Source organism: Macaca thibetana, chromosome 18 (assembly GCF_024542745.1).
Source record: "Macaca thibetana thibetana isolate TM-01 chromosome 18, ASM2454274v1, whole genome shotgun sequence".
Classification (NCBI taxonomy): Eukaryota; Metazoa; Chordata; class Mammalia; order Primates; family Cercopithecidae; genus Macaca; species Macaca thibetana.
Genome location: NC_065595.1, coordinates 17,713,323 through 17,784,882, shown reverse-complemented (window position 1 = coordinate 17,784,882; position 71,560 = coordinate 17,713,323). Strand labels below are relative to the sequence as shown.

The 71,560-nt window shown below is 44.6% G+C and overlaps 1 protein-coding gene and 1 long non-coding RNA gene across 3 annotated transcripts; one reads left to right on the top strand and one right to left on the bottom strand.

The window, feature by feature from the left end:
• The first annotated feature begins 15,294 nt into the window (after positions 1 to 15,294).
• On the top strand, positions 15,295 to 61,115 carry TNFRSF11A (TNF receptor superfamily member 11a). Its single transcript, XM_050767178.1, has 9 exons — positions 15,295 to 20,970; positions 22,532 to 22,657; positions 27,280 to 27,423; positions 31,572 to 31,665; positions 33,314 to 33,408; positions 35,345 to 35,458; positions 40,305 to 40,357; positions 42,605 to 43,388; positions 58,265 to 61,115. The coding sequence occupies exons 2-9, from the start codon at positions 22,540 to 22,542 to the stop codon at positions 58,546 to 58,548; spliced, it is 1,686 nt and encodes a 561-aa protein (XP_050623135.1). The 5' UTR covers positions 15,295 to 20,970; positions 22,532 to 22,539; the 3' UTR covers positions 58,549 to 61,115.
• LOC126941006 (uncharacterized) lies at positions 45,417 to 55,610 on the bottom strand. 2 transcript variants are annotated; one of them, XR_007721044.1, is made up of 4 exons: positions 54,797 to 55,610; positions 51,671 to 51,756; positions 47,839 to 47,977; positions 45,417 to 46,840 (listed from the first exon to the last, which is right to left on the bottom strand). It is a non-coding gene; the product is annotated as an uncharacterized LOC126941006 (long non-coding RNA). The 2 variants fall into 2 exon arrangements; XR_007721045.1 differs by lacking the exon at positions 45,417 to 46,840 and having other exon boundaries at positions 47,664 to 47,977.
• Positions 61,116 to 71,560: the final 10,445 nt, after the last annotated feature.

Below are 71,560 nucleotides of genomic sequence, written 5' to 3'. Positions count from 1 at the left end.
TAGGAAAAAGCACTCTCTGTATTCAATGACTGCTTCGTTGACCAGCCTATTCTATTAGCTCAAAATTTAAGAATGACATTGACAGTTCATTGAGGATGTTAATGATCAAACACCAGGCAAAGCTGCAGGAACTGCTTAGTGGGGAAATTGGTTTTGCAAAATAGTTGGCAGAAATGGCTTCCAGAAAATGCCTTATCTGTAGGGATTGTATTTAGTTTCATTTATATTATATTAAATAGGTTCAGACTTACCTGAAAGGCTACAAGTTTTGCTCTTTAAAACATTTATATGATTATATCTCTGCTTGCTTGTATTTGTGAGGGAATTCGTTTTCAGATAGAATAAAACTATTTGCCTACAGATAAAAACATTTTGAATTTTTGTGTAGCTACTCCTGCTGTTTATTCCAAGCAACAAAATATAGATGTACATTGTTTTCATTAAGGTAATGGATTGTACACGGTCATGTTTATCTGGGGTTATAAGATGCAAGAGCAGGTGTGTGCATATGCAGGGCAACAGACATTGGTGGTGTCAAACACTGTGCTAATGAGGAACAAGGGGAAGGCGCATGGGTCACAGTCTAGTGGAAAGCGCCAGATGGGAAAAGCTGTGATGATAAGAGGGCAGCATATAAGAAAAGTACAGAGGGTGGCAGAGGGAAGGAGAGAGGGAAGGAGGGAGGAAGGACCGCTGGAGGAATCCCTAAGGACTTCGGGATGAAGAGGTTTCCCAAGTGGTCTTGGAAAGATGTGTGGGAAACCAGAGGTCAGTGAAGAAATGATTCTAGGAGGTGGGAAGAAAGCTCCCTATGTTGGGAGGATGGTGTGAGTGGTTTAGACCTAAAAGAATCTTTACAGGAGGGAAAAAAAAAAAAACCATATATTTTTACGACCTTACAGATAGCACAAATCACCTACTTCAGGAAACCCCCACCAAACAAATTGGGCATTGAACTTTTATAGTTTTGAGATAACTCTTGGATGGCCCTTACTGAGGTGGTAAAGTCGACTAATCAGATACAGGCCACAGGGCCCTAGAGCACCCATGGGGAGACCCCTCCGAAGAAATCCCCCAGGGTGCGGCTCTGGGTCGTAGGGTGGGTGGGTGCTCTCTGTCACCATTCCTCCTGCCCCCCATCCCATCTGAGAGGGGAGACATGGATATGAGCAGTAATGCCTTGTTTGGAGAGCACAGACACAGATCTGTGGGCTTGCAGTTCATTTTGCTGATAAATATTTCAAATGCCTCCCCTGTTATTTCCTTTCTACCACTTCCCCCTAAAATGGCAAACCTGTAATAAGAACATACTCTGTGTGTTGATAAGGAAATAGCTTGCTTTTTCAGTTATCTACCAGAACTTCTTACACCAGGAAAACTGAAACAATAAAAATGTGCCTTTGGAAGTCAATAAATCAGTGTTTTATGAGGACATGAAAAGGGGAGTTCCAAACCAGGGCCTCCTCTGCAAAGAGTGTTGTTTTAAGAAGGGGTAGTATGGACTCCATCTGCCATGTCAGTATTAAAATTTCCCCCATTGTATTTTCCTATTTTTGAAGTTCATGGAAAAAAAAAAAGTGTTTTTCCCACATGCTGCATCCAGTGGTCTCTAGGAATGTTGTCTAGGCCATTTTTTGGTTTGTTTTTTGGTTTTTTGGCTGATGTGAGTCTGCAGCCCATCCTGATGGTGCGCAGCTGTCCGGGTGTTCACTCCCCGGGGCATCTGCTCCCTGGCCAGGTGGCCCGTGGCCTGTCTGCTGTCTCCTCACAGCGTCCTGGCCTTAGTCCGCAGGGAAGCACACCTGCCTCTGAGCACACGGGCTGCTGACTCCAGCTAAGTGCACCCCAGGACTGGCGTGGGTAGGAGTCTGCCCAGCAGGTGATTTTTCCTCTGAGCACCCTTTCATTCTCTACCCAGATTGTGGGAAGGCCTTTCTGTGTATTTCCCTCTTGTTGCAGCGTGTGGGCTTCCTATGGTGTCCACTGCTGGAAACACAGTTTAAGTTCAGCTCACCCTTTCTGCCCCAAAACACGTAGCATGAAAGAACCAAGAAGGAGCCGTGGGTTTCGGCAAAATGGCCTTGATCCCTCTGAAGTTCTTAGTGAACTTTTGAGGTTTAAAACTGAGTGGGCGTGGAGCAAGATTACGCACAGCCCCATATCTCTGTCCTGATTCTGAGAGACGCTCTATTTCCTGCCAGTGAGACTGACCTGGCAGCGCTCCCCGGGCAGGCTGCCTGTCTGCCTCGGTCACCAGAAGCTCCTTGTCAGAGGGCTGACTGGTGCTGCTGTTCTCACTGCGTCGCGTTCCAGTCACGGTGCGCTCTCACACCAAGAAGCCCAGAGCAGCCCCAGGCAGCAGTGGGAAGTACATTCTTTAGGGCCGTGTGATGATAACTTTATATGTGTATTCGTTTTGTGAGCCACCCTCGGCTTTCAGCCTTTGAGTGCTTTGGGTCACCGCATGCAGGCCACAGCATTCAATAATGAGAAAATAAACCTGAATTTGTGTTCAACGCATTCAGTGACTGCAACAAATGGAGTGCCCACAACCGTAGCACACTCTGCAATGGGCTAAGCAAACAAGAGACCAAGGGCCGCGGCCCCTGTCTTCAGGAGATTTGCAGTCCAGGCGTGTGCGGACCACTAACAGACAGCAGGATCCGGTGTTCTGGGGAGGGTTTTCAACTTGTGGGCACACAGGACAGAGGGCCTTCACCTGCAAGCATCAGAGGACTTCCCATCCTTCCTGCGTGGTCACATGCGTCTAAAGCACTGCAGACGGCATGAGAGAGCGGCACTTAGGCTGGGGGTTCCAGAATGACAGTGCTTTGTCTGGCCGGGGGAACGGCAGGGATTCGTATCAGAGTGGAGTGTTTGCAGGGAACTGAAGGAAGGACAGGACCTCTGGACTCAGGGGTGTGAGGAGAGAGGAAGGCAAAAGCCAGCACTCAAAGCCTTGAGGTACAAGTAAATAGTTCAGATTTAATCTTGAGCTGTGAACGGGAGAGGACCATGACCAGTTTTGTGTGTTAGGGGAAGAGTGTCTGGGTGGGCCCCGGGGCCAGTAAGGAGCTCACTGCCTTGGTTTGGGAAAGGGCCTGAATCAGGTCAGGGCAGTGGTGAGAGAAGAAGCAGCTGATCCAGGGGCGATTTCAGAGCCAGTGGGGCTGTGCAGGGGCCGAAGGCGCAGGGGCAAAGGACAGATGTGGCTGGTTATTAGAAAAAAAAGACATGACAGGCTGGTCTGAGTGCAGCAGTGTTTACAACTAATTGATCACAACCAGTTAACAGATTTCTTTGCTCCTCCTCCACTCCCACTGCTTCACTTAACTAGTAAAAAAATAAAATAAGGCCAGGTGTGGTGGCTCACGCCTGTAATCCCAGCACTTTGGGAGGCCAAGGTGGCGGATCATGAGGTCAGGAGTTTGAGACCAGCCCGACCAACATGGTGAAACCCTGTCTCTACTAAAAATAAAAATATTAGCCCGGCGCGCCTGTAATCCCAGCTGCTCAGGAGGCTGAGGCAGGAGAATCACTTGTACCCAGGAGGCGGAGGTTACAGTGAGCCGAGATGGCGCCACTGCAAGCCAGCCTGGGTGACAGAGCGAGACTCCATCTCAAAATAAATAAATAAACAATAAAAAAGACATGGCAGATGTCAGGACAAAATAGCTGGCTGTTTGGATTATATTTTTCACTTTGTTAAGGAAATTACTGTCTTAGTCCAAATCAAAATGTTGTTCTGGTTCAAGTGAAGAAGTGGTGGTGTTTTTCCCAAACCAAAAAGAAGGATTATGTTTAGGCTCTTGAATCCCACCTTTTTTGGGTTCTCTTATTGGGAGGCAGAGACAAAGTTCCTTAGACCCTGTAGAGGCAAACATGCTAAAAGCCCCATGGCATTGTGCGCTCCAGGAAACTTGCAGGCTCTGGAATCTAGAGAGCCATTTCCAGACCTAGAGATGTCTTAGAATGAGAAGTTCAGCGTAGAGACAGAGCTCTTAACACACACTGAAGAGAGATAAACAGCCAGTGATCCCCAGAGAGTCACATCAGAGCAAAGGCAGGTGCGACCTGACCTGTGGTCTTCCCACACTGGCCTCAAATATGTCACCTAACCCCAAAAGAATCAGTGTTTATGTTGGACCCATAGCTGTGCAAAAACTGCTTGCATGATACACATTTTCCTGGCACACTGCCGCTGCCTAAGATGAGTGTTTCCCTTCCTCTGTGTCCAGTGCCTCTTAGACTTCCCCACACCCCAAAAAAAATCCTAACCCAGCAGGTGACACAGAGGCCCCGTCTGGCACCAGCAGAGGGACAGAGCTGCCAGATTTCCAAGTGTCAGGAAGACCTGACTGCAAAAACCACCCTTTTAGTTCATCAAAGTAATAATAACTTACTGCATTTCCTGTTAAGAGTGTTGAGAGTACAAGAGCCACTTCCTCAAGCTATCAGAAATTTGAAGACTTTCCGTGAAAAATGAGGAAGAAAAACTCTGTTTAGCTCTTGGTGAATGTGACGGCTGAGCTGGGCAATGGGGAAAGGTGGTGCGGCATTGCCAGAAATCCTACTGGCACCACTGTGTTGGCTGGTTTGCGGTTCTCATCACATCCCACAGATGGGAAATAAACCGCCTCCCTAAAGTATTGACTTTTTAAAAATATGTATTACTTACCTAATGTAGTTAGCACCTAACTTAATAGTGTATCACGTATTTGCCAGCACAAACAGCTGGCAAATTCATAGCCAGTAAAAGAGACTTTTAAAGGCCCCTATCTTCTCTCAACTTCATAGTCGGATATACAAGCAGGATCACATCTAACACTTTCATAGTAACTGAGAATTGATTCCATTTTTAAAGCTTAGTAGAGATTATTCACTTCCCCCCTTGCTAACCCGTTTCCTTGCTGAATAATTCCTAATGTCAGGAACTTCCCTCTAGCAGACCTAAATCTAACATGTCACAATTTGACCCCATTTCCTCAAATTTGTTCTTTAATGGGGTAAAGACCGGTTGGTCAATGTCTTCTTTATTTTAATATTTCTATTGTTGAAGATTGTTAGCCCACAACTTCCCCTTCCCCAGGGTTTTCATTATAGTTCCTTTAACCTCTTTGTAAGCTTTTTTTTTTTTCTTTTCAATTCAACGATACTGTTTTGGATTTACTGGCAAAGCCAACAACCCCAAACCAAACAAAAACCCAGCAGGTATTTTGGGAATATCAGACTTAGGACGTTGCTGCCTCTGACCTCAGAGAGCCTGAGATCTGAAGGGGAAGGTCGGATGTCCCATGTCCCATTGTTCGTTCCCACATAGCCCCACAGGAGGAGCATGTGAGATGCCTTTAGGACGCAGGCATGGGAAGGATGAGTTCCGAGTGGAGAATCAGGCAGAGGGTGTTCGATCTGGTCCTGGAAGGATGGGGGTGATTCTGAGAGGAAAAGAGAGCTGGAGGGAGAAGGGCAGAGGTGGTGACAGGCATGAGAAAATCATATCCCGCCCCAATGTATGGAGCCCAGGGCCGATGACAGGGACCAGGGAAGGATAAAGCCAGCTGGGAAAGTCATGGGTGTCTGGGTCACAAAGGACTTGTGAATAAGCCTCCAGAACTGGGACTCTGCCCTGAAGCCAGGAGTTCTCCAACTGTAGTGTCTGGGCCCAGCATCAGTCTTACCTGGGAACTTGTTAGAAATGCACATTCTTAAGCCCCCCACCTACTGAATCAGAAACTCTGGGGGTGGAGGGCCAGCAGTGTGTGGCTTCACAACCTCTTAGCTGATTCTGACACATGCTCAAGTTTGAGAACAGCTGCTAGAGACCCCGGGATTCCATGAAAAGGTTTGCACTCAGCTCTGACAATATTAGAAAATTAATGTATTACAAGTACCAGCCATTTGTTGAACCCCTCCTGTGTGCCAGGCATGTGCTTCACATGGATTATGTCTAATGCTTATTCCACCTTGCTAGTAAGTTGAGAAAACTGAGGCACAGAGAGGCTGATTAACTTGCCTGAGTTTGCACAGCTAGTGAGTGGCACAGCTGGAGCTCCTATCAGGCAGTGCTCCAGTGACTGGTCTTAACTCCTCAGGTAAACTGCTTGTATAGTCAACTCTATGATGGGGTAGGGAGTAGAGAAAGGGACCTTCCAGAATGCTGGGACAGAAAGCTTTTTGGTATTTGGGGAGACCTTTGCAAATGCGTGCCCAGTCTGCATTTGTGGAGGTCTGTCTTGTCTGCTCAAGTAGGTACTCACTGAGGGCTTTCTAGAACTATTTCTTTCTTTTTTTTTTTTTTTTAAGAAGGAGTCTTGCTCTGTTGCCCAGGCTGGAATGCAGTGATGCCATCTTGGCTCACTGCAACCTCCACCTCCCACATTCAAGCAATTCTCCCTGCCTCAGCCTCCTGAGTAGCTGGAATTACAGGTGCCCATCACCATGCCAGGCTAATTTTTATATTTTTAGTAGAGATGAGTTTTTGACATGTTGGTCAGGCTAGTCTCGAACTCCTGACCTCAGGTGATCCACCCATCTCGGCCTCCCACAGTGCTGGGATTACAGGCGTGAGCCACCGCGCCTGGCCTCTAGAACTATTCTTAAGCAGAAATGGCAATGCTGTGTCTTTAAGTCTAATCCAGATAAAAGACAGGCACTCCGGGCACCCTTGGCACAGGGTCCATGTGCCAGTTGATCCCTGACTCAGGAGGAAAAGAAGTGTATGTCTTGAATCACCACCACTTCCTGAAGCCAAGGCAGCACTGGCTCGTCTGTGCCCCACACCCCAGAGGGAGACTGTACTGTACCACTGTGCTGTAGCCCTGGGTGCACCGGCTCAGAGGGCCGCATCTCTCCATGCATGTTCATCCCACTCCCACCACCTGCCAGGCTCCGTGTAGGGTGGGAGGAGGGAGAAGGATGGCCTCGGAGCCCCAGGGCAGCAGACAGTGGTAGGTTAAACCTTTACCCTCATAAGCTTTTGGAAGTAGGTAGATACTTTTTTTTTTTTTTTTTTTTTTTTTTTTTTTTTGAGACGGAGTCTCACGCTGTTGCCCAGGCTGGAGTGCAGTGGCGCGATCTCGGCTCACTGCAAGCTCCGCCTCCTGGGTTCACGCCATTCTCCTGCGTCAGCCTCCTGAGTAGCTGGGACTACAGGCGCCCGCCACCGCGCCCGGCTAATTTTTTGTATTTTTAGTAGAGACGGGGTTTCACTGTGGTCTCGATCTCCTGACCTTGTGATCCGCCCCCCTCGGCCTCCCAAAGTGCTGGGATTACAGGGTTGAGCCACCGCGCCCGGCCGGTAGATACTTTTAAAGGTCCTTTATGTCTTTGTCTTACTATAATTATAGCTAATCTGGGGACTCTTCCCTTGGTGAGAATAACCTGGGCTCCTCTTTTGACATATCTCTACTGTGGAACCAATCAAAATCATTTTCTATTACTAACATTTTTTGATCCCTTAAAAGCCACTTTCTAAGTAGTAAGACAAAAGCTCAAATAAGAAAGAGGGTCAGAACATACATGGCCTCTAGGTCACGGTCAGTCTCAAGCTTTTACTTGGTGTGAGATCAGGAGACACTAGCAGGGTTTAGGGGGAGAATGACAACATGGTGTTACTAATGCACGATGGCCAGAAATCTAGCAGCAGACCCCAAAACCTATGACGATGGACTGTGAGATCGAGGGGGCAGTTAAATTCAGTGAAAAGACAGCTGGAACCTCTGTCTTAAGCCTTAACCTATTAATTTCTGTGGGTCACAAGGTTTAAAAGTGAAAAATCGCCCCTTTCTAATAGGCTGCAGTTTCTGTGCTCCAGTTGTGTCCAGTTGGGGGTCCCTGTGACCAAGCCACTGGGGTCGGATTTTTTTTTTTCTTTTTTCTTTTTTTTTTTTTTTTTTTTTTTGTCACCCAGGCTGGAGCACAGTGGCGCGATCTCAGCTCACTGCAGCCTCGCTTCTCGGGTTCAAGCAATTCTCCTGCCTCAGCCTCCGAAGTAGCTGGGATTAGAGGCGCCTACCACCACATTTGACTAAATTTTTTTTTGTATTTTTAGTACAGACAGGGTTTTACCATATTGGCCAGTCAGGTCTCGAACTCCTAACCTCAGGTGATCCACCTGCCTTGGCCTCCCAAAGTGCTGGGATTACAGGCGTGAGCCACCGCGCCTGGTCTGGGGTCCGATTTCTATGTAAAATTGCAAATGACCAAAGCATCAGAATGCATAGCCAATCATCTTAACTGTGTGGGGCAGTCCTTATAGGTAAGGGGACTCAAGGCGGTGGGTACCCACTCCTCTGCACCCAAGGGGTGAGGTCACACAGAAGAGGCCTCGTGGGAGGCTCTCCATTTCCTGGCATAAGTGATGGGCACAAAGAGGCGGAAGCAGCTGTATCTCCTGTTAGGCAGCCCCGTGTTCAGTCCTTATTAGAAAGGAGAGTTCCAGCCCAGAAAGATTGCTAATCTTGATTTTGCGACCCCCTTCCCCCAGGGTATCTCGGATTTTGTCCCAAATTAGTGGAGTCTTTCCAAGTGCGTGCTTGAGAGTGTGAATTTGATTCAGTGCTAGAAGGAAATTTTACAGTCTTCTGTAAAGGGAAGTTTTGAGGTTAACAGTGGTCTTTTGGGAAAATTTATTCATTAATTTATCAAGTATTTAAATATTTGCTACATGCCTAGCACTGTTCCAATCTCCTTATCACCAGCCATCTCAGCAAGTTGATTAATCTCTCTTGGGAGGATGCTGGAAGAGAAGGGAAGTCAGGTTTCCAAGCACAGTGCCTGGCACATAGTAGATATTTCACTAGGGCCAGTTCTTCCTCTGCCCCCATTCATCAATAGATAAATAGATAAAAGGTATCCAGGGATGGAAGAGGTGGTTCTCAATGTCTATTGTATAGTCAGATATGACTGTGCAGTGTTTGGGAATAGGAGAAAGTCCTGGCTTTTGGTTTTCAATAAAATCTCTAGCCTTGCTCCTCAGAGACCAGCACTGACATTGCCTGGGAGCTTGTTAGGAATACAGTCTCAGGCTCTGTTCCAGACCCAGTGAATCAGAACCTGCATTTTAATAAAATTTTCAGGTTATTCTGTGCACATTGGAGAAGCACTGGATTTCACCCTGAAGGCTGGGCAGTGAAGGAAGGGAGGGCGGCAGGTAAGGGGAATACTTCCTCCTTCAGTCACTTTGGGGACTCCTGGCCTGAGCAGTTCGTGCACCCCCAGCATGGAGGCAGAGCCTAGAGGGACATGGTCTCCAGCCGGCTGCACTCTCAGAAGTGACACAGGGCTTGCTGGCTTCTACTACAGAAAAGAAGAGAAAGCAGTTCTTATCTGAAATGAATACAAAGTTAAAAAAAAAAAAAACAAGAATGACAATTTAAAAAGACTTTCACACTGGGAGAATAAAGGGGCATTCACTGGAGCCTGTGGAAATAGGGGTGCATGGGAACATAAGGACAAGTCAAAGCCATTCTAATTACTGTATTGAGGAAAGAACGGGCCTTGCCCTCGGATTCCAGGTAGCCCAGGGCTGCAGACTCTTCACTCTTATCTCTCTGGAAGACAAAGAAACTTGCAATTCAAGTTTTGAAATGCAAGCTTGTTTCTTCATTTTCCCTTGGGCCGTATGTTTTCTTTTCAAGGAGCAGAGATAATAAATGCATTGTGAGGGGAGTAAGGCAGAGGGCTGAGTAAAAATCAACAGACCTTTGATGGGCGCCTGAGTCAGTGCTGTGCGCTTTGTTTCCTTTAAGAAGCACATCTGGAATCAAGGTGGTCGGCGGAGGGCGGGGGGGGGGGGGGTGCGGGGGAAATGCTGATGGATAACAAGCAACTTTCAAGATGGTATATAAAGTCAATTGTGCAAAGTTTGCTAAATCAGAATGGTGAATATGTCAGGACTTCTAATCACAGTTACCCTATATTTTTAAGGTTTTTTTGTTTTTTAATCAAACCTGACCTAAGTTAGATTTTTTTTTTCTCTGCATACTATATATTCCAAAAAAAGAACTTGTGACAAAATGGTTAAGATGGCAGATTTTTATGTTATGTGTATTTTATCACAATTAATAACATATGTTTTAAAAATCTAGTGGCAAAGGTGGTAATTCCTGCCTGCTAATGAAAATAGCATGAAGTGCCTAGTATTTAAACCTTTATGGAGTAATGGCAATGTCCAATATGATCAATACCACACAATCCTGCCAGTATGGCTATATATAAACTCACAATGTGTATAAATTAGTAATCAGTTATGTGACCTTATACCCTACCCACCTTGCACTGCGCTTAGTCACATGGGCTATCTTGCTGTTTCTCCATCAAGCCATGCACACTCCTTCCAAGGGCCTTGGCAAATATGTCTACCTGTAATCCTCCTCCTGGCATGTGCTGTAAATTTGGCTTGTCCCCTGGCTTTAAGCAGGACTCCACTCAAATGTCATCTTCTCAAAGAGGCTTCCTATAATCATACCATCACCTTACATAGATTGTTTCATTTTTTTCATGACAGTTGTTGCAACCAGATTTCCTTATCTGTTTACTTATAGTTGTTGTTCTCCCCTGGACTGTAAGCCAGGACTCTCTCGGTTGAGTATCTATCCCCTGTATCCAGAGGATCTGAAATTGTCCCTGGCGCATAGTATGTGTTCACTTAATTGAGGAATAAATGAATGTATATCTAATTGGTCAACTTTTAGGTTGTGAACTCAGTCAGTGTTGTCAGCAGCTAAATCAAATTCTGTGAACAGAACTAGGCAAAATTAAATTACCCTATAAAAACGGGCAAAGGACTTGAATAGACATTTCTCCAGGGAAGATACACAGGTGGCCAAGAAGCACAAGAAAAGATGCTCCACATCGTTCGTCAATAGGAAAATGCAAACTAGAACCACAAAGAGATACTGCTTCACACACACCAGGATGGCTATTATTTTAAAAACCAAAAACCAAACAAAACCAGAAAATAACATGTGTCGTTGAAGAAGTGGAGAAGCTGGAACCCTCATGCGGTGCTGGTGGGAATGTACAATGCTGCCGCCCCTGCAGGAAACAGTTGAGAGGTGGGTGCCTCGAAAAGCTAAACGTAGAATTACCATAGGATTCCCAGGTATAGACCAAAAAGAACTGAAAACAGGGACTCAGATACCTGTGTGCCAGTGTTCACTGCAGGATAATTCGCTGTGGCCAAAAGGTAGAAACAATCTAAGTGTCCATCAATGGATGAATGGATAAACAAGATGTGGTCTATACATGTGGTGAAATATTATCCAGCCATAAAAAGGAATGGCGTCCTGGTACATAATACAATATGGGTGAACCTTGGAGACATTATGCTAAGCGAAATTAACCAGACACAAAGAGAAAAATACTGTGTGGTTCCAATTATATGAGGTAAAGAGAGTGGTCGGACCCAGAGACAGACAGTAGAAAGGTGATTTCCAGGGGCTTGAGGGAGGGGGAATGGAGAGTTACTAGTTAACGGTTACAGAGATTCTATTTGGGGTGATGAGAATGTTCTGGAAATAGATAGTGGCAATTGTTGCTACTTAATGCCACTGAATCATACTTTAAAATGATTACAATGGCAAATTTTATATCTATTTTCCACAATAAAAAATGTTAAATTGCCCCAAAGTTTTTTAAAAAGGCATTCAAAGGACAGGCATAAAAAGAGCCAAATTCAGTGTTTGGCAGTGGGAGACAGCCCTTTCTTGCCTCCCGAAATGAGCTGCATTCCTGGCCTCCTGCAGATTTTGCCATCCAGAGTTGCCACTTTGCTGTCTGCTCCTGCCTGCGCTTTTCGTCTCCATCTCTGTTTCCTCCATGAGATCCTAGCCCAGGCTCTGTTCTTGTCTAAAACGAGTTTACACCTTCTTGCGCTTTCTCATCCCAACAGTCTTTACAATATGTTTCATGGTGCTGCTAAAAAAAGACCCTCCCTTCCTTCTGCAACTCACTGACTAGCTGCCCTTTCCTGGAAGCCCTGAAGCAGCCCCCACCTTTTCCTTCTACTGTCAGAACATTCCTGCCCAGTCCCCCAGGCTCTCCGCCTGCACCTGCCCGAGTCTCCCATTTGCTCTGTCCTCTCCCTCCTCTCAAATCCTTCTGTCTCTGCCCCATAACCTCACCCTCCCCAGCTTGTACACTTCCTCTTGGAAGTCCTTCCCTATCTCCTCCTGTTTCCCTGCCCATCCAAAGCCAAGGAAGACGTGGACACCAGTCGGAGTCCAGGGTTGCGTTTCTCCTTCCTCGTCCACAATCAGGGAGGATCTTTCCAGTGCTTCAGTTCTGGCACTGCTGTGTGGGGCTCTGACTGGTCAGTTTTCCTTCCTCTCTATATGTGGCTGTGTCCCCCTTTACTAAAAGCAGTGAGAGGGCAGAGACGGGTCCTGCCTTCAGTCCTGCGGCAAGCCAGGACCTCATGCAGGTATGGGAGAGAGCTCAGCAAAGATGCCTTTGGCGGTGTGATGACAGCAGAACTTCGTAAAGAGAATGATACTTCCTCCTGTTAAACTCTGACTACATCAAACTATATCTTGTGGAGAATAATTGTTTTTTGAGATAAAGGTGAATGACCCAGGCAAAGGAATGACTGGCCTCGCTCTTACCCGGTGATTATATGAACTCAGCCCCTTTTGTGGGGAACAGTATGTGTGTGGGGAGAGGACTGATTCGTATTTGTAATTTTCAGTGAGACCAGTAGGAGCTGACCAGCTGTGATTAGTCCCTTTAAGTTGGAGTTTTGAATACTTTTTATCACTAGATATACATTCATAAAATGCACTTTAGAATGTCCCAAATCCCTAGGCCCTGTAGTCCCAGCTACTCAGGGGGCTGGTATGGGAAGATGGCATGAGCCCAGGAGGATCACTTGAGTATGGGAAGATTGCTTGAACCCAGGAGGTCAAGGCTACAGTGAGCGGTGATCACACCACTGCACTCTAACCTAGGTGATGGAATGAGAATCTGTCTCAGAAAAAACTCCCAAATCCTTTATCAATTGTTTTGGGTTTTTTGAAACAGGGTCTCGCTCTGTCACCCAGGCTGGAGTGCAGTGTTGCAATCACTGCTCACTGCAGCCTCAACCTCCTAGGCTCAAGCAATCCTCCTGCCTCAGCCTCCTGAATAGCTGGGACCACAGGCACATGCCACCACACCTGGATAATTTTTAAAGTTTTATAGAGACAGGGTCTCAAACTCCTGAGCTCAAGCAGTCCTCCCACTTCTGCCTCCCAAAATGCTGGGATTACAGCCGTGAGCCACTGTGCCAAACTTTTTTTTTTTAATCAATTATAATATTGTTTGTGACAGTCATAATTTCTTCGTGATCTTCTCCAATGAACTAGACACATATTTTCATATTTTACAAATCATAAAATATATGAGCCTAAGTTTTGGCAGCAGAATTTTTATTTCAAGAGCTATGTGTAAAATATATTTCTTAGACATGAATTATATTTTAAACACTCAGGGCATTTTCTGTTAAACCCTGTGATTCTCTGTATCTACCTCTGTTATGACTTAGGCCATGTACCTGACCGATGTAACTTAGGACCTCCAAGTTTTTAATGTGTTCCGTGATTGACAGGTTTCCCAGGTAGGGTGAACACACCCATGGGCTGTGCCAGGTGATCCAGCAGGGTGAGCAGGGGATCCTAAAATACTGCCCCTGTATCCTCGTGGTCTCTTTATAACATACCATCTTGGTAGGTGCCTATGCAATGTTGTTCTGAAGCTTGAAATGTGAAGTTCCGGTTTGTACAAAAGAAACATGCCTGGTATTTTCTCTGTGAATCTGTAAGATTGAAATTCTATCTGCCGAGCTTATTTAAAATGAGAATGTCTAGAAGGGCATTCAATCATAATTCATTTATGTCCTAGTTAACAGAAATCACAGATATAATCTGGCAGAAGCTTTATCAGCAGACAGACTGAGTAAACTGTGTCTGCCTTCACCCAAGTGTGGCTCGAAAAGCTGACTGAACCCCCAGACAGCAAGGCACCGAAATGACTCGGACCACTCATCGCCAATTTCGCATTGATGCCTCAAGTTTCCAATCCCATGATAAAGGACTTCTTTTTGTGAAATCAAACATGCTTTTTTAAAGCATGCATTTTTTCCTAGTTGTCCTGCTAAAATACTCTGCTGTGCAGCTTTGGTTTGTCATAATTAGGTGAAAAGCGCACAAGGATGGTTTCTGCGGGAAGATTGTCAGGCCTTGAGAATTTGTCTCTGGGTACCCAGTTTATCTTTTCCATCATTTCCCTCCTTTCTAGTGACACCCTTTTCCTTCTCTCCCCTCGGGGAATGACTGGATGCAAGTTATGTATACTTTCACTAATTCCATTCAGCTGCGCCCATGAACACCCCTCGTCTACTGGATGCAGACCACTGCACTGGGGTGTGATGCGATTACATCTCCCTTCTCCCAGCAGCCTACTATAAAAGTCTTCAGCTTTGAATTGAGGAGGCAGAAGCTTTGTGTTTGTGCAATATGGCCACTTGCCAGTGCCACATCATGTTTAGAAATTCTCGCATCTGCCTCTCAGTGTTGCAGGATGGGCACAGTTACTAGCGCTATTGTACAGGTGAGGAGACTCAGGCTGAGAATGGCTTTTTTTTTTTTTTGTCCTGAGATTTTAGAAACGTAGTCAGTTTTACTAAAGAAATATCAGGCATTCTTCTCTCCGAGTCAAACTGGAAGCCCAGTTGCGAGGGCTGCCTTGGGTAGAAAACTCCTGCCCTGAAGCCCACTCAGTTCTTGGGGGCTGCCTGGCCAGGCTACTTCTTACTCTTGTCACCAGTGCTCGAGGTACCTTGTCTCCTCCTCCAACCTGAGTTCTCCCGGCCCTTACCTCTGCTTTGCATAAATTCCCATATTCAGATTGGGTGTGCTGTCTCACGCCTGTAATCCCAGCACTTTGAGAGGTTGAGGTGGGCAAATCTCTTGAGCTAAGGGGTTCAAGACCAGCATGGGCAACATGATGAAACCCCGTGTCTACCAAAAAATACAAAAATTAGCCCAGCGTGGTGGTGGGCACCTGTGGTCCCAGCTACTCGGGCAGCTGAGGCGGTAGAATCTCTTGAGCCTAGGAGGTCAAGGCTGCAGTGAGCTATGATCATGCCACTGCTCTCTAGCCTGGGTGACAGAGCAAGACTGTCTCAAAAAAAAAAAAAATTCCTATATTCTGTCATATCAGACTTTCTTTTCTTTGTCATTTAACTCTTTGAATAGGAATCCGCCCCATCTGGTCTCTGGGAAATGATTCCTGCATCATTTCCACTCCTGGTTATGAATGTTTTGCTGAGAATCTCCATGATGGGACGTTTTCCTTACATTCACAGGCACAGGACTGTGCCATGTCCAGAATAGAGAGCTGGATAAAATAGAGATAAAGTTAGCTGGAGAAAGCAGCTAAAGAAGGGGCAGACCAGAAAGGATCGCCCAGAACATCTGAATTCAAAGGGTCTATATTTTGACTCATTAATGGAAACACTTGTGACCGGGAGAAAAACTGAGACCTTCTCGCTCGCCCGTTAGCCCAGCTGGCTGAGAAAAAAAGACATTCAAAGAAACAGACAAGAACCAACAGCATCTGTTTGTAGGTTACTCTGATGTATTAATATTACCTTTTGTATGTTTGTTGTTTATTTACTTCTAAAACAAAGTTCTTCAAAGAGAAATAATTCCTTAGGGTAAGACTGTCTTATTTAAAGAAGCTCTTTTAGTGTTTTGGGCACACAGGTCGCTAGTAATTTATTTGTATTCTATTCTATTCTGGGTAGGATCAGTTTCAATAGTGACTTTCTTTAAGGATATTTTTTTCCGGGACAGCAGGGCTGTTAAGTGAAGTGTTATTTTTACATTTAATCGTTTCTCTCTTAAGAAAAACCACATCTTTCGACTCTACTGTAACGTTCAGAAATGTGATACCATCCTTACTGAAATTATAGCCAAATTCTGAAATATAGTCATGGATGATATTTTATAAAACAAAATCTATGGAAAATCCCTCATTTGTTCTTCTAGGTTACGTTCTTTTCATCTCGATCTGACAAGAGGGGCCAAGCCTCTTTCTGCATTGTTCGATGTCAGCATGAATTTTCAGTGGAGCAAGAAGTAATTTTAGTATCCATAATGACTTGCACGACAATTGGGTTAACAGCATGGAAAATAAATATTTAAGTCAACCTTCCCTGCAGGATTCTAAATACAGATCCGCTCGTCTCTGTGGCTCCACTGGCAGAAATGTTATGTTTCTTCAGCTTATGGTTTTTCAGAATTAGACTCAACATGGCTTTGCATTGGGAAATAAATCCACATTGCTTTATAAAGGGATTTTTTAATTTCAAATTTATTATCTCCCTCCGCCCTCCCAAAGCCTTGCACAGACTGTGGACATGGTTATTCTAGAAGAGTCCATCAGCCGTTAAGATAAACACCAGCCTGTATGTCCTGAAACAAATGCGTAGAAGACACAAAAAGACACAAGAGAGCGAAGCAAGGGAAGTCAAATCATCTTGCTGTTTTAACTCCTTATTTTAGACTTAGCAAGGAATTTGTAGGGAGAATCTGTATGTGCAGAGAATATTTGCTATAAACAAACTCTAATGTTCCTTATTAATTCTGGTGAGTTCTGTCAGAATATAGGTTAGTTGATACAGATTCTGTGGACCAAAGAGAATATTTGTAGCTTATTGATTAAGAACTATACTCTATCAATACATGGCTGCTTTTCTAAACAAGACTTCTAAGAAGTCAAATTATATTCTGCAAAACACGAGAGCAACCTGATCCCAGCCAGCCCCCAAGGCTGCTGTGATGTAGAATAGGCCCTGGATTAGATCACAAGTTCATTCTCCTTTCACCTCCAGAAGGATGCACCCAAAAAAATGGCTGGTAACATGGGTTACCTATGGAGAAGAGTGACTGGGAGAGAGTGGGACAGAATTTCCTAAACAAGCTGTTGCTCGTTTTAAATTTTGTATCATGGGACTATATTCCCTATGCAATAAATAAAAATTTTGAAGTATTTATGCTTTATTTGCTTCATGAAGACAACTGCGATTCCGAAGCTTTGACTCTATCAGTCTTAAAGGTGAACTAGAAAAATCTCAGTAAATAAAAGCCTGTACATCTCAACTCAGTCATCAAAGGCTTTTCCTTGCTGCATCTTGGGGAAAAAGAGGCAACTGTAAGTGGCTGACAAAATCACTCTATTAACTGAAGATCTGGGGCCTTATGCCCAAATTCCCCCATTCCCTATGAGATTCCTTAAGAACACGTAAGCAGGAACATGTTTTTATCAAATGATTGCTTTACTAGGGCTGCTACCAATAATAATAGCTACCACTTTGCAACCGTGGGGAGCTTGGTCTTGGAGGGTAGAGTCTGGCTGAAGTTCTGGGCAGATGGAAGGGAAAGGCAGAAGCCCAGAGGGGCCACCGCCAAGAGGATCTGGAGCCATCTTCAGGCTCTTGCCAGCTGCTGGCTGGCAGGGCAGTTAGTGGTGAAATGGTAGACATCAGAACCAGAATACTGTAGGCAAAATGAGAGGTCAGACTGGGAGGGGCAGGGACACCTGTTCATTCACACACACACACAAATGACACCCAGAGGATGAACCTGACAGGCCATCCAGGAAGAGGGAGACTGCTATAAGGAAACAGATCCAGGGCAGTCTAATGGGAAACTGAGCCCAAGCATGTGGGACTCAAGATAGAGTCTGGGTGTCAGGAGTCTGGCCTGCAGCATCGAGGGACAAGTCAGTCAGTCCTCAGGTGCCTGGCAGAGCAAGACAGGCTGGAGTGAAAGAAGCACTGGATTTCCTAAGAGTTATAAGCATGGGGCTGCAGTGCACAGCGCTCACCAGGCGGTTTGTTGCTGGAACTGGGGCATGAGATTAGAATGAGACCAGCACAGGGCACGCTTTACAGGCTGTATGGGGAGGAAAAGGGTCCGCAAGTGGAGGGAAAGAACGTTGGAAGCAGAGAGCCAGAAAGGAAGAGAAAAAGGGACAATAAAGGCATGCTTTGTCTTCGGCATGAACCAACAATCTAGTTTTCCAGATTTCTTTACCTGCAAACCACATTCCCTTAAATATGTGTACTTATGCTGCCTTTTAAGGTGTATGTCTATTGCCATATTGAAGGTTTGAAGGTATACTTCGAAGTATATCATGTAACTAGAGAACAAAGTAGGTTTCTGCTTAAGCTGGACCCTAAATGAAATTAAAAGCATATCTTTCTGCCTGACCATAGCAATTTTCCCAGCAGCAAAATTTCTGCTGCTGCTTCAAAGATCTGTAATCCTATAGCTCTGTCAAGTAGACATGTCAGTTTTGAGGTGATGAAAATCTTCAGGAATTAGATAGCTGTGATGGTTGTCCAACCTTGCCAAAGTGCTAAAAACCGCTGAACAGTAAGTATACTTTAAAAGGTTTAATTTTATGGTCCGTGAATTATATCTCAATTTTTTTTGGTGAGGGGGGGAAGAGTCACATTCAGGTGAAAAGTCATAGTGAGGTAGAAGCTTAGGAGAGAGAAATGGATTTTATATCTTTGAAAATCAATTAAAAGTTAGGACAGCTGGTCATTTGTGGAAGCAGTGACTTCCTTGTTTCTTTGAAGAGGTGCAAAGCTCCTGGGTTGGAGGATCGGTGGGTTGAATGAATCACAGCCATACTCCTAAACATGGAGTGAATTGTCTACATGTTCAGGTCAGGTATACTCAACAGGCTCCAGGGCTTGGAGCCCGGGACACAGCCTGTGACATCTTGACAGTGCCCCTAAGCAGCTACTTCAGGGATATCCCATTTACCAAATTCCCCTAAAAAGTACCTTTCTGTGTCTATAACACAAAGTATGTACCTTTCTGTGTCTATAACACAAAGTATGTGCTCATTTTACTGAGTCTGTGGCTGCCCCCTTAAGGGATCAGAAGCAATTAATACCCTTTGTCATCTGAAATATAGTCCAACTTCGTATTTATCCTGTTTGCCCTTGTCATCAGCATTGCAACAATGTTCACGAATCCTTAGGCTCGGATGAATCCTCCTTTTTGACCCAGTTTGCGTGGCCGCATCAGTTTTACCATTTTGCCTCTTTCTTTGCACGTACATTGCACACAGAGGGAGACGGAGAAGGGTGGCATCTAAAACAGAGAAAAACACCTCGAAAAACACCTCAGAAGGGAGAGGTATGGTGGTTTCTTTTAAGCAATTCTTCCTCGGTCCGCTGGGCTCAATGCAGCTTCCCTAAGACTCTGGAGCATCCAACTGTGTTATCTGGTGTCCACAGGGAGTGTCAGCAGGGCCCAGGAAGCAAGTCCAAGTACAGCCTTCCTGGCATACATCACCCCAATAACACACTGGGACCTTCTCGTCGACCTCAGACTCCTCATAAGCCCTTTGCTGGCCAGGGTGAGGTCAGAAAGGTCCATGATAGCTGTGTGCCTCACACTCCCTGGGCTTTCCTGGGTTTGGTGCTTTCTTCATAAAGCTGCCTTCTGTAATGGAGCTATTTTGAGGACGCATGGCTTCTTCCAAGCCATGTTATCTCTGTGCCCTCCATCCGAGCACTTTAATATGCAGATGAAGCCCTCCCCTGACTGCCTTTGTGACACTGGGCTCCAGCTGGACTGAAGGTCTCCTATTGCCACCCAAGAGCTGTTTCAGGCCTCATTGCCCCTGTTCGAACTGTTCATATTGTCCAAAGTCTTCCTACTTCCTCCCGCTACCTCCACCTGCCAGTTTCTGTTTCCTGGTCTGGCTGATTTCTATTTATCTTGGAAGACTGATTACTTACCACCTCCCTTAGGAAGCCTTCCTGGCCGCTTCTGCTTCCTTCCCACCACTGCTGAGGTAGGGCCCATCTGGTATGTGTTTCATTCCATTCTAAGACCCTTGAGTGGAAGGTCTGTGACCCTGTATTCGAGGATGAAGCAGGGAACTTGCATGAATTTCAAGTGTGGCGTGCATACGTAGATGTCTGTTCAGCTAAGCCCAACTCTTCGGTTTCTGACATGACTGCTTCTCAACAGGAGTGTTTGTTTTTTGCTCACACCAAGAATGCTGATCAGGAAAAGAGCTTTTCTGTGGCAAACTGATAAGAATCTGGGTGATTACAGGCGCCTGGGCTGCTTTGTTTTCTTTTGTTTTACTCAGATGGGCGGATTCAGAAATTGGTATTTGTCTTAGAATCATACCCTTTTGAACCAGAAGGGAACCAGAGGCTGAGGAAGCTTAAACAGCTCCCGCAGGTCCTTCAGGCAACAGGTAGTGAGGGCGGAGCCCAGGAAGCCCCTACAACACCTTACTTTCTCGGCTTTTTAAAATTCTCTGAGTGTTTAACATGTTAAAAGGTAGTGTAATCCCAGCACTTTGGGAGGCTGAGGTAGGTGTATCACCTGAGGTCAGGAGTTCAAGGGGCCGACATGGTGAAACCCCATCTCTACTAAAAATACAAAGATTAGCTGGTGCATGGCTATAGTCCCAGCTACTTGGGAGGCTGAGGCAGGAGAATTGCCTGAACCTGGGAAGCAGAGGTTGCAGTGCGGTGAGGTTGTGCCATTGCACTCCAGCCTGGGCAATAGAGCAAGACTCTGTCTAAAACAAAAAACAAAACAAAACAAACAAACAAACAAACAAAAAACCTGTAATCTCAACTCTCAGCTACTTAGGAGGCAAAAGTAGGAGAATGGCTTGAACCCGGGAGGTAGAGGTTGTGGTGAACTGAGATCACGCCATTGCACTCCAGCCTGGGCAACAAGAGCAAAACTCCATCTCAACAACAACAAAAAAAGTAATTTGGTGATTCACTTTTTGTTTTACCTAGTTTTATCCAGAAAGGGCTGTGTGGACTCTCTGCCTGACTTCGGTGTTCTTTTCAGGTGGCTCTGCAGATCGCTCCTCCCTGTACCAGTGAGCGGCATTATGAGCATCTGGGACGGTGCTGTAACAAATGTGAACCAGGTACAGCTGCTTCTGAGCCACCTTGCATTGCCCCTCAAAAGTGGGTGAGGCTTTCGTTGTTATTTTTTCTGGCTGCCAGATGAAACAAGAAATTGGATAGACGCATTATGGTAGTGGCAGGTGGTAATGTCTGTCACTCTGAAGACAAAAATCTTTCTCTCAATAGAGATTGGAAGGGATTTTAAAATCCCTTTTGAAAAAAAAACAAACAACTTTAAAAGCTGTTGCTTAATTTGGGCTGAACCACAATTTTCTAAAACCCTATTTCTTGAGATGGCAAGAAGTTTTTTAAAACTAATATTTTAGCACTTTATGAGTCAAACTCTCAAAATGTGAAATGCAGCTCTTATTTAAAATTGTTTTCACGGAAATTTTATTTTGGAATAACCATACTGGAATTGTGGCTGCTAAAAATTGCCTAAACCCTTGTCGTACCTTTTTCCGTACACCTGTTGAGGAGCAGAAGGTGGACTGGCTACCACCTACCCCAAGTCGCTCTGCCAGCAGGTGTGGCTGAGTGTCTGCAGCCCCAGTGAAAGCCACAGTCCACGGGGCCCGCGCTCTCGTCATGCGGGGAGGGGAAGGTGGGTTACCTTATAACAAGATATTTTGGCTATTTCAGCTACAGTTATTTCTTGGATGTGCAGAACCAAGATCCAGTGATTGTCAAGTGTGTGTTGGGTAGGTGGGTGGGGCGCAGCGTGACACTTGGTCAAACGAAGCTAACCATGAGCCGGTAGTAAGTGTAGAAGAAGTTAACAAAAAGAAGTTAATAAGAAGTTGCCTATCCAGATGGAAGGCAGAGGGGAGAGGGGATGGGTGATGCAGTTTCTCTTGCCTACCCCCCTTATTCCCTGAGTGGGCTCCGGGGAATCTTTCAAGTTCTGTGGCCCAGTTTAAAATCATCATTCTATTCCTTTTTTTTTTTTCCCCCCCTTTTTCTTTTTGAGACGGTGTCTTGCTCTGTTGCCCAGGCTGGAGTGCAGTGGCGTGATTTCAGCTCACTGCAACCTCCGTCTCCCAGAGGTTGAGGCAGCAGCAATTCTCCTGCCTCAGCCTCCCAAGTAGCTGGGACTACAGTCACCTGCCACCACGCCCAGCTGATTTTTGTATTTTCAGTAGAGACGAGATTTCACCATGTTGGCCAGGCTAGTCTCAAATTTCTGGCCTCAGGTGATCCGCCTCCCGAAGTGCTGGGATTACAGGTGTGAGCCACCGTGCCTGGCCCATCATTCTGTTCCTTAGCAGACTTTCTGGGTGCAGAGGGTGGTTGACTTTTTACTTAAGAAGAATTAAGAAACTGCTGTGACCTCAGGCTCAGCAGACCCAGGTGGGGTTATTTCAGCCAGCTGAGTGGCCCAAGGAGCCCAGGGTGCTGCAGTCACTGTGCACTGTGGCCTCTTCTCCTGTGTCATGTCGTCTTTGGGGGGTGTCCTGGGATCATGGGCACCAATGGTTACTGGTCCCATAGATGGGTGCGATTTGTGTTGCTGTTTTGCTTTGTGTTGCTGTTATGGTTTGGGTTTTTGATGGTTGTATTTTTCCCCTTTATTTTTTAAAGGAAAGTACATGTCTTCTAAATGCACTACTACCTCTGACAGTGTATGTCTGCCCTGTGGCCCGGATGAATACTTGGATACCTGGAATGAGGAAGATAAATGCTTGTTGCATAAAGTTTGTGATACAGGTGAGCCTGTCGTGTCAGTGTGAAGTGTAGAGACCTCAGACCTCTTTTTCTGTAGAAACATTTTTAGAGGCAACCGATCATGTTTCATTTCAGGAACATGGAAGGAAGTTGTGACTACAGATCCCAAGAAAGATGCATTTTAAATCCCCAAGGCCTGTGTTAAAATTCTTCATTTAGAACATTTGTTCTGGAATATATTTATGTTGCCATTTAATCATGGGACACATCATAGACTTGACATAATGTTTCCATAATGTTCCCACCTATTTTGTGTGGTTTAATCCTCCTCCAAACCCTGTAGGTAGCCATACTTATCCCTTTTATTTTATTTTATTTTATTTTATTTTATTTATTTATTTATTTGAGACAGAGTCTTGCTCTGTTGCCCAGGCTGGAGTGCAGTGGCGCAATCTCAGCTCACTGCAAGCTCCACCTCCCAGGTTCACGCCATTCTCCTGCCTCAGCCTCCTGAGTAGCTGGGACTATAGGCGCTCCCCACCATGCCCGGCTAATTTTTTGTGCTTTTAGTAGAGACGGGTTTCACTGTGTTAGCCAGGATGGTCTCAATATCCTGACCTCATGATGAGCCCGCCTCGGCCTCCCAAAGTGCTGGGATTACAGGCGTGAGCCACCGCGCCCGGCCTATCCCCTTTAAAGATTGAGAAACAGATTCAGAGAGGTTGAATAACTTCTCCAAGGTTAACACATGTGAAGCAGGACTCAAAACCAGGTCTACTCTTGACCTTTTTCCTAAACTATAAATATTTTATTAACACAGTTTCATCTCCTTACCAGACTGCCTTAAGTTTTTTGCCTGGAATGTTTTTTAAAGTATAGTTTATTTGAAGGAATCAGGAGCAAAACATGTCTCTTAATTCTCTTAAGAGACACAGGTTCCTTTCTCTCTCTTCTTTCCTTTTTCCATTGAGCTCATTTGTTGAAGAAGCCATGACGTTAGTTCTGTGGAGATTCCACAGGCCAGATTTTGTTGGTTGCATTCCCTTGGTATCATTTAATGTATTCTTCTGTCCCTTATATTTCTCTTTTCTTCTTTTTTTTTTTTTTTTTTTTTTTTTTTTTTTTTTTTTTTTTTTTTTTGAGATGGAGTCTTTCTCTGTCACCCAGGCTGGAGTGCAGTGGCACAATCTCGGCTCACTGCAACCATCCCCTCCTGAATTTAAGCTATTCTCCCGCCTCAGCCTCCCCAGTAGCTGGGATTACAGGCATGTGCCACCATGCCTGGCTAATTTTTGTATTTTTAGTAGAGATGAGGTTTTGCTGTGTTGGCCAGGCTGGTCTCAAACTCCTGACCTCAAGTGATGCATCCACCTCGGCCTCCCAAAGTGCTGGGATTACAGGCCTGACCCCTTCTTATAAATTGGTTGTTAGATCAATGTCCTATAAATTGGTTCTTAGACCTAGAAGGCCGGTCAGATTCTGCTTTGTTTTTTGTTTTGTTTGTGGCAAACTTCATATATAATATAGTTCACACATAGAATACTGGAACCATGTAATAGCTGAGCCTTCCTCTTTCTAACATTAGCAGCTGCTGATGGTCATGGTTTAGATTTGTTTCCATTAGGGGGTGCAGAAAGGTGATGTTCTGATTCTCTCATTTCTTTTTCATTTATTAGCTGGCATACTTTATGAAGATAAACTTCCCTCATCAACTATTTATTGATAAAGTTACAAGCATTTATCCTGCAGTGCAGTACATATAGAAAAGATAGAATAAATGCTTTTAACCTTATCACTTTGCAAAACAATATCTTAATCATCCAGCATTCTTCCAAGGACTTATATTATGGAGGTATTTGAGGTGTTTCAGTTTCAGTCTATTGCAGTTATTGTTTGTTTGTTTGTTTTTGAGTCTTGCTCTGTCGCCCAGGCTGGAGTGCAGTGGCACAATTTTGGCCCACGGCAACCTTGGCCTCCCAGGTTCAAACGATTCTCCTGCCTTGGCCTCCCAAGTAGCTGGGATGACAGGCATGTGCCACCATGCCCTGATAACATTTGTATTTTTTAGTAGAGAGGGCATTTCACCGTGTGGCCAGGCTCTTCCTGAACTCCTGACCTCAAGTGATCCCTCTGCTTAGGCCTCCCAAAGTGCTGGGATTACAGGTGTGAGCCACGGTCCCCTGCCTGCAGTAACTGGTTGTAATGGTGCTTAGATTGTCACACTTCGATGAGGTGGCCCCAGGTGTTTTGATACAGCCCAGGCATCTATTGCTTCCATGCTTAGCTTGCATAATTCTTGTCTTAAACTATAATCAGATGTTTCTCTAAGGATTCCTGATTGTTTTTAGAGGAACATTGTATTTAGTGACCTCAGTCTGGATTCTAGAGAAGACTCACTACTGGATTGATCCTTGTGTATAGAAGTTTTTTCCCCAGTGGACAGAATTAGAGAATAAGTGTTTCTTTGAACACCACAATTTTTCTAATATGCTGGAGACAGCTGGCAGATTTTGGCTGGGGAAGGTAACATGGAAACTCCACTGAGCAGAAGCATCTGATCAAGCCTTTTTAATTTCCTACTGCTTAGTAATGACCTTGACTCATTGCTGTCTCTTGGAAATAAAGATTCATTCTGTCTACTGCCAAAGTTGATTAAAGCCAAAAATCTGGTACATTACATACAATACTTTAAATTATGTCAAAATTATTCATCACAACCCAGGCTTACATTCAGATGGGATCCTAGGAGTAGCTGGAATTTTCCAGAGAAGTGGCATGTGTCTGTGGACGTTCCCATGCATTGTGGACATGTTTCTGAGTATTGACCTTGATGTTGCAGAGCTGACTGGGGACTTGGAAGAGTGGGCACTGCAGGAGATGGGGGGACTTCTCCAGGGTCACTAAGCTTGGGTCTATAAAGATTGGAAATAGGAAATGTCCCCTCCCTACGGGCTATAACTTGAGACAATAAGAGACAGAGCGTTTCTGGTTTGTTTGCTTGTTTTTCCCTTGGAATTCCTGTAAGTATTCAGGAATATAAGGTGCAGGGGCTGTTTGGACAATCCAGGTGAGAAGGAGCCCTAGAAGGGTACAAGGTCTGTTTTAAATCATGTTATTGGTTTGTATCATGTTGGGGGGCGGGGTCATGCACATACGTGCAGTTGACTCTGGTTATGCACGGTAGCTGTGTTCTGTAAAGTCACCAGGAATGCTGAATTAGCAAATCCTGAGCCATTAGTCCTAGTGGATTACAGGGTGAGGTTCCTGCAAGCCTCCAGTCACACCGTCACGGACTGATCACCACATAACCTTGTTTCATGTGTGTTTCTGTTTAAAGACACCTTATTTGATACATGTTGTTGATTCATTAACATTGCACTCATGACCAACAGCACTGTCATTCATGCCTGAGCGAAGCTTCTCTAACAGTTATTTTCTCCATAAGGCACACCACAGCCTTCTTGCACTTAGAACACTAGACAGCTCTTCAGCACGACAGTTGGGGGCTGTTATAAGCAGGGAAATCACCAACAAAACGCTTGTTTACCTTCTGTGAGCTGAAACAAGAAGGCAGAGCATCGCCTGGTCCAACCTCAGCCAGAAACCTGAGTGTGGAGCAACTCGAAATGTACACGGTTCTGTCCCTGAAGGACTGCAGAATTACCAAGAGGATTGATTTTGGGGTGCAAATAAATTTCATTGAGTAGGTGAATTCACAAATATGAATCTGCAAATAATGAGGACTGTTGATTGATCCATAATTTGATTCCTATTTGTGTGTGTATGTAGTTTATAACAGATGTGTGTGTGTATATAGTTTATAACAGATATGTGTGTGTGTATGTAGTTTATAACAGATACGTGTGTGTGTATGTAGTTTATAACAGATACGTGTGTGTGTGTATGTAGTTTATAACAGATACGTGTGTGTGTGTATGTAGTTTATAACAGATACGTGTGTGTGTGTGTGTGTGTAGTGTTTACAACAGATCAATTCCCATGGTTTTGGAAAAACCATACATACCTGCATTCCAGAAAAACTGGAAGGGTCCAGGAGATTTGGAACCAGAAGGCCATGTGTTGTGAAAACAGAGACAAATATGTTATCCTGAGTGCTTGAGGAGAGTTTGCCTCTAAGCACGTCACTGGGCCTGCCTCTGTGCCCTCTCCACTCATGTAACTCCACAACAGCCCGTTTTCACCCTGGGATGCCTCAGGATCCTGAGATGAATCCTAAACCTCCAGAAGCCTTATTCTCTAAGGTCCAAACTCGCGTTAGTCTTATGTATGTGGTATTTGAACTTCGAAAAATGAGGAAGCTCAGCTCTGTGACCCTTCTGCATTTGCCAGAACATTCAATGATCATCAATTCCCAAGTCCTTATCTTCCTACTAACATGAAAATTGACTTTTAAAAAAAGCCCACAAAACTCTTAATTATGAGAGAGAGAAGAACCCCCCGTGACGTTTTCGTGCCAGTGCAGGAAGTGCGAGGAGGAACTTGGGACTTCTCGGGCAGTGCCCTGGTGATTCACTCTGCAGGCCCGCCAGGCGGGCTGCTGGTCTGGCCTGTTCTGGGCTGGATGTTGGATAGTGCAGTCGTGAGCGGTGTGTCTGGGCTGGCCGCCCCTCCCTGTCTAATGACCTGTCTCTTGTCTCCCACAGGCAAGGCCCTGGTGGCCGTGGACGCCGGCAACAGCACGGCCCCCCGGCGCTGCGCCTGCACGGCTGGGTACCACTGGAGCCAGGATTGCGAGTGCTGCCGCCGCAACACCGAGTGCGCGCCGGGCCTGGGCGCCCAGCACCCGTGTACGGGTTGGATGTGTGCGTCTGTCGGCTCTTGCTGAGCCATGCAAAGCCAGCTTTGAGACAGTCTTGATAATAGCAGCAAGAAAGCTCCAGGGTGCTAGGCAGCATTGGAGGAACCCGAGGGGTGGGGAAAGGTGGGGGCTGATTTTCCACGAGATGCAGGCCCAGGCAAGACCTGAGAATGAATCCTCCGCTTAGGTTCTTCAAAGGGACTGCGGGCAATTTGCCCACATGCTCTGGCCGTGGCCAGGGGGCGCTGGGGCTCCTCCATCTGTAGAAACCTAGGATCCCTACTTAGGAGCCAGCAGGATAGTGCAGGGGCGGTTGGACATTTTTAAAGAGTGTGCGCCCATTAGAATTTTGGCAAAACCATGCATCCCCCACCCCAGCACGTTTTTAAGTTGACATCTAAAAATTTTTGTTACAAGTTTAAAGAACTGATAAGGACTTAGGTACCAGGGAATTGTAACTGCGATAACACTGAAGAAACGAATCCAGTGGAATGTAAACACCATGGCCATTTGATGCCCACTATGATTCATTTTTAAATGCACTAATCATATTTAACTATTTGACAGTTTACATAATTCCTTTCTCTCCTTTTGTTTCCTATCCATTCCGCCTTCTCCACAGAATTTTATCCTGATATATTTCTTATCCTTGGAGGGGTTTTACTAATCACGTTTTCATGTTCAAATATGCACCTATTGAAAAATACGCACCTATCTTTTTTTTTGAAATGGAGTTTCACTCTTGTTGCCCAGGCTGGAGTGCAATGGCGCGATCTCAGCTCACTGCAACCTCTGCCTCCCAGGTTCAAGCAATTCTCCTGCCTCAGCCTCCTGAATAACTGGGATTACAGTCATGCTCCACCATGTCTGGCTAATTTTGTATTTTTAGTAGAGGCGAGATTTCTCCATGTTGGTCAGGCTGGTCTCAAACTCCCGACCTCAGGTGATCTGCCTGCCTTAGCCTTCGAAAGTGCTGGGATTATAGGCGTGAGCCACCACACTCGCCTGAAATATTAATTTTTAAATATTTACTTTGACCTGGGACTAAAAGCATTTCTTCTGGACCAAGTTGTCACTACCTTTACTATTACACAATTGGTCAAAAATGAATATATCCTATTTTGCTGTATTATAATCATAAAAGTAAAAACCTCTGACCTCCATAATGAGTGGGATTTTTTTTCCAATTCATATATTTATGGCTGAATATTACTTATTGCTAAAATGCAACAGCATTCAGCATCAATTTTGTTTCTACTTTTTTTATGTATGTAAGTGCTGAGAAATTTGTTCACATAAATAACTGAATGGCAAAGGAAACACTTTGGTTATAGGCGTGTCCCTCAATTTTTTTCAGTACCTTCTGATTTATGTGTCCAAGCTCACCTACTGATGTGATATCAGAAGTTATTTTTAATGATCTATCAGTTGATAATTCAATTGTGTCCTCCAATTTTGTTGAAAGTAAAGAAATAGAAATTCTTTTGAGTTGAAAAAGTATTTCTTAGAGTCATTTGCTTTCCTGAATTCTAGGAAGTATAACAAAAGCAGTTTTTTCCAAGACTTAACACATGATTATTTATGCCTATTAACCATTCCCTTAGAGGCACCTGGTTTTAACCCAAAATACTTGGACAGGGTTGGGAGAATTAAAATACTATCCATTTCAATTCATATCAAGGATAATATCCATCACAGAGTCTAACTGACACACTTGGTCTTTATTATCAAATGCATTGACTAAACCAGATGTGCTTTCTGTTACAAAAAGTCTAACTTGATTTTTTAATTGTTAAAATAGATCTCCCTATCACAGCCAACTCCCTCTGAATTCTGATTCTAAAATAGAAGCGGCCCAGAGCCTTTCCTCCAGCTTTTCACCAGCATGTCACATCAGGGGTTCTATTAGACGTTCTCTCTGCCTTGTACCTTTGGAAATGGGTTCATTTTGGGACAAAATAGGTGGAGGATAGAGGGGAAGGGGTAGATGAATGGAAATTTCACTCCTGCCCCACCCTGCTTAATTTCAGTTCAGAACAACTCAGCCTGATCGCAGCTGCCCCATTTCTGTCATCCTGCTTTTGCCCTTGATAGAGCGGGAAAGGTGGGAGGTGTGCCGGGGGGCGCGGGAGCTCTGCCATCACCAGTGTTTCCACTTGTCACTTAGTTCGACATCTCAGAGGTTTGGCAGCATAGCAGCAAACTCTGGGGTGGGTAAGAAGTGTGCCTTTTGTAAAGTGGGAAAAGTGTGATTAGGAAAGGGAGCAAGGAAAGGAGCCTGCAGGATGCTTCTGGCAGGTCAGTGTTACTAAGAGTCACATGGAAGTCAAGCTATGGAAATTAGCACCCTTAACCCTTTGCATGCCTGTTAGCCCCCACGTCTTAGATTTTGAGAGCTTCTCACAACTCTAGATTGTGCTTCTCTTTTAAAAAGCTGTTCAAATTGGCCGGGTGCGGTGGCTCATGCCTGTAATCCCAGCACTTTGGGAGGCCGAGGCGGGCGGATCACGAGGTCAGGAGATCAAGACCATCCTGGCTAACACGGTGAAACCCCGTCTCTACTAAAAAAATACAAAAAATTAGCCAGGCACGGTGGCGGGCACCTGTAGTCCCAGCTACTCAGGAGGCTGAGGCAGGAGAATGGTGTGAACCTGGGAGGCAGAATTGACAGTGAGCGGAGATTGTGCCACTGCACTCCAGCCTGGGTGACAGAGCGAGACTATGTCTTCAAAAAAAAAAAAAAACCTGTTCAAATTCATGTGAGTTATTAGATTTCAAGGCAAATCAAATTGCTAGATGCAGGAGCAGGTACCCTACTTAGCCAGCCAAATTGCAGAAATCAAGAATATACTTTGTACTTGACTTTGGACAAAGAAAATTTAATTCCTTTTTTTAGTGTTTTATTCGTGAAAGTAAATCACAGAAGTGCTACTAATTTCAGGAGTCATTTGTGGCTTGGGCACCAGCCAGTTGCCTGATTGTGATATCACATCGCAGCCAGTGTTCTTCCTGGGACTTACCGAAGAATCATCATGCGTGGATTGCAGTAGAGGGAATAGGCATAGGAAACCTGAGACATTTATTTTGACAGTGTAGTTCATGAGGAATATGAGAGTCAAGTCAGTTTACTAACCAGGATCAACTCCTGCTTTCAATGCTGTCCATTAAGGAAGGAGTCTAACATCCATTGTGCCACTGTGTTTATCAGTAAAGTTTTATTGGAACACACCCTTATCCATTGTTTTTAATGTATTGTTGGACTGCTTTCATGCTATGAGTAGCTGCAGCAGAGACCACAGGCCTACAAAGCCTAAGATACTTACTGTATGACCCTTTATAGAAAATGTTTGATACCAACCCTTGGTTGCAGGGAAAGAGACCTGTAGGGTTCTTCCTTGTCTTCTTTTTTTAACTGAGACTCTGATACTTGGACTGAGGAGATTAAGCTCATCAGAAGAGGTAGGGACAGTGAGTTTCCCTTCAAAGTAGTAATGGGTCTGCCATTCCTTGCAGACAAAGGCTGGGCTAGCACCTGTGGTCCCAGCTACTCGGGAGGCTGAGGCAGGAGAATGGGGTGAACCCGGGAGGCGGAGCTTGCAGTGAGCTGAGATCGCGCCACTGCACTCCAGCCTGGGCGACAGAGCGAGACTCTGTCTCAAAAGAAAAGAAGGAAAAAAAAGCTGTTCAAATTAATGTTTGATTTGAACAGGTACGTAGGTACATAGGTGCGTAGGGAAAAACAAGAGGCAGATAGCAGGAGCAGTCAACACCGGCTCCCACACTAGGAAACAAAGTGTTGGTGACCAGGGAAGTGACTCTGAACCACAAAAGGTCAGGACCAGAGCTGGCCTGACCTGGACATCACAGATAAGTGTTAGTGGTCCGACATCGAGCCAGTTACCTTTCCGAGCGTGGTTCTGTAACTCACTGCTGGGGTCAGAACTGCTTTGTGGGCCCAAGCCTGTGGGAGCTGAAGGAATCAGACACGGGGTAGGCACAGGGGTGGGAGGTGAGAGCAGACAGGGGCAGCGCCTCACCTCCAGTCCTCTGGGGTCTCAGCCTGGATGATCTCTAAGTGACCTCGTTTGTTCTGTGTTTGTTCTGTCTGGGTTTTTCTTTTTTGTTTTTTTTTCACAGTGCAGCTCAACAAGGACACGGTGTGCAAACCTTGCCTTGCAGGCTACTTCTCAGACGCCTTCTCCTCCACGGACAAATGCAGACCCTGGACCAAGTAAGTAACAACAAAGGAGTCAGAAGAGATGGTTGGTTTTTAAACAACTCAACCTCCACTGTCTCGTCTGGGTTGAAAACGGATGGATTCTGTTGGGTTAGGCTTCCTCTTGAAGCCACATTCAAAATGGAAAAAGTCTGTCAGTTCAACATGGGGAAAATAAACCAGTCAAACTAATTCTTCAGCCCTATGTGTGACAGGAACTTCGTGTGACTTTTTAGATTTGGTAATCTGTGACTTATGGTTGCAGCTTTTTCTAACCTTGTTTGGTTGAAAATGATTTATAACATTTATTCAGTGGTCATGCCTACTTCTCCCAACTTCCCAACATCACTGATTTATTCATCCAGATATTTGTGTGTGTGTATGTGTGTGTGTGTACACACATATAGAAGCCTCCTGTTTATATAAATGTTTGCACGCTGTAAACATCTTGGGTTTTTTTTTTTCCACATATTATATCCTGAAGCTTTTTCTATATTAGTTCATCAGTTCATGATTTTCGTGGCTTTTCACAGCTGCATAGTATTTCATTGTAGAGATGAAGTGTAAGTTATGTAATAAGTTCTTTATTTATAGTCACTTAGGTTGTTCCCAGTCTTTTATAGTAATACATAATTTTGTGATGAAGAATCTCATCTATGTATGATTTCTCACGTATGTGAGTGTATCTATAGTGGAATTCATGGGTGCTTTCATCTCATGCTTGTTGTTGAATACTAATAATCAATGTAATGATTCTTTCAGTTCCCTGTATATTCCTTATGAAATGTTTATTTTCTGCCAGGCGTGGTGGCGCATGCCTGTAATCCCAACTACTCAGGACGCTGAGGCAGGAGGATTGCTTGAGCCCAGGAATTTGAGAACAGCCTGGGCAACATACCAAGACCCTGTCTCACATTTTTAAACAACGAAAATTAAATTAAAATACATAAATAAATGTTTATTTTCTGATTCACTTATCCAAATTTTATGTTCAAGAGGATTTTCTGTGTTTTTCAAAAAAAACAATCAGCAAAAGTATATCACTTAACCATGTAATTGAAGCTATTGGAATATACTTTTTTTTTTCTTGAGACATGATCTTGCTCTGTTGCCCAGGCTGAAGTGCAGTGGTACAAACATGGCTTCCTGCAGCTTCAACCTCCTGGGCTCAAGCAGTCCTCCTGCCTTTGCCTCCCCAGTAGCTGAGACCCCAGGCACGTACATCACACCCAGCTAATTTTTAAATTTTTTGTAGAGACAGGGTTTCACCGTGTTGCCCAGGATAGTCTCTTATTCCTGGGCTCAAGCAATCTTCTTGCTTCAGCCTTCCAAAGTGCTAGGATGATAGGCCTGAGCCACCGGGCACGGCCAGAATATTCTTTCCTGAAGACTCTGCTCTGCTGCTTTGCTGACCACACTCTCAGAGTAGCTGTCAGAGAACACAGGCAGCGTTTGCTTTTGCTTATTTCTTTGTCCCACCTTGTGATGTTCTCCTCCCTGTAGAAGGCACAGAGGATTCAAATGTCCAGGAAGGCATGGGTTCCTCTCCTGAAGGAGCTGGCCATCTGGGAGAGCCTTGCATTTGTTCATTTTTCAAAAAACAAGCATATAAAACCAAAGCACTGAACTGCCTTCCACCCCCCCCGCCCCCCACCCGCCACAGCTGTACCTCCCTTGGAAAGACGGTAGAACATCATGGGACAGAGAAATCCGATGTGGTTTGCAGTTCTTCTCTGCCATCTAGAAAACCACCAAATGGTATGTTTAAAACGAGCCTGTGGGTTGATAGATGTGCCCCGGGGTAGTCAGATCATTTAGATCCCTCCCAGATGGCACATGGATCTGCAGGCATCCTCTCCCCCGTTGTTTCATCCTGTGCACGGTCAGCTCAATGTTTCATTTTAATTAGTAGTTTAACTCCAGGTATGTTGTTTCCTTGATAATTTTCTACACTGGATTGGGGGTAACTAATCATGTTTTAATATGCATAAAAAGAAAATAGAGCTGCAAACATAAAATGCTCAGACACGGTGGGATGATGGCGGTCACAAGTGTCTATGAGGAGATTTTGGTCATCTCCCAAAATTGTTAGGATCTTGCTATCATCTATGGAACATGTTGCAGATTAAATTATTATTATTATTATTATTTTTGAGACGGAGTCTTGCTCTGTCACCCAGGCTGGAGTGCAGTGGCATGATAACGGCTCACTGCAACCTCCAACTCGTGAGTTCAAGCGATTCTCCTGCCTCAGCCTCCTGAGTAGCTGGGATTACAGACACACACCACCATGACCAGCTAATTTTTGTATTTTTAGTAGAGACGGGGTTTCACGATGTTGGCCAGGCTGGTCTCAAACTCCTGGCCTCAGGTAATCCACCCACCTTGGCCTCCCAAAGTGCTAGGATTACAGGAGTGAGCTGCTGCCCATGGCCACATTAAGTTAGTCTTAAGTGGAGTTTCAGATTGCCAGAAAGTTGATGGTGGAGGCTGGTTACTTGGTGAACAGGACAGTGTAGAGATGCGGGTCCAGATATCGGAAGAGATGGCTTAAGTGGCAAGGAGACCTTTCAGATGAGGAAAGAGAACAATAGGCCACAGAATAACCGGGTTAACAAGCTTTGACCAAGAAATCAGGGGTTTGGCCTTAACATTTTGGGAAACAGGAAGACATTAAAGCATTCTGGATGTGGAGTTACACAATCAGAGCAAACTTTTTAAAGACCGTTTGGCAGATAACATTAAATATAACTGAAGGAATAAAAAGTTATTTTAAAAAAGAGAAGGAGAGGAAAAGTAGGAGTCCAGGAAACCAGGTCAAGTAAATCAAGAGTTTTTTTTTTTTTTTTTTTTTTTTTTTTTTGAGACGGAGTCTCGCTCTGTCGCCCAGGCTGGAGTACAGTGGCCGGATCTCAGCTCACTGCAAGCTCCGCCTCCCGGGTTCACGCCGTTCTCCTGCCTCAGCCTCCCGAGTAGCTGGGACTACAGGCGCCCGCCACCGCGCCCGGCTAGTTTTTTTGTATTTTTTAGTAGAGACGGGGTTTCACCGTGTTAGCCAGGATGGTCTCGATCTCCTGACCTTGTGATCCGCCCGTCTCGGCCTCCCAAAGTGCTGGGATTACAGGCTTGAGCCACCGCGCCCGGCCAAATCAAGAGTTTTTAACAAGGATTCTAGCAATGAAGTGATCAGGGAGGGATGAAGAAAACGTTTGGGTCCACATGGTGTTGGGGATGAAAATTCCAGAAATATTTCACAGGATGGCTGTGTTTCTGTTCTCATGACCGGCAAAGCCCTGGTGCCCTGTTGCTATTAGGAAAGAGATAGAAGAAACTCCTTTTGTCTGCGGAGGTCATTCATCTGGGGATACTGAAGGGTTCTGGAGGTTAGCCAGAATGAGACTGGGTGGTGTGGTGAGCATGATTAGAGATGTTCTAAGGTAGAAACACCGCAATGGTCCTGGGCTGCTCTCCCATAGAGTGCAACCGGACTGAGCCAGGCTGGCTAAGATTGTGGATCTCACCCTTCAGAATGTGAGCACTCGTGGACAAAGGGCAGCCAGGGGTGGGGACTCTCACTTCTGCTATCCCAAACCAACATTTTTCATTCTGAGGTTTGATTTACCAGGATTTGTTTTTCAACTGCGCAAAATTAAAGAATCTTTAATACCATATTTCTCATTTTCTTTCAATACAGAACCCCAGGTTTACTTGCCCGGTTTAATAATTCTGCTTCTTTTCACGTCTGTGGCCCTAGTGGCTGCCATCATCTTTGGCGTTTGCTATAGGAAAAAAGGGAAAGCACTCACAGGTATTGTGTCTATGGCGCTTTTTGCAAATTAATCTTAAAAGAGATAGATTTCTAGATCATGTTTTATCATTCTCTGACAAAAAGAAATAGAACTCCAAAAACCTGAAAAAGCCAATATTCTGCCTAGTTATATATAAGGGAAAAAGAATACTCTGGTGTTCAGGAAACTGATGACTTGTAAGCTCCATGTTTAAGTTGTATAGACTGTATAGCATCACGTATACAGCAGCTTGCATTTATCCTAGAATACATCAATTTTTAATGCGTGCATTTAAAATATACATAAAATATTTAGATGATCAGTAGGGGGAATTCCTGACTGGAGTGTTACTTTGAAATAAGAACCTCCACCAGGTGCGGTGGCTCACACCTGTAATCCCAGCAATTTGAGAGGCCAAGGCAGGTGGATTACCTGAAGTCAGGAGTTCGAGACCAGCCTGGCCAACATGGTGAAACCCCATCTCTACTAAAAATGCAAAATTAACCAGACATGGTGGCACATGCCTGTAATCCTAGCTACTTGAGAGGCTGAGGTAGGAAGTCGCTTGAACCCAGGAGGCAGAGGTTGCAATGAGCCAAGATCATGCCATTGCACTCCAGCCTGGACAAGAGTGGAACTTCATCTCAAAAAAAAAAAAAAAAAAAAAAAAAGAACCTCAGATTATGAAAATAAGTTATATTGAATAAAATTTAGGTGCTTATTCTTAGAATAGACAGCCAAGTCTTATCCTGTTTCTTGGGAATAATTTTCCCATAGAAATTTGTTAGTGTCTTTAAACATCATGTCATGTTTAACTTTTAGACTACAAAGCTAAAAATGTGTAATTTTTATGAAAGGATTCAAGACTTCATTAGATTTCCTAAGAATATCTCTTAATCCTTTAATATTCAAGTCATTCTCTTTTGACTTGAATATTAAAAACATGATGTTTCACAATCCTTTTCCATTTTCAGTTGCTCTCTTATTTATTTATTTATTTACTTATTTATTTACTTATTTATTGTTTAGACAGAGTCTTGCTATGTTGCCTAGGCTGGAGTATGATGGCACGATCTTGACTCACTGCAGCCTCCGCCTCCCAGGTTCAAGTGATTCTCGTGCCTCAGCCTCCTGAGCTGGGATTACAGGCATTTGCCACCATGCCCAGCTAATTTTTGTATTTTTGGTAGAGATGGGGTTTGACCATGTTGGCCAGGCTGGTCTAGAACTGCCGACCTCAGGTGGTCCACCCGCCTCAGCCTCCCAAAGTGCTGGGATTACAGGCATGAGCCACAATGCCTGGCCCAGTTGATTGCTTATTTATATGGCCCACTTTGCCTTGCTGTGATTTCATCAATTCTCCCACATCACACCCTTGGACTTCATGAGACCCTGCCTATCTAGCTGCTTCTCTAACCATTACATTGCCAAATGAAACACTAGACAATCAGAAGACTAATTAAAGAGGAAAGATGGAGATTTCTGATGCCAGTGGTAAGCAGTGAGCAATGTTTGAGTGGTGAACTTTTTTTTTTTTTTTTTTTTTTTTTAGACAGAGTCTTGCTCTGTCACCCAGGCTAGAGTGCAGTGGTGTGATCTCGGCTCACTGCAACCTCCGACTCCCGGGATGAAGCGATTCTCGTGCCTCAGCCTCCTGAGTACCTGGGATTACAGGCATTTGCCACCACGCCTGGCTAATTTTTGTATTTTTAGTAGAGATGGGGTTCCACCATGTTGGTCAGGCTAGTCTCAAACTCCTGACCTCGTGATCCATCCGCCTTGGCCTCCCAAAGTGCTGGGATTACAGGCGTGAGCCACCACACCCAGCCGAGTGGTGACCATCTTTTAAAGAGTCTGTTCATTGTTGAATGCTTTTATTTAGTGCAACTTCACCTCCTTAACAACATCATTACTGGGGATTTGGATAACGCATGTTCAGATGATGACTAAACATCACTTGTAGTCATGTTTATGTGAGATAAACAGACTTCCTGATGTTTGGTTCTTTAGGTTTTTCTTTTTGATACTATTTTACTGCCATATGGGCCTACCGTTTACTGGATTGGATGTCATGACTGTTAGCTCTCTCTTCATCCATTCATCCTTACGTGTTTACTGATCATCAGGGACTGGACTGGCACTGGGGTCTCAATATCAAGCAACGCAGGCACAGCCAGTGCCCTCCTGGAGGAAGCATCTTAGTGGGCAGGGTAGGCATTAAGCCCACAGAGGGAAGCCGAGTGTGCAAGGGAAGGTGCTGAGCACCAGGTAGCAGACGACAGGAGGTCAGCCCATCCCTGAGGCCAGCCAGGGCCTCCCAGAGGAGGAAATGTGTGAGTTAAGATCTGAAAGACAAGTCAGAATTCGCTAGCCAAGGGACATCAGGAGAAACACAGGCATTCTATCCTGAGAGCTGCATGATGAGGGGAGCACGGTGCATTAGCGGGCTGGAGGGAGCTAGTGGCATTGTAGCACAAAGTCAGGGACCAAGTGGAAGATGAGGCTGGAGAGGAGGGCACGGCCAGACCATGTAGCCCTGCAGGGCTGCTGAAGGAGTTTGCTCCTTGTCCTTAGCAAAAGGGACCGAGGGCGGCCCTCTGGCTTTAGAGTACCAAACAAATGTGAGGTACAGTGAGCGTAGATGCAGGCGCAGTGGTTAGGAAGCTGTTTGCAGTTGTCCAGGGCAGAGGTGATCATGGCAGGTCTGCATGTTTACCAGCTCCATGGACAGGTATTTATTTTTAGTGCCATTTGTGATTGTCTAGACTGATTTCTCCAAGGAAACAGCTGCAATTGTCCTCTTTCTTTTTTTTTGGCGGGGTGTCGGGGGAGGGCAGGTAAGTTTACCTTGATATATAATTTCAAAGTGATAGAAAAGAAGCAAGAATAATGATGATGATCGCAATAGCTGACATATATTAAATATTTAATATGTGCCAACATGACTACATATATTTTGCATGTACTAAGTACATCTTCACAACAGCACCATGAGGTAGGCACTATTCTTTCTCCTATTTTATGATGAGACTGCTTGGCACCATCCCTGGCATGCTTAAGTGCACATTAGCTATTATGTGATGATCTTCCCATGGAGAATCTGACAACTCCTAACTTTAGTCAGCTTTTTGTTGTTGTTGTTGTTGTTGTTGCTTTTTGAGACAGGGTCTCACTTTGTCACCCAGGCAGGACTGCAGTGGCACAAGAGCAGCTCTCTGCAGCCTCGACTTCCCTCCTGGGCTCAAACAATCCTCCCACCTCAGCCCCCCAATTAGCTGGGACCACAGGCACGCACCACCATGCCCGGCTAATTTTTGTATTTTTTATAGAGAAGGGGTTTCACCATGTTGCCCAAGCTGGTCTCAAACTTCTGAGCTGAAGCAGTCCGCCCACCTCAGCCTCCCAAAGTGCTGGGATTACAGGTGTGAGCCACCGGGTCCAGTCCTAACTTTAGTCTTTATAGTGAGCCCAACATTAAATGTTCATTAGAAGTAGGATAAAATTGTATCTTTGTATAATATAAATTCATAGATTTCTTAAAATTCATAAAATTTAACCTTTTAGGCTTCATCACTTCTGTAAGAGTGAGTGGAGATGTAGTTTTTGAACATATTCTTCTTTCTTCTGAGAAGCAGCCAGATATAGTGGAAAAGGTCTTGGGGCCTGCTGGTCTCAGTGGGTCTGGCACCTAGCTTGCTGTGCTTGCCTCACTTTTATAGTACATTCAAGCTAGTTTACTGGAAAAATCAGTCTCCTAGACATATTTTCTTTGGTTCTTCTATGATGTCTAACTTAGTCCCTCATAACCAAAGAAAACTTAAGAGGATGAGAATGTCTATAGTCATAGCAGCAACTCTGACAGGCCCCAAATGTGCCCAGAGGTAGTCACTGAAACATTAGTGGATCATGTTTTGCTTTGCATAGAACAGGAAGTTCTGTTTTTGACAGGAGTAAGATGGCTTCATAGCCTTTATTTTTTTATTTTTGGTTTTTTTTTGAGACCGAGTTTCGCTCTGTCGCCAAGGTTGGAGTACAGTGGCACAATCTCAGCTCACTGCAGCCTCCGCCTCCCAGGTTCAAGCAATTCTCCTGCTTCAGCCTCCTGAGTAGCTGGGATTACAGGCGAGTGCCACCATGCCCGGCTAATTTTTGTATTTTTAGTAGAGATGTGGTTTCACCATGTTGGCCAGGCTAGTCATGAACTCCTGACCTCAAGTGATCCACCCGCCTTGGCCTCCCAAAGTGCTGGCATTACAGGTGTGAGCCACTGTGCCTGGCCCTTCATAGCCTTTAAATCAGTTGATTTACTTTTAAATGCTTTCACTTCCAGGAGCGCTCACTGAAAGACTTGCAGTGGACTCTGTTGAAAGATAATATTGAACTGACCTAGTGGTCATAATACTGAGCCTGATACAGAAAGAAAAATTTAGAACGATTGCACTTACATGTGCAGTATTCCCCAAAAGTCAAATATACAGAGATATAGAATAAAACAATGGTTACCAGGGGCAGGGGGAAAGAAAATGGGGAGATGTGGGTCAAAGGAAACAAAGTAGCAGATATGCAGGATGAAGAAAGTTGTCCAGGAATCTAATGTACGGATGGGGACTGTAGTTAATCATGTTGTATCATATTCAAGATTTTTGCTAAATTTGTAGATTTTAGCGGATCTTGCCACACACACATAAAAATGGGTAGCTAAGTGAGATGATGGGTATGTTAATTTGCTTCACTATAGTAACCATTTTACTATCTATTTTTGTCCTGTAACATGTTGTATACCTTAAATATACATAATAACCTTTATTTAAAAGAAAAGTGGGAAATAATAACTTGAAGTCCTTATCCTTGCTTTGTGTTTTCTAGCTAATTTGTGGCACTGGATCAATGAGGCTTGTGGCCGCCTAAGTGGAGATAAGGTAGAGTGAACAGTTGTTGGTGCCTCTGTTAAGTACATTCAACAGGCTGGTAGAGCCATCCTAGTCAAATATTGAGCTCCCCACCCCCCTTTTTTTTGAGACAGAGTCTTACTCTGTGCCCCAGGCTGGAGTATAGGGGTGCAATCTCAGCTCACTGCAACCTCCGCCTCCCAGGTTCAAGTGATTCTCCTGCCTCAGCCTCCCGAGCAGCTGGGATTACAGGTGCCCACTACCACGCCTGGCTAATTTTTTTGTGTTTTTAATAGAGACAGGGTTTCACCGTGTTGGCCACGCTGGTCTCGAACTCCTGGCCTCAAGTGATCTACCTGCCTCGGCCTCCCAAAGTGCTGGGATTATAAGTGTGAGCCACCGCGCCCAGCCTGAGCCTCTTTGCTTAAGGGGCATTTTCAGGTGCAGTGATCAAACCTCAAATTCCAGGATAGATCTCTGCAGAGCAGCCCAAAGCCCAAGTCCAGGCTCATTCTAGATGCCTGTTTTCTTTGTCTTTGTTTCCACTTCTCTCATCTCTGTGTTCATGTTATTTTTTTTTAGTACTAATCTTGATTGTCTGGTACAGATTCCTGAGAAGGATGAATTGCAACTTTCCTTGACTCTCTAGTTATTCTGGTAACATTTTATGTTGACACAATTCAAAATTGTAGGAAAGTAGTAGAAAAGGACAAAGACCTTCCATATACCCTACACATAGGCCCACCAGTTGTTTCTATTTTCTCTCATTGCTTTGTGATTTGCTTACTCTCTGTATGTGTGTATATGAACACAGTTATGTTTTCTTCTCAAACCATTTTAGAGTGAATGGCAGACCATGTGTCCCATATCCTTAAATATTTCAGTGTGTATGCAGCCATAAAAAAGGATGAGTTCATGTCCTTTGTAGGGACATGGATGCAGCTGGAAACCATCATTCTCAGCAAACTATCACAAGAACAGAAAACCAAATACCGCATGTTCTCACTCATAGGTGGGAATTGAACAATGAGATCACTTGGACACAGGAAGGGGAGCATCACACACCGGGGCCTATTGTGGGGAGGGGGGAGGGGGGAGGAATAGCATTAGGAGAAATACCTAATGTAAATGATGAGTTAATGGGTGCAGCACACCAACATGGCACATGTATACATATGTAACAAACCTGCACGTTGTGCACATGTACCCTAGAACTTAAAGTATAATAAAAAAAAAGAGAGAGAACAAGGACATTCTCATATATAACCATAGTACATGTATCCGGAAATTTAACAGTAGTATAATACTATTATTCAACCCACATTTGATATTACATTTTCATTAATCATTTCATTATGTCCTTTAGATCTTTCTTTCTTTTTTTTTTTCTGAGACAGTCTTACTCTGTCATCTAGGCTTGAGTGCAATGGCGCAATCTCGGCTCACTGCAACCTCCGCCTCCCAGGTTCAAGCGATTCTTCTACCTCAGCCTCCTGAGTAGCTGGGATTACAGGCGCGTGCCACCATGCCCAACTAATTTTTGTATTTTTAGTAGAGATGGTGTTTCACTGTGTTGCCCAGGCTGGTCTTGAACTCCTGAACTCAGGTGATCCACCCACCTTGGCCTCCCAAAATGTTGGGATTACAGGCATGAGCCATCGTGCCCGGTTAGATCTACTTTCTTTGATATAAAATGTATACATTTGAAAGCATAAGCTCAAACTGATTTCTTCAATTCCAGGCCAACGCAACAGTATTCATTCTGGTCTTTCCCTTTCCCATATTTGAATCTTTCTTTCCCCAGCTGTATGAAACCTGGCTCCTATTATTCTCAATATATTTTCTCATTTGCTCAATTCTAGAATACACAGAAAGTAGTTTCAGAATTACTAGAGCATACCACAGTGATACACAGAGTTGCTAACTCGAGTTCAATATTTGTTTACAGTTGTTTTTGGGTTTTGTATTTAGATTGAGAATATGTCGTCAGAATACTGTGCTCAAAAGTCATTTGGGTTAGCTCCTCTCCTTGCTCAGGTGTGAACATGCTTTTCATCTGAGATGCAGCTAGATTCATTTGTTTCCAGTTGTATTCCATTCTAGAGTTCTCCTGCACTCAGTAATTTTTCATAACACAAAGTGCCATGGTCAGTATACCATCTGTACTTGTTATGGTGGAAGTAATCAGTGTAAACACCGTTTTCAGCCATGTTTAGCTAAACTCATCCTAATAACTCTGGGTGTTAATGCCTCTGCCTTCTGAATGTAAATCGGCAGGAGTCCTCAGGCGACAGTTGTGTCAGTCCACACACGGCAGCCTTTGGTCAACAGGGAGTGTGTGAAGGTGTCTTACTGCTGACTCTGGAGAATAAGACATTTCCAGAAGATACGTGCTCCCCAGATCAAGGTGGTGTCTGTCAGGGCACGTGTGTAGGAGGTGGTCCCTACGCACAAGGTGAAGATGCCAGGATACTCTCATTGGTCAGCGAGACCGGGACAGAGGAAGACCGCTTCAGACAGGTGCCCACGGAAGATGAATACATGGACAGGCCCTCCCAGCCCGCAGACCGTTTACTGTTCCTCACTGAGCCTGGAAGCAAATCCACACCTCCTTTCTCTGAACCCCTGGAGGTAGGGGAGAATGACAGTTTAAGCCAGTGCTTCACAGGGACACAGAGCACAGTGGGTTCAGAAAGCTGCAGCTGCACTGAGCCCCTGTGCGGGACTGATTGGATTCCCATGTCCTCTGAAAACTACTTACAAAAAGAGGTGGACGGTGGCCATTGCCCGCACTGGGCAGCCAGTCCCAGCCCTAACTGGGCAGATGTCTGCACAGGCTGCCGGAACCCTCCTGGGGAGGACTGTGAACCCCTCGTGGGTTCCCCGAAACGTGGACCCTTGCCCCAGTGTGCCTATGGCATGGGCCTTCCCCATGAAGAAGCAGCCGGCAGGACAGAGGCCAGAGACCAGCCCGAGAACGGGACTGATGGGAGGCTCCCAAGCTCGGCAAGGGCAGGCGCCGGGTCTGGAAGCTCCCCTGGTGGCCAGGCCCCTGCATCTGGTAAGTGACTTCCCGGCATCTCCCTTCTGAGCAGAAGGGCCAGTTCTTGGTACAGGGTTTGGGGGCAGGTATTACAGACCATTTAGGAAGGAGGAAGCTAATGGGAAAACCTCAGCTTGCGCTTTTTCTTTTAATAAGCATTTTTACAGGATGGCTTTGGATTCAGTTCGCGCGTTTGGTTATACATTGCGCACAGCACTGTGTGGCTTCATCGTCTACCACTGGGGCAGTTTCTGCATCCATGCATGTCCCATACCCTTTTGCATTCAGGCTTTTCATGATAGGATAAGACCTCAAGCCCCAGCACCGACCCCTAAAAGACAAACTCAACATCGGCCTCAGGACTGGCTGAGCCAAGGCATTCCCTCAGATTTCTGCTTTTTGGTTTTTGTTTTCAAAGCACCTTAGGCCCTCTTAAATCTCCCCCAAGAAAGCTCTTATAAATTTTACGGGGACACACAAAATTGTTTAGTTAATCCTTAATTAATTAATATTTATTGCGAATAATGTGTTGATTCTATACCAAATTAATGATACAGTAAAACTCTTTTTGAAAGTTTCATGAGAAAGGCCCCTTTTATAACGACAATGTATCATATATTTATGGAACCAGGCAGATAATTTTAACAATTTAACATCATTATAAAGATGTATCACTGCAACACTGCCTGAGCATGAACAACCTACCAATTATAATATTGTAACTTTTTTCCATGAGGGTAGAACACCATCTGTTTTATTGTGTAGTTACAAAGGACTTTGCAGCTGATAGTGAGGGCTCTGGCTCTGAGAATTACCTGTCATTTGAAGGGTCAGTGCTCTCTCTGAGAATCTTCCGAAAGCTATAGACACCCCCTCCAGAAAAACGAATATATGGATATATACTATTTAAGGGGCTTCACAGAATCCTCCAACTCATGATTTTCAAAAGGCCCATTCATAGGCCGCCCTTCTCCAGAGATGTTTTTTCTTCTCTGCTTCTTTATTTAGACTGCAAGTGGTGCCAGCAGCCGGTCTTTGAATTGTTTTATAACCCTGAGGTAGCTAGATCTGTGCCTTAAACACAGATAGTGTTTTGCCTCGTGGTAATGATGGTTCCTGGCTTTAATCTGTTCCTCAAGCTTGTGGTTTTGCTGCAGCTACATAGATTTACCGATGTATAAATTCAGTAATAGTAATTCTCAGTCAAACAGAAAGGAGGAGATATGTTTGGGGATATTTTTCAAAGAACTGGTATGTTTTCTTCTCAGAAGATCTCAGAATTATTATTATTTTAAGATTGTAAGGAATCTCCATGACTGGGCTTTGCTGTTCGTTTGCATTGATTGATTGATTGATTAGTTTATTGATTTAGAGACCAAGTCTCACTCTGTCGCCCAGGCTGGAGTACAATGGCACGATCTCGGCTCATTGCAACCTCCACCTCCCGGGTTCAAGCAGTTCTCCTGCCTCAGCCTCCAGAGTAGCTGGGACTATAGGCGCATGCCACCACACCCAGCTAATTTCTGTATTTTCAGTAAAGATGGGTTTTTTCCATGTTGGCCAGGCTGGTCTCAAACTCCTGACCTCAGGTGATCCACTTGCCTCAGCCTCCCAAAGTGCTGGGATTGCAGGCGTGAGCCACTGCGCCTGGCCCGTTCTATTTCTTTTCTCTCCGTTTATTGTCTTCCCCCTGGTTGTGGAAACAGACAGTTCCCTGGGCTGTGGGGAGCGAGAAAGCTGACGTTCTGTCTCTGGCGGCAGCCAGGTCCTGTCCGCACTGTCAGGGGCAGACCAGTTTTTCAGTGGGTGACACCAGGAAGATGACATTGCCACTGTGTGAAAATCAGCAGCAGTTCTTGGAGGAACAGTGTTGGCCAGATTTAAAGAGAGAGAGAGATACATGGATCTTTTAATGCCATAAAACAAAAAGCCCGATCTTTGCTCTCCTGTAAGAGTCAAAACAGTAGCCTAGTCTGTTTTTCATCATCTTTTCTTTCTCTAGCACTAAACCATCTAGGGATGGAGGAAAGGAATAAAAAGTGTGTCATCAACTAAGTGGTGTTAATTTGCAAAAAGTTTACACTGCTTTTTCTGTCTTCGTCTGGTGCTTAGCCATGCAAAACATCCGTAGAGAGTCTGCCCGTGGTCGACGCCAGCAAGCGGTCCAAATTCATTTTCGCCTGAGGAGAGGCAGCAGCCAGATTGATTTTGGAGGCTGTGCTATTCTCTCCACAATTACTTCTCCATGAACAGGCCTTATGGCTTCTGGTCAGAATAGTACTTTCTCATTGTTGTTTTTGTAGTTTTTAAAAAAGTCACAATTCACGTTCTATAAAATGCGTGAAAGAGGATGGAGCTTAGGTGAGCCATCCCACAGAGGCCTTATCCTGGGGTCCCCTCAGCGCCCCTGTGCTGTCAGGACTCTTGCTGATGTGGCATTTTTTAAGGGTTTTTTTGATTTTTATATGAGAGTATTTTTTGTTTATTTTTGCTTACAATCACATCAAACTGTTTCTGGAGAAATGACAGTGACTGGGGACTTTTTCTTTAGGGAAGGGTATCTGCTGTCCCAGCATCTTTGTGAGGAGAATGATGATTTTTCAGACAGCTCCACAAGTGCAGACAACTTTAAAAAATATAATACCCAGTGCTGTTAAGGCTATTTTAGCCATATGATAAGTCCTAAGAAGCAAGGAGAATGATTAGCAAAGATCAGTGAAGAGGGAAGCATACTTCTGGTTATGTCTCAAATAACCATGCCTTAATTTAGGTCTGAAGTTACGCCTAATCCTGATGACGTCACGGTTGCCTTGGTTACAAGCCCTCTCACCTGGAGACTGGCTCATTCTCACTGTGCCCCTAGAGAGTTATTTCATGTGAAAGAAACCATAACTGCTTGTGATTAATATGTCTGTTGGTGGCTGGTGGCTTGGTTTTGGCTCCCGAAGCCACTGGTTAGTTTCAGTCACTTCTGAGCTGGAGAAAGTTAGGGTGGTCTTTTTTTTTTTATTATCCTTTAAAAATGATTTTGCTTTTGAATTATTTCAACTTTTATCATAGATTCAGGTTACACGTGCAGGTTTGTACCTGGTATATTGTATGATGCTGAGGTTTGGGGTTTGATTGATCCTGTCACCCAGGCAGTGAGCACGGTATCTTCAGTCCTTGTTTCTCTTCCTCTCTCCCCTGCCTAGTTAGGAGTCCCTAGTGTCTATTGTTGCCATCTTTATGTCCATGAATACCCACTTTTAGCTTCCACTTATAAGTGAGAACATGCAGTGTTTGGTTTTCTGTTTCTGTATTAATTTGCATAGGATAATGGCCTCCAACTGCATCCATGTTGCTGCAGAGGACATGATTTCCTTCTTTTTCTATGGCTGCAAACAATTCTTGATGAACACTGAATACCTATTTGTTTTTCAATTAAACCTTTATTGAAGGTCCACTGAACCACAGAGACTTGAAAAAGCCTGAAAAACAAGTAGGGATTAATGCCAGGGTGTGGACCATGTGAAAAGGAATCAATCATTTGAGAAATCCAGGCCTTCCACAGCCTGCCCCCTCTCTCTGACCTGCAGCCTGTTGTTTGTAATGAATCTTGGGGACTTTTTCCCCTGCCTGGATACTCTCACACCCTATCAACACCCCAGCTCTAGGCAGCCACAACCAGTTAGTAGGAATTCTGGCTAGGTGCAGTGGCTCACGCCTGTAATCCCAGCACTTTGGGAGGCTGAGGTGGGTGGATCACTTGAGGTCAGGAGTTCAAGACCATCCTGACCAACATGGGGAAGCCCCATCTCTACTAAAAATACAAAAAAAATTAGCTGGGCCTGGTGGCACGCGCCTGTAATCCCAGCTACTTGGGAAGCTGAGGCAGGAGAATTGCTTGAGCCTGGGAGGCGGAGGTGATCTGAGATCTTGCCAATGCACTCCAGCCTGGGCAACAGAGCAAGACTCTGTATCAAAAAACAAAAAAAAAAGTGGGGGGGGGTGGGGTGAATTCTCGTAGCCTAATCTTTCTAGTATCTCAAAATGTTAAGTGAATGGATGCTTATACATTCATTCATTCATTCATCCATTGAGGAATAAATAGATGAACACGAGACCACTGTATCCTGTTTGTTCCCCCAAGTCACTCTCAGCCTCCCAGTTCTTTGGTCTGCTCTAGGGAGCTGAAGAAGGAGGGGCATGGAAGGGCTGGCACTGACTGCCCTGGGCTCACCCAGTGTCCTGGGCAGAGGAGGCAGAAATGACAGAGCACAGGTGACCTGGTTCATCCTAGCAGCATAGACTCTCCAAGGCCATCACCTGGGAGCCAGGAACACGGGACAGTGAAGACCTACCTGACCCGTCATCCTCCCCTGTCCTCCATCTCCATCCCTGGTCCCACTCTCTCCTGAAATGACTGTTGTTGACCATCCATTTCCATTCTGAGAGTATAGAAAAAGATTTTCCTATCCAAACTTACCTCCTCTCCTTTCTTCCCCTCCAGCAGAGGACAGCCTTCTCGCTCTTTCTTCACACTCTTGTTAGAATGCCATTTACCACCTTGCATATCACTTTCAGCTAAATCTCATAAAGGCAGATATGGTTCATTGGCCCTGAATCTTGAAGTTAAAATAGATATTTCATAATTAGGTTATTTGGTGATAATATTCAGCTTTCATTGCTGTAAAACGTCAATGCACTATTTCAAAAGATACGAAAAATGTGGTCACTGTATATACTCTGCTTCATTTCGTCCTGCCTTCCTTCTTTCTGCACTGATAGGGCTCATTTTGGAAGGCTTTGGTCTGTAAGACTTTCTAAGTAATTGTCAAGCATGATTCAGAATGGAACTATTAAATACTGTTTCCCTTCCCTTATCATCACATACCCAGTTTCTTCTAAATGCCTGAAACAGAACTTACATTTCCATAAAAAGGAAAATCACATGAGAAGCATATGGGTTAAATATAAAATAAGTTTTTAAAAAAATTCCAAAAGAACCCAATGTAGCCTGGGTAGTTTGAGTGTATTTGTGTATATTTTTAGTTCTCTTCCTTGGAAGAAAATCTACATGACAATTTGGTGGTATTATTTGGCATAGTTCTTGTGATTTAATATTCATATGTTAGGCATTTTAAACAACATAATAAGCTTTTGAGAAGAAAAGTGTGCATTATCTTTCTTAAAAATGTAAATTCTGTCAGGGATTGTGTTCTTAGAACTAAGTTTGTTCTTTCTGCCTGAGAAATACAAATTCCACGGAGCCTGCTCTGTCAAGCATGGACCAAGTAGAAGCGTCGTTCTGATTATGATGGGAGACATTATTGATTCATTGTTTCTGTTGACTTACTTGCTATTTTTAACACTCTCAAGTTACCTGAACATTTTTCTGGTTAAGTCACATTAAATATTAATGTTAAGTCAACTAATCCATTTTTTTTTTACGCTTTCTTTTAGACAGGGTTTGGCTCTATTACCCAGGCTGGAGAGCAGTGGCATGATCTTGGCTCACTGCAGCCTCCACCCCCAGGCTCAAGCCATCCTCCCATCTCAGCCTCCCTTGTAGCTGGGACAACAGGCCTGTACCACCACAGCCTGATAATTTTTGTGTTTTTTTTTTATTTTTTATTTTTAGAGACTGGGTTTCGTCATGATGCCCAGGCTGGTCTCGAACTCCTGAGCTCAAACGGATCCACACACCTAGGCCTCCCAAGGTGTGTAGTCCCAGCCACTCAGGAGGCTGAGGTGGGAGGACAACCAAGCCTAGGAGGTCAGGACTGCAGTGAACTGTGTTCACGCCACTGCACTCCAGCCTGGGTGATTAAGCAAGACCCTTTCTCAAAAAAAACAAAACAAATGTCTGATTGTGAAGCTTGTACCCTAACCCACTGCACTGTCTGGGATTATAGGGGTGACCCTCCACACCCTGCCAACTAATCCATCTTAACTGTTAGAAACACTTCCAAATTCCCATATTTACTAAAAATTCCCACGTCATTCTGGCTTTCAAACCATACTTTAGGGTAGCTTTCAAATTCCGTCAGTCATATGGTGTTCAGAGACCTGTAAGACTGGTGCGATAGCCTGAAGGTTACAGTTTTATCAGTGATATTATAGACGTTAGTCACTAGGTGCTAAGTGTTTTGTGCGTATCATCTTCTTATTCCTCACCGAAATTCTATGGGACAAGTTCCTGGCCCAGGCTCATGCAGCTAGTAAGCAACAAAGCCATGGTTCAGGTATCTGATTGCAGGCCAGGGCACAGTGGCTCCCACCTGCAACCCCAGTACTTCGGGAGGCCAAGGTGGGAGGATCTCTCAAACCCAGGAGTTCAGGACCAGTCTTGGCAACATAGTGGGACCTCTTCTCTACAAAAATTTTTAAAAATTACTCAGATATGGTAGCATGTACCTGTAGTCCCAGTCACTCGGGGAGGCTGAGGTAGGATGATCACCTGAGCCCAGGAGATCAGGGCTGCAGTGCAACCTTAAACCACCGCACTCTCTTCCCTTAAGTCAGTGCAAGTGATGCTGATTTCATTTATTTACTGTGCCTTGGGGAATCCTCAGTGTGTCACAGAATAGGGGCAGGCACAGTCTTGGCATCACTGGCTGCTCTGGCTGAGGGAGAGGCAGTAGCTAGGCCTGGCCTGGCCCAGAGGGTTCCACAGGAGGGACAGCAGGATGCACAGTGTGTGATGGTCCCCTGGTTATGGTGAGACCCCTCTCTTCTGCCAGTTGTCTCGGGATGTTACCATTTTTGCTATCACTTTCCTTTGTGGGGAAAGCCTTTTCTTCCACGTGCTTCAAACTTTATCTTTTTTTTTTTTTGGCAAGCAAAATAAATGTCAGATAAAGGTCAGAGGCAGCCTCGAAGGGGAACACTGTCAGAAAGGGATCCCGAGGAGAGGAGGCAAGAGGGGAGTAACAGGGCCTGATTTAGCTTAATGGACTAACAATGCCTACCAAAAAACCTCTGGTCTTCATGATTTTAATGTAAACTATTTTTTAGAGCAGTTTTAACTTCATAGGAAAATTGAGGGGCAGGCACAGAGATTTCCTGTATTCCTCCTGCCTCCCACACATGCACAGCCTCCCCCACTAGAATGGTACATTTGCTGCAGTCTGATGAGTCCACATTGACACGTTGGGGTCCACTCTTTTGTGTTGTATGTTCTGTGGGTTTGGACCAATGTATCCTGGCATGCATCTACCATGATAGTCTCATACAGAGTAGTTTCACTGCCCTGCAAATCCTCCGTGCTCGACTTACTCACTCCTCCCTTTCTCCGAACTCCTGGCAACTCCTGATCTTGCTCCTGCCTCCATAGTTTTGCCTCGTCCAGAATGCCATAGAGTTGGAATCACACATTCTATAGCCTTTTCAGATTGGCTTTGTTTACTCAGCATTATGAATCTAAATTTCCTCCATGTCTTTTCATGGCTTGATAGCTCTTTTCTTTTTAACACTGAATAATATTCCATTGTGTGGACGGACATGGGGGATTTGTTTATCCATTCATTTACTGAAGGACTCTTGGCTGCTTCCAAGTTTTGGCAATTATGACTACAGCTGCTGTAAACATGTGTGTGCAGATTTTTGTGCGGACATAAGTTTTCAGTTCCTTTGGGTAAATCCCAAAGAGTATGATTGCTGGATCATATGTTAAGCGTATGTTTAGTTTTGTAAGAAGTCACCAAACTGTCTTCCAAAGCAACTGTACCCTTTTGCATTCCCAGCAGCCAAGAAAACGAGTTCCTGCCACCCGCCCCCATGCTCGCCAGCATTTGGTGGTGTCAGTGTTCTGGATCTGAGCCGTTCTAATAGGTGTGTAGTGGTGTCTCACTGTTGCTTTAATTCTCACTTCCCTGATGACATATGACGTGGAGCATCTTTTCATATGCCTGTTTGCCATCTGGATATCTTTGGTGAGGTGTCTGTTAAGGCCTTGGGTCCATTTTTATCAGGTTGTTTGTTTTCTTATTGTTGAATTTTAAGAGTTCCTTGTTTATTTTGGGAAATAGTCCTGTATCAGATATGGTTTTTGCAAACATTTTCTTCCAGTCTGTGGCTTGTTTCTTCATTCTCTTAAGCCTCAGATCTTTTTAGGCCATCTTGGGTAATCCTCATCTGAACCATCCCTCCCCTTTTCATACTCCCTTACTAGCCACCAGCAAGGGAGAGTTCCCTGCTAACTGCAGAGGTCCCCGTTGAGTTTCTTGGCATTCAGTGGGAAGAGTTCCCCTCCTGGGATACACATCAACTGCAGAAACCATAGGAACCACGTTGAAAAGGAGACCCACAGCACCCACCTGATTATACAGCTGCCAACACAGTGACCTATTGATGTCACCATCGCAGATCAGATGTGAACTCTGATGTGAACAACTAATCTGTTCTGCAATACAGAAAGCAAATGTTAAGGAATTCTTACTTTTAGCAAGGACAGTTCAGGACTGAGGTATCTTATTAGATAAGGATATTACCAACTAATTCTAAGCCTTGATCTACTCTGGTGCTACATTCAACTCACAGCAGACTTGCGTGATGAGAAATGAGACTGTGGGGTTTAGTGTAGAATTATATAGATGAGTGTTCTAACTGAAGACAATCATAATGATTGAGGACTTCGGCAGAGCAAACAGAAGTTGGTTAGATTTCCAGAGAAAGTGCCCTTTCAGTCTTCAAGACACATTGAGATCCTCTAGCAAGACAGGGATGGAAAGATAATACTACTATTCAGTGTATTTCATGAATCTCTGTGTCCTTGGGAGTTCCGTGAGCACTGATATTACCTTCTGGGAGGAGGAATGCCACCTTTGCACCTGTGACTGCTTCTTTGCTATTTCCCTAGCAGTTTCAAATCTATCGTCTTGTTTGACCCTTATGCTGTCCTACTGGATATTCATGTGCTCATTTGTTCATTTATTTAACAAATGTGTATTATTAACATGTGCTTGCTCCACGCAGTTGCACACCGCCAGGCCAGCACAGCTTGATTCAGATCGGGAGAGCTAGGTGGTTTGTCCCAAACTCTCACCACTAGTGAGGGCCAAGTCTCAGGACAAGACCCAAGAGCTTCTAGACCCCTGTTCTCTCCTCTGCCCCACATTTCTGCCCTTCCTGAATTCAGGCAGCCATTAAGACCTCCATCCCTCTAGTCACCACTTATTCACCTCTGCTCTTCAGAGACTGAAACACCACGATGACACTGATGTCATTAGTTTGCTTTCCGGTGAATCTGGATTATGACACACCATGGGAAAAGAAAGCTGTTCAGCAGTTTTCATTCTTGAAACAGTGTCAGTCAGTAGAGGGGAAAAATCCCAACCAGAGAAACCTGGCATGCTCACATGCAGAGCACCTGCAAGCTGGTGTTTGTGATGCAGCCAACCTGGCCTGGAGACAGTGCTTAGTCAATTCTGCATGGAGAGTGTTGCTTCTGTTACTGTTATTATTGCAGTAGGTACTCAAACTGTGTCCACTCAACCCACAGATTAACCCACACCCACCCAGGAAGCTGACTGAAGCCCATAGCACACTGATTATTCACAACTCGTGAGTCACTCTAGAATACCCAGACCCTTCTGCTCCCACCTGCTGAATGGCCATGTTATCTAAAGTCCATGGGTGCTCCCAATTCTGTGAGTGTGAGCTGATCTTGTCATTTAAAACGTTAACTATTATGTTAACTGTCAAGAAAAAAAATGGGTTTGATAATCATGATTATTTCTGTGAAAACTATTGAATATTGGGATGATTCGGGGAATGAATTGCTAAAACCTTTGTGGTATTGAAGTTGAGGTGAATGAGACAACTGTGAAAGGTGGAAGGAAGAAAACTCTAGAAGGCTTCTGCATTTAGACTGCTTTTTGGCAAGTGACTTTTGGTTCTCATTCCATGTTAAAGAACCCAAAACTCGAAATTGTAGGTAAAGCATTCAAGATCCAGTTGGTACAATCAGTAGACCCATCCGCAAAGGACAGCCCCCAGTTTTCCATCAGAAAGTCGGTGTTTCACAGCGAGTGGTGGGTGGCTTGAATATAGGAAAACATGTCACAGGATTGGGATTTCAGAAGCAAAGTGGATGACTTCTACAGCTCAGTTCTACTGAGTTGTAGTAGAGAAAATTAGTAGAGAAAATCTGATTAGCAAACACTTCTGGAATATTGAAAAATGTCCAACTCATAAGATGTTACTTCCGAAAATGGTAGTGCTAGATTATAGCCTCAATGGGGAAAGTTCCCAGAGTAGGGCTCCTAAGAGCTGCTCATGTCTTCAGGACTGGTGACATAACTGGCACAGCCCAGTGAAAATGAAAAATTTCCCCCTTTTGCAAAAATTAATAAGAATTTCATGATGACAGTAAAGCATTTAACCCAGCGTGGAGCTCTGCAGAGCATAAGGCCTTGTGCAGCTGCACAGGCCCATGGAGACCACTCTGCTGCCACTTAAGAATTGCCGCGTATTGTGATTGGCAGATCAGTATAACTTTTGTAAAAAAGTTTAGTCTCTATCAGTTTACCATATCTCTCAAGAGTCACCATGGATGGACTTGACCGAAGGTTGTTTTTGTCATTAATTGTAGCTTCATTAAAGAAACACTTGAAGAATAAACTTGTTTGAGAATATCCTTAATCTTTCTAGGTAACTGTCCTTTACATCTTAATGGTCAGGAATTTTTTCTTTCTTTTTTTTTTTCAAGACAGAGTCTCGCTCTGTCGCCCAGGCCGGAGTGCAGCGGCCTGATCTCGGCTCACTGCAAGCCCCGCCTCCTGGATTCATGCCATTCTCTTGCCTCTGCCTCCCAAGTAGCTGGGACTACAGGTGCCTGCCACCACGCCGGGCTAATTTTTTGTATTTTTAGTAGAGATAGGGTTTCACTGTGTTAGCCAGGATGGTCTCGATCTCCTGACCTCGTGATCCGCCCGCCTCGGCCTCCCAAAGTGCTGGGATTACAGGCGTGAGCCACCGCGCCTGGCCAATGGTCAGGAATGTAAAGGCCTAGTTTTTGTCCTTCCACAAGCCTCATGGTCTTCCAAAAATAATACTCTTTTTTTTTTTTTTTTTTTTTTTTTTTTTTTGAGATGAGGGGGTCACTCTGTTGCCCAGGCTGGAGTGCAGTGGCACAATCACAGATCACTGGAGCCTCAGCATCTCTGGGCTCAGGTGATCCTCGCACCTCAGCCTCCCAAGTAGCTGTGACTACAGGCGTGTGCCACCACACCCAACTAATTTTTTTGCATTTTTCATAGAGGCAGGGTTTTACCATGTTGCCCATCTGGTCTCCAACTCCTGGGCTTAAGCATTCGCCCACTTTGGCCTCCCAAAGTGCCAGGTTTACAGGTGTGAGCCACCGCACTCAGTCCCCCAACAATAATATTCTTGGTTCAGTCCATGAAACAAAGGATTCTGAAATGTTTAGATATCTTACTTACGCAAAAGGGTTTGAGGTCCATCTGAAAAAAGAAAACAAAAATGAATATAGGTGCTACAGAATATTTAGGTTATCAGTATCAAAGATACTGTTTGCCATGGAGCAATGGCATGGAATGAAATTCTCAAGATGAAAGACTTTACACAAACCATAGGTTTTACCTGGGTTCAGACTCATCAAAGGTTCTCACAAGAAAAAAGTAAACAACAATGGATTCATGTTGATTTGTTGAAAAATAAAATTTAAAATGGTAGAGAAATAATATATACCATGACATAAGCAGATAAATCAGTGAGGAAGATAAAGAAGAGATGAGAGCAAATTCAAAACCATAAATCAATCATGCAGTGGCTGGAGATGTCCTCTATGTAGTTTCACATGATACTGAAGAACAACGGAGCCAGCAGGCAATGGTGATGTAGTGAGAACACCTCATGATGGATGGTTTTGCATTTAATCTCATCTCTTCTTTATCCTCTTCATAGATGTATCTGTTTGTGTCATGGTGTATATTAAAACTAGAGGAACTAGGTCAAGAGTAATCATACGTCTAAGCAACTTTAAATTGCTTATGTTATTAAATAAACATGGTATGTTTTTAATCAGAATAGAATTTTCATTGTATGTACATTTTTTAAAATTGAATGTCCCATTCCATGTACTTTTTATTTTTCACTTTCACTTTTTCTATTAATGAAGTAGTGATTTCTCAAATAGGAAGACTTAACTGTGTTGCTATGTCTACTTGTCTGTTGCTGCTACGGTAGAAGCCTTTTTATTAGCACTTGGTCAGCAGTTGCTGAGTTACTTAAAAATGTCATCTTATAAGTTCATATCTTAAACTTTTTTTTTACTTAAAACATATACCTTATATTTACACACCAATTATGTTTTAGTATAAGCCTGTATGTACTGGCTGATTATAGTTTCCTGAGCCCCCCACGTTTTTGTTTGTTTGTTTGTTTTTGAGACGGAATCTTGCTCTTGTCGCCCAGGCTGGAGTGCAGTGGCATGATCTTGGCTCAAGGCAACCTCCGCCTCTCGGATTCAAGCAATTCTCCTACCTCAGCCTCTTGGGTAGCTGGGATTGTATTTTTAGTAGCCATGGGGTTTCGCTGTGTTGGCCAGGCTGGTCTTGAACTCCTGACCTCAGGTGATCTACCTGCCTCGGTCTCCCAAAGTGCTAGGATTACAGGGGTGAGCCACCATGCCCGGCCTCCTGAGCCCTTTTTACATTAACCATACCACCTAATTTCCAGTTTCTATTTCTTCAGTGTGAAATGAGAAGTTACAGGTATTTGAGAGCAAAATCCTTCCGGACTTTTACTATTTCCTTTTCCTGTTCTTTTTCTTCCTTTCTCACTTCTCTGTAGCCCTGGGAACCGCCTCATTGTCATATTTGTGTTCTTGAATATTTTGAGTGATAATGTCGGTGCTGTATATTTTGTTTTGGTTTTCTGTGGGGTGAGTGGAACCAGCTTGCTTCTGCGCTGCCATTTTGAAACCAGAAGTCCTTCCTTTTTCTTTTTTCATAGTTTCCTTGCCTACACCACCACACCAGTTGAACAGTTTGTGGTGGTGGTTTCATTTTGTTTGTGTATGTGTGTATGTGTGTGCGTGCGTGTGTTTTTCAGTAACTCATTTTTATTTGGGTCCTTGCAAAGCATTCACTTTAGTTTTTATAGAAACATTTCCCATTTTTTCTCACTAATATTTCACTGCTTTGCCCAATATTTAATTAAATTTCCTGACGAGTTTATCTGGTGACAACAGACTTGAGAAGGAACTTGGTAAGTGGTGGGAGCAGAAGGGCATAGATACAGTGGTGAGTAGACCCTCACTGGAGTACGCTGTGTGTCTGGCAGTGTGTGGAGAGCGGGTGGAGAATGTGCTAGGTAGGTGGTAAACAGGAATGCCTGCGGGCCTCCCCCACTGGGGGTTCTTAGACAAGTCCTGCCACTGCCCGTCTTGGAGGACATCCCACACAACTGCCTATGGGAGAAACAGCATGAGGCACAGACCTCCTTCCAGGACTTTGGATTTGTTGCTCATACTTGAAATCCTTGTGTTTTCATGGGCTTTTCCTTGTGTTTTGGTCTTGGCTTCTCTAGAGGTACCCAGTGGGTCAGGGGAAGGCTCCTCAAAGGAATTTCCTACATGCCTATTGGTATTTTAGTCAGGCCATCCAAAACATGCCTTCCAAATTTGAGGAAAATCTCATATGGAGTGGTAACAAAAACTTCATTTTATTCGTATGAATTATTACTAAGCTGAGTCACAATGGAGAAGAAAAAGGTAGTGAATCATGAGGAGCCATTCTGACATTCCTGGCCCCTGATCAAATGGAAGGATTCTGTTTGTGATGCTGAGTGTTGGGGCGTTTCTAGATCTGCTTGGTTTGTGGTACTTTCCTAGACCAAAGTTTAGGAAATTTCTGTCTTTAAAATGGAAGAATCATAAGAGCTAGCAGGTTTCCTAACATTTGTTGGGCTTTCTGTTTGTTTTTCAAAACGTCCGCTGCTTAAAGACTGGCCACATCTAGTCACCCACAAAGAAATGATAATAGAACCCCCTAGGGACAAAACACCCTTCAGAGTTCAGAAGGGAAAAGTGATTTATAGGACTTTTTTTTTTCCATTTTAGTTTTGTGAATCTCCTTTGTTTCCAGAAGTAATTTTTTTTTAATGTTAAGGAAATTGATTAACCTCTACTGAAAGCTGAGCCCACGTGGCCCCATGATCCTCCAGGGCTGAGCCGTTAGGGACCACGAGGAACCAAGGCACGCAGGGTGACAGGGCCTCAGATGTGAGTCCAGAGAGGAGAGCAGACCGAGGTCTCCTTCCTTAGCTGTGCTTGTTCTGTGTTGAAAACACACACACACACACACACACACACACACACACTCTTTTGTAACATCTGAATCTTGTCTGTGATTCTGTAATCCTGGTGTGCTCTCTTGCCAGTATCCCAGAGTCCCACATCACAGGCAAATGGTAAAGCATGAGTCTGCCCCTAGGCTTGCTCATTTCTCATCTCTTCTTCTCCCCTCCTTTCCTCTTCCTCTCCTCCTCCTCTTTCTCCCCTCCTTCTCCTCCCCCTTCCTCTCTCCTTCCTCTTCCTCTCCCCTTTCTTCCTCTCCTCCTCTTCTTCCTCGCCCTCTCCTCTTCCTCACCCTCTCCTCTTCCTCGCCCTCTCCTCCCCCTTCCCCCCTACCTCTTCCACTCCTTTTCCTCCTCTTTTCCTCTCCTGCCTCTTCTCTTTACTTCTTTTGTCTTTTTTCTCTTTTCTCTTCTCCTCCTCTCTTCTCTGCCCCGCCCTCCTCCACCTCAGTGGGCCTGGAGGGTGACAGCGTGGTTCCCTGTGGCCCGGGGCTGTGGGAAGCCGGGAAGCCGCCCTCCACTCCTCTCGGGAGACCCGTCCTCCGGGCGCTGACTCACCCTCCCCGTGTTCTCCCTTCCTCTCCCGGCAGGAAATGTGACTGGAAACAGTAACTCCACGTTCATCTCCAGCGGGCAGGTGATGAACTTCAAGGGCGACATCATTGTGGTCTACGTCAGCCAGACCTCGCAGGAGGGCGCTGCGGCGGCGGCGGAGCCCGTGGGCCGCCCGGTGCAGGAGGAGACCCTGGCGCGCCGCGACTCCTTCGCGGGGAACGGCCCACGCTTCCCGGACCCGTGCGGCGGCCCCGAGGGGCTGCGGGAGCCGGAGAAGGCCTCGCGACCGGTGCAGGAGGAGGGCGGGGCCAAGGCTTGAGCGCCCCCCATGGCCCCAGCGCCGACCACCCAGGGATCGATCGGTACAGTCGAAGAAGACCACCGGGCGTTCTCCGCCCACCTTGCCCTCCAGGAAATGGGCTTTTCAGCAAGTGAATTGATGAGGACTCTCCCCAGGCCCACGGATGCTCAGCAGCTCCCCTGCACTGGGGCAGATGCCTCTCCTGCCGCCCCTCAGACTCGCAGCAGTAATTTGTGGCACTATGACAGCTATTTTTATGACTATCCTGTTCTGTGGGGGGGGGGTCTGTGTTTTCCCCCCATATTTGTATTCCTTTTCATAACTTTTCTTGATATCTTTTCCCCCTCTTTTTTAATTTAAAAGTTTTCTCAAAAATTATCCTAAAGGTGAGGGTCTCTTTTCTTTTGCGTTTTTTTTGTTTTTGTGTTTTTGTTTTTGTTTTTGTTTTGGCAACCTGGCTCTGGCCCAGGTTGGAGTGCAGTGGTGCCATCATAGCCCAGTACAGCCTCTAACTCCTGGGCTCAAGCAATCCAAGTGATCCTCCCACCTCAACTTCCGGAGTAGCTGGGATCACAGCTGCATGCCATGCCCAGATTCTCCCCCTCCCCCGCACCGAGACAGGGTCCCACCATGGTACCCAGGCTGGTCTCAAACTCCCCAGCGAAAGCAGTCCTCCAGCCTCAGCCTCCCAAAGTACTGGGATTATAGGCGTGAGCCCGCACGCTGGCCTGCTTTACATATTTTCTTTTGTGCCCCTTCTCACAGTGTTTTGGAGATGACTTTCCCTGTGTGTGTTCATTGTAAGCACTTTAGGGAAAAGGCTAAACATGTGAGGCCGGGAGATAGTTGCTGGGAACATGTGGTGGGACTTCCATATTCTGAAAAATGTTCTGTATTCTCATTTTTCTAAAAGAAAGAAAAAAGGAAACCCTATTTTTTTCTCCTGAATGTTTTTAAGTTTGTGTCGGTCCTTAAGCAGAACTAAGCTCAGTATGTGACCTTACCCCCAGGTGGTTAATTTTTCCACGCTGGCAGAGGCACTCAGGTACTTGGTAACCAAATTTCTAAAACTCCAAGTTGCTGCGGCTTGGCATTCTTATTCTAGAGGTCTCTCTGGAAAAGATGGAGAAAACGAACAGGACATGGGGCTCCTGGAAAGAAAGGGCCAGGGAAGTTCAAGGAAGAATAAAGTTGAAATTTTAATTTGCATTTTCTTTGTCTAGATGAGAATAGCATAAATGGATCCTCTTTTATTCGTACATAATTGTGCATCTGTAGGTTGGCCTTGTAGAAGTGGAAAACATTCCATTTTCCAATGCATTTAAATTTAAAGCCAAACCGCATGTTGTGAATTTAAGAAAACTTCTTATCCTAAAGGTGTCTTTCTCTTGGCATCATCCCCTTTGTGAGAAACCTAGAGGATGGTCCAGATGGAAGGAAATTCCCTGGTTGGTTTTATCTTTTGTTACTCAGTGAGCACTAGTTCCCTGCAAATACTGGAGAAAAGCAAAAATACGCAAGCAAGTTAAAATTAATTTTGTACATCTGGTAGGTTATAAAAGAAAGCACTAATAGTGGTCACTGCCCAGACTTTATTGGCCACAAATGCCCAGCTGAAGAGCATGACTGTGGATCACTGGTTTTTCCCTCCTGCTGGAAATACTGGGGTGGTAGCGGTCAATTAGGATTTTCAATGGAGAAGCACAGGACAGTTCTGTAATTTATGGGACTCCTTAGCCAACACAAAGAACTGCAGGAAATAACTGCACAGCCAGGAGGATCTGTCGGTGGGAATTTACTGTCATTCCTGCCCTTTTACTTAACATCATCCACAGGGAGATGTTATACAAATGGAGGAAACCATTATACCTTTTGATATGGAATATATTACAGTTACAGTTCACAAAGTAGACCTCTGAGGTGAAAACCCGAGTTTCTGCTGTGACTGTCATCTCACTGAGCACTTCGCCTTTCTTTGCTTTTATTTGTTCCTTCTATAAAAAGGCAATAATGATAATTTATAATAGTTTCCCTACCCAGAGATATCAGAAGGATGCTACAGTGAATGTTAAAGTACCTTGAGCTCCTTAAATCAAAGGTGCTATATAAATATGTAAGACTCTACTTTCAGAAAAAGGTAATATTCTTTCCTGCACTGATCCCTACTAATTCTGTATTGATCCAAAGGCAACTATATGCTAAGAAATGTATAGAAAATATAAGTCTGTGTCTGTGTACTATAGAGATATATGTGACAAGTATAAACAAAATGAAGCAATAATGAACAGTTATTGGGGAAACATGATAAAGAGATTATATTAAACTTATATTTGACCATAAAATCCTTTTTATGGCTTGCTCAAACCGGGCTCACTGTAAAATCATGATCCAGCTTATTGCTAATCTTTATGATATGCTTATTCCTAATCTTTATGGTATGGTGTCAACTGTTCATTTGTATCTTATTGCAGGTTCCCTGGACCATAGACAAGGGACAGAAAATACTTGCTTTGATAATATATATGCTGTTGATTTCACAAAAATTTCTTAAAATACAGCCTGGATACCCAGTGAAAGAGCTGAAACAGAAATGGAGTATCGTGTTTCCTACTCATATTTTACCCAGCTGCCAGAAGAATGAATTTCTCAAGATCAGTTTGAATGTGATAGATCAGAACCTTCATGTGGTAGGGAAAATGGGATTCTTTCAGTGTAACCACCCCAAGACTTAGTGGCTTAAAGTAGTCACCATTGGCCAGGCACAGTGGTTCATGCCTCCCAGTGCTTTGGGAGGCCAAGGCAGGAGGATCCCTTGAAGGACAGTAGTTAGAGATCAAACTGGGCAACAGAGTGAGACCTCATCTCTACAAAAAATACAAAACTTATCTGGGCATGGTGGTGTGCACCTGCAGTCCTGGCTACTCAGGAGGCTGAGGCAGGAGGATGCTTAGACCCAGGGGTTCAAGGCTACTGTGAGCTTTGATTGGGCCAGTGCACTCCAGTGGAAAAACAAAACAAAAACAAAAACCACCACTTATTTAGCTCCCAATTCTATGGGTTGGATCAGCTTGGGTGGTTCTTCAGGCCTGGTCCCACCCGGCCTGGTTTGCTTACCCATTTACAATGACCCAGCTGGTTGGCTGGGCCAGGCTGTGTGCTCTCCACCTGTCCCCCATGCTTCCAGCCGCCCAGCTGGGCATGCTCTCATGGTGGTGTTGAGCCTGAGAACAAGCAGAAGCCTGCCAGGCTTCTTGAGGCCTAGGCTTGTACTGGGACACTGTCACTTCTGCCACATTCTGTGGGCCAAAGCAGGTCACAAAGGCAGCCTAGATCCAAGGGATGGGGGAACAGCCCATCCCCCCACGGGAAGCGTTGCAGAATGACAGGGTAGGGGGTGGACACGCGGAGGGGAAGATGGCGCCATTGCCGTCTGTCCACCACAGGGCACTGCGTGGAGTAAAGGTGCTGCAGAGAAGAGTGCATCTGGGAACAAAAGAGGAACATGGCCCAGCCCCTAACCAGCGAGTAGTTCCTTCTCTGGTGATTGAATTCCCTTAATGCACAGCACTGTAGATTCCCACAATGGGAGGGACACCCACATTCATATTTCAGTGCTGTGTCAAAATTCCTTCCAGAGCCAAATATAGGTGATTTGGGAACTGAGCCCACTGTACTACTTCCGCATTCCTTTGGCACAGAAAATTGAAAAGTGACAACTTCTAAAATCAAGAAAACTGGTGAGATACCTTGGGGTAGAGGAACCTGCATATAAACAGATAAAAAATCTAGTGTTCACCCTTGACCCCAGCTCAACAAACAGAATCTTGTTATGATTATACAAGGGTGAGCTTGAGCAAAGGTGCTGTCTTTGGTGGAAGAAACGTAGTTTTGAGTTGTTTGCTCTTTGACAGTGTCTGATGGCATGTGAGTCTTGTGCATCTGCTTTGGGGCGCGCTGGGCACAAGTTGCCTAACCCGCTTTGGAAGAGGAGACAAAGCATTCAAAGCCCTAAACACTCTGTTGATAAGTCATCATGTTTATGGAGTATGCTTTTAGTGGCAGGGCCCTGAGCACCTGGGAAAGGAGGTGAGGAGTGCTGGAGGGTTCGGAGCAGAGGAGAGGAGACAATGCTCTGCTCCAAGCACCAGAGGAGGCTTCTGGAAAGGGGCCGTCTGTGGGATTCCTCACCCCTTCACCCTGCCGGTAAAGTCTTACAACCACTAAAGCTTTGCCAGAGAAGAGGCGGGACCTGACATTGGGGAGTGGCGGTGCCAGCCGTGAGCACAGGTGGGGTCTAGGTGGCATCACTGAAGCCAAGCTGAGCGGTGCAGGGGGAGCCACCCTGGACCGACACCCCCATGGCTGCCCCACTGCAGAACTGCCTACTGCAGCAAAACAACCCTATGTCCCCCAAAGTTTCAACAAAGAGGAGGATCGAATAAATGTCCCAGTGGGCAGGCACCCCCACAAGACTTGCTGCTCCTCCTGACACACCCGCATGGCTCTGCACAGCTGTGAGTCCAGTTTTCTCTCTTCCTACCTCCCTCTTACCCCAGTTATCCTGACCCCAGGGTGGGATTGAAACTCATGCTAGGCTAACATCTCTTTCCTTGATCCCATTCGTAAAACTGGCATACAGGAATGCTTTAAAAAAAATCTTTAAGATTACCAATAGTATAAAAGTTAAAATGACAAAATTACAGGCCTGTGACCAGATCTTCGTACTAACCAAGAAGCTGGTGACACTACCCTCTTCCCTGTGTGATAGAAAATGCAGACATTTTGCAGACAGACCTGGTTCATGACTCAGCGCTGCGACTTGCGGACTTACCTTGTGCAGCTACATCACTTCTTAGCCTTGTTTTCAACATGTGTAAACAGAAGGTACTAATATTAGTCTTTTGTGCTGGTGTGAGGATGACGTGGGATGAGAGACAACCAAGGACTCACTGGCAGTTCCTAGAAGATTCCAGTAGTAGGGATCTGACCGTCCTACACCACTTTCCCTCCCTGTCTCTGACACTTGTTCATTCCTGGGCACAGGAGCCATCTCAGTCATCACGTCGGACCACATAACTGTAACCAAGCTCTGCTGCCCACCTGGAACACCTTCCCACTCTTTGCAACTAGGTCGGAGGGACGCACCTTCTCCATAGACAGTTGGCAGGACTGCGATGGTTGACCCAAAAGTTGTCATCTTCTGACATGACACACTGAGGGAAGTAGACTTACCCAATATAACTTCACGTTATACTGTCTTAAAAGACTGTGGGCATCAGTGGGCCTTTCCCTTGTAGCACAATATGTAGGGCATGAAGAATAGCCGGATGTGAAGGTTGAAAGGCTATGTGGGCTGATTTCTCTTGGTGTTCCTGGTGCCTCTCCCCATTTAGGAAGAATAACAAATCGACCACCGGCTCAGAGGAGGTGGCATTATAGGTCCAGGCGCCTTCAGGAGGGCACTGGAGTCCAGTGAAAGCTTTCACTCTTGCCCAGGCTCTCATGGACAGGGGTAGCCCAGGAAACAAAGGCTGCACAGACTTTAAGTCGTGAGAAAAATGACATTCTTATGATGAGGCTCTTACAGACGATCTCCATTTAAGCAGCGGCAGTAAAACATCTTACACTAAAATGAAGAAGCAAATTCATTTTTATTGGCTTTTATAGCCTCTCTCCTTCAATGGCAAAGAAACCATTAAAATAAATGTTTAAAGTTCTTAGAAGAGCTTTCTCTAAATATTTACTCTGTCAGTGGAAAAATAAACATGTTTTACATCAGGTCTATTGAGTTTGTTGTATACAGTAAAATTCACCCTTTTTAGATATATAGTTTTATGAGTTTTAACAAAAATACATAGTTGTGTAACCACCACCATCACAGTCAAGATATAGAATATTTCAACATGCCAAAGTTCCCATTTCCCTTTTTAGTTAATCCCTTCCCCACCACCCCTAACCCCTGGCAACCATTATCTGTTCTTGCTTCCCATAGTTTCACTTTTTCCAATTTGTCGTGTAAACAGAGTTACACAGCACACAGCCATTTGAGTCTGGCTTCTTTCCACGTAACGTCCTTGAGATCCATCGGTGGGTACACCAGTAGTTCCTTTTTATTTCTGAATAGTAGTCCACTGTCTGGATGTACTGCAGTTTATTCACCAACATGTGGGTTCTTTCCTGTTTGGGGAGATTACAAATAAAGCTGCTATAAAAACTCGTGTGGACGTGTGCTTTCACTTCTCTTGGGTGAATATCTAGGAGTGGGATTATGGGATTGTATGGTAAATACCAGTTTGTAAGTTTTCTAAAGTGTCTGTACCATTTACCATTCCCATCAGCAATGCATGAGAGTTCTAGTTGCTCCACATCCTCACCAGCATTTTGTATCGTCAGTTATTTGTTGGTTTGCTTTAATGTTTGCCATTCTTATAGGTGTATAGCATCTCACTGTGGCTTTCATTTGAAGTCTGTGACTACCTTCTTATGTGCTTATTTGGCTATCTTTATATCTTATTTGGTAAAGTATGTTCAAATCTTTTGCTCATGTTTTTCTTTCTTTTTGTGAGACAGGGTCTCACTCTGTCACCACAGCTGGAGTGCAGTGGTGTGATCACAACTCACTGCAGCCTCGATTTCCCAGGCTCAAATGATTCTCCTACCTCAGACTCCTGGATAGCTTGGCCTAGACATGTGCCACCATACCCAGCTAACTTTTTAATTTTTCTGTAGTGAGAGGGTCTTGCTATGTTATCCAGGCTGGTTTCAAACTCCTGACCTCAAGCAATCCTCCCACTCTGGCCTCCAAAGCACTGGGATTGTTTGTTTTCAATTGTTTTCTTAGTGAGTTTTGAAAGTTCTTTATTTATTCTGGAAACTGGAATATGCGTGTTTAAAGCTTTTAGAGCATTTCTGTAAGTATTTGTTATGATTAGCAAAAAATGAAGACATAATTTTTCATTTTTTAAAAAAATTATGTTTCAGGAGATGTACACCAGTAGTGTTTATTCAGATTAAATGGTTCCACATTTACACAGTGGGACTCCCAATGTCAGGGCCCAGTTCTGAGCTGGCATATCCTAAAATTGTCCTGTATCCTTATGGAATGCAGCAGTCACCCTCCTAGGGGCCCATTCTCCCATGGAAACTGAGTTTTGTTAACACACATGCTGATATAAATGTGTTTTATTGGTTGGGAAACTGTAAAATAGCTTGCTTTCTTTCTTTTTTTTTTGAGACAGAGTCTTGCCCTGTCGCCAGGCTAGAGTGCAGTGGTGCGATCTCAACTCACTGCAACCTCTGCCTCCCATGTTCAAGCGATTCTCCTGCCTCAGTCTCCCGAGTAGCTGGGACTACAAGCATGTGCCACCATACCCAGCTAAGTTTTGTATTTTTAGTAGAGATGGGGTTTCACCCTGTTGGCCAGGATGGTCTCCATCTCCTGACCTCATGATTCACCACCTCAGCCTCCCAAAGTGCTGGGATTACAGGCGTGAGCCACCGCGCCCGGCCCGTGAAATGTCTTTCTATTGATATTTTCTGATTATTTTATATATTAAGGAGAATATTATAATGAGTGCTGAGTGAGGGAAAAAATAAAAACAGAGGGCAAATGCCATCATCCTCTATGTCTGACAAGGGGGAGAGAGCAAGCATCCCCGGGACAGATTTTGTTGGCATATGGGGAAGGTTGTTTAATCACATCAATGTAAGTCCAGTTGGTTTGTGTTGGTCTAGTAAATATCACATGGTAAATATCTGTTGTGACCAGAGCACAATGAACATGCCTCTGCAGTTGTCCCTTAGTCCACAGAGCCTGTGCTGGATGACAAGAAAGGCCCCAAGAGGGTCAACAACTGGGAACTTCTCTGAAGGACTGGATTCCCCAGCAGGGAAGGACACCCAGGGTGCAAAAGGTGCACCTGGGCTGATGGCCTGACGTGGAAGTTTTGTGGGGGAGATTTGGGGCTGGACAGGCGGATGCTCCTGCACATCCAGCTGCCTCTGACTCAGCTCTGAAGACAAAGGCAGAGTATGTGAGTGAGGGAAGTCTGATTTTAACTCTGAAGCCCAAGCCTCCCCTCAGTGGGGATAGACAAATACTTGTCTACCACCAAGGGGAGTATTTGTATGCGTGGGACTAGTGCCCAATCATGAGCAGAGGCCATGACCGAGGCGGGAGACAGGGACCTACCTACTGAAGTCACTAGCCTTCCTCACCCTCTCTGGGGCATTTGGAAAGAGACTCTGTCTGCTTTGGACCAAGTAAGACCTTGGGGTTCATGGATGACCAGTGGGGGAGGCTTCAAATGTGAGCAGTTAGACATATGGGAGCTCCTATTAATATTAATATGGGAGCAGCTATTAATATTAATTGGAAAAATGATGAACCGTGACTGTGTTTATACTTACAGCTAGTGAAGCCGACTATGCCAGAGATGGGCAGATGTTGGGAAAAAAGGAATCAGGGCATTGTGAACCTTACCCCCACCAGCTCTCCCAAGAGCAGGTACTCTTGAAAATAAAAAACTCCAATCGAATTTCATCAGCCTTCACTTAAACTTCACGGCTCTCCATTGTTCGTGGAATAGAGACCAAAGGTTTTCAGATGGTCCTCATGGCTCCCCACCCTCCAGCCTCATCTCGCGCTACTCTCCCCACCTTCAGCTGCACTGGTCTCTCCAGTGCACACACTGCCTGCCTTGGGGGCTTTGCACATGTGGTTTTCTCTGACTGCAGCATTCTTCCTGGTTTTTCCCTGGGTTAAATCCAATTCACATCTCAGTTCAAACAGCACTTCCTCAGGGCAGCATTTCCTAACTGCCCTTTCTCCCTGAGACCAAACTGGTCCCCTTGTTAGGGGTGCTTAGAGATGCTGGAACTTATCCTTTGTGGCATTATTCCAGCTTGTAATGATAAATTTATTTTAGAATTTGAATAGTAGCTGTCTCACCACCACCACCACACACACCACCCCCCCCCCCACAACACACACACACCACTGTATCCAGCAGATAGCATGATGCCTGGTATATGTGAATGCTCAAGAAACATGTGCTGAATGAATGAATACAAGTGATAGGCCCTGAAGCCTCAGGAACACCCTTAAACCTCATTGCCTTTTTATCATCCCAACTTCCTTACTGCATTTTCACACGCTGACCAAAGTCCAGACAAGGCCACTATGTCTAAAGGAGAGATTTCAGAGCAGAATTGATAAGGCAAGCTAAGGGAAACAACGCTGAAGAAGCGATTTCATACAGGTGAGCCCAAGGCAATACCCTGTGAAGAAGCAACAGCCCATGGTAGATTGAAATATGAGATTGTTTAGAAATTCCTTCAAGAAAAGCAAAATCATGAGCTACAAGATCAAGAACTCATGCTCATATCTGGGTTCCCAAAGGGAGCAGGAAAAATAAGAACCTCTGACAATGCCTTAGGCAGTCAAGGAAAATGAAACTGGCTGGGTGCGGTGGCTCATACCTGTAATTCCAACACTTTGGGAGGCAGAGGTGGGCAGATGGCTTGAGGTCAGGAGTTCAAGACCTGCCCATGGTTAGGATGACTTTGTGGATAGGTGGTCATGTTTATATCTAGTAATTTTTGCTTCCTCCAAGGCATTCTGCTTTCAGCTGTAACAAAATGCTATACACTAGAGTTAAACTGATTTGGATAGGCAGAGTCAATGATGGAAATACTCTCTACATACCACAAATATTTTCATTAAAATCAAATTTAGTCCCAAATTAAATAGTAAATCCTAGAACTTTGCATTGAAAACTTTATATCTATGATGGTTAACTTTATGTATAAATATGACTAAGCCACAGGATGTCCAGATATCTGGTTAAACATTATTTCTGCCTCTATGAAGAGACACACATTTGAATCAGTAGACAGAGTAAAGAAGACCCACCCTCACCAGTGTGCAGGCATCATCCAGTTGGTTGAGGGCCAAATAGAATAAAAAGACAGAGGAAGGTTGAATTTTCCTCTCTGCCCAACAGCTTGAGCTGGGGCATCCATGGATCCTGTCTTACCCTCAGTGCACCTTGTTCTCAGGACTTCAGACTTGGACTGAAGTTTATACCATCAGCCCTCTGGTTCTGAAGCCTTTGAACTACACCAACAGCTTTCCAGACAACAGATCTCCAACTTGCAATAGATCATAGGACTTCTTGGCCTCCATAATTGCATGAACCAATTCCTTATAATTAATAACTCAATCAATCTCTCTGTATATGTGATGGTTAATACTGAGTGTCAACTTGATTGGGTTGAAGGGGACAAAGTATTGGTCCTGGGTGTGTCTGTGAGGGTGTTGCCAAAGGAGATTAACGTTTGAGTCAGTGGGCTGGGAAAGGCAGACCCAGCCTTCATCTGGGTGGGCACCATCTAATCAGCTGCCAGAACAGCTAGAATATAAAGCAGGCAGAAAAACATGAAAAGACTAGACTGGCCTAGCCTCCCAGCCTACATCTTTCTCCCGTGCTGGATGCTTCCTGCCCTTGAACATCAGACTCCAAGTTCTTCAGTTTTGGGACTCGGACTGGCTCTCCTTGCTCCTCAGCTTGCAGATGGCCTGTTATAGGACCTTGTGATCTGGTGAGTTAATACTTAATAAACTCCTTTTTTATATATGTCTATCCTATTAGTTCTGTCCCTCTAGAGAAACCTGACTAATACAATATATTATATATTACACATATACATATAGATACATATGTAATACATATAAAATATATCTATATATGTATATTTCTATATATACATATATTTATATATGTGTGTGTGTATATATACACACATCTATCTATATATCTACCTCTCTCTCTCTGTCTTTCTCTCTATGGTTCTGTTTCTCTGCAGAACTCTAACATTACATCCTTAGATTGTAATTTGTTGGCACTATGCCCCCAAAGAGATTTTTTTCTGTGATAAGATGACACTGGTTATCCTTTTTTAGCACCTAGAGCAAGTGCAGATACGTGTGCAATGTCAGAAGGATGGGCAGCCCAAAATAGCTGATGGGCGTTTGTCCATTATTGCATCCTATTGGGTGTACGCTGCAGGGCCCTGTGGATCTGTGTTCATGACCATATGTTCATCATAAATAATGAAATCACCATCATGATATGGCTGAGAGATCTTTAAAGCTGAGCAAACGAATACAAATACAAACCCAGACACACCATGTCTGAGCATCCATGGATGGTGTGGACAATGAGCAGGCGACCATGGACTAGAGGACATTCACCAAGAGGGACAGATGGTGGCCACTGTTCTTCAAGAACACTACAGTCAGTCATAGGCCCTGTCACCCAAGCCACTTCTGTTTCCTGCTCAGACAGAGAAAAGCAGCTACAGCGTAGCACCTGGGCTAGTTATTAAAGAGCAAAGGAGTCACTCCACCTTTGCTCCACTTGGCCACCTTCCCCATGCTCATTTCCATTAAGAGTTTTAATGAAAGGTTATTCAACAGCAGCATACTCAGAGAGTCACAAAATGACTCATTTTAAAATGCATCACTTTATTGAGTCAGTATCATTTACATGCAGGAAGGTTCACCTTTTTACATCTACAGTTCTGTGAATTCTGACAAATGCACATAGTTATGCAACCACCAAGACAATCATGACATAGACCATCTCCATCACTGTAAAATGTTCCTTCCCGCTCCTTTGTAGTCAATTGTCTTCCCCACCTGAGCCCCCTGGCAACAACTCGTCTGTTCTCTATCCCTACAGCTTTGCCTTTCCCAGAATGTCACATAAATGGAATCACACAGTATGTAGTTGTCTGGGTCTGGCTTCTTTCACTTAGCATAATGGCATGTTTTTGCATGTGTCACTTCTTTGTTCCTTTTTATTGTTGAATAGTGTTTGTGTTTTTGTTTTGTTTTGTTTTTTTTTTGGTTTTTTTGCCCTGTTGTATTAGAATTTGTTTATCCATTCACCAATTGAGTGACAGTTAGATTATTTCTGGTTTTGAGAAACTATGAATAAAACTGCTGTCAATACTCACTGTGGGTTTCTGTAGTGACAGAGCTTTGTGGACATGAGTTTTCATTTCTCTTGGGTGAGTACATAGGAGTGGGACTGCTGGACTGTATGTCTTAGTCTGTTCCAGCTGCTATAACAAAATACCATAGGCTAGGTGGCTTATAAACAGTAGAAATGTATTTCCCACAATTCTGGAGGCTAAGTTCAAAATCAGGGTGCCAGCCTAGCCAAGTTGTGGTGAGAGCCCTCTCCTGGGTTGCAGACTGGCAAAGTCCTGCTGTACCCTCACATGGCAGAAGGGCACGATGGCTCTCTGGGCCTTTTTTATGAGGACACTAATTCCATTCATGAGGGCTCCTCCCACCTCACGGCCCCACCTCCTAATACCATCTTCTTGGTGATTAGGTTTCAACATATGAATTTGGGAAGACACGGACATTTAGACCACAGCATGTGTGTTTATAACACAGCAATGCATGGAAGAACCAATGGCTCCGCATCCCCCCCGGCTTTTGATGCTGGCCACAGACTGACTCTCAAAGCAGTTTAAAATAGTTGCTAATGATAAGAAGTTTGTTTTATTTGTTTGTTTTCCTAAAAGCACAGCTTCTATAGATTTTAGATCCATCCAAAGAAGTTAATAATAAGATAAAGTATTCTTCTGGGTAATTGCACTCTTACATGATGACTTTTTCTGTCTTATTATTTAATTAAGATTTTACAGTCAACATCCTTGATACCAAAGCAGTAGGTAGGATAGCAATTGGTTCTGTGTTCAAGAAGTGTTTTTAAACATTCAAATGAGGTTGCATTGTCATTAAAAGAAAGCTTTCCACTTCCTTAATGCTGTTTTGAAATGAATGTAAAGATTCCTGTACTCTGGGAAAAAGCAAAGCCGTAATTGGAACAATGGCAGCCTTGCACTGTTCTCATTTCTCTTGCAGGAAATGGTTGTTTAAAAGTTATTGGTCTACATGATGCATATGGATTATCAACTTTCAGAATGACGCACAACCGATTTAGAATACTGA

What these genes read in the sequence shown, in the direction of transcription:
- TNFRSF11A (XM_050767178.1), top strand. Translation starts at nt 22,540, where the DNA reads ATGTCTTCTAAATGCACTACTACCTCTGACAGTGTATGTCTGCCCTGT. An exon ending in GCATAAAGTTTGTGATACAG is followed by an intron (nt 22,658 to 27,279) that starts GTGAGCCTGTCG and finishes TGTCTCCCACAG; the next exon opens with GCAAGGCCCTGGTGGCCGTG. An exon ending in AAATGCAGACCCTGGACCAA is followed by an intron (nt 31,666 to 33,313) that starts GTAAGTAACAAC and finishes CACCCGCCACAG; the next exon opens with CTGTACCTCCCTTGGAAAGA.